Raw genomic sequence first — 72,089 nt, 5'->3', positions numbered from 1 at the left:
CCGAATATAAAATGAACTAAACCTTTCGAAGTCAGCCTTTGTCTTATAGTACCGAGGTCAAGGAACGGGTGTGGATCGAGGTTGTCTGTAGTAAATTTAAAGACTTGGCGACAGTGATCAGTTCTAAATTTATAAACAAATGATTTAGCGAGTAGATCTACCTGAATACGTGTGGTGATTCATCATATGAGAGGATGATTAATCCTTCTCAAAGGTCCAATATTCTACACAGTGTGGTATAGTGAAAAGGCTTGTTTTTCTAGAATGTCTGCTAGGTATGTCTCCTTTTATTTCAATGATTAAATCTTTTTTTCTGTATGTATCATCGTTTTTTCATGTACCGCAGCTGTTGATTTCCTTTAGGGCAGGAGTTATCCGTCCAGTCCTCTGTAGAAATTAACCTCCTTTGTTTTTCATGGTTATTGGTGACATTCCCATCGCTGTCGCCTTTTTGTTTGAGACGATCTCGGTTACCCACAGCCTTGATCACCTCTACAGTCCTTGTCATGCTTGGACGGCCACTATTAGAGGTCACCTATTCTCCGGTGTCACTCAATCCTTTAGCTGCACGGTACGCAAACCTGCTAATTCTTAATATCTGGAATGATTTGAAATTGTTGGGTGGAGATTATCCTAAAATTTAAATTACATAAAAAATACGTACTTTCTCAGAGGCTGATCGACTGAATAAGGGCAGAGAGAAAATACAAATGCGGATAAGACTTAAAAGCACTAGCAGGATTTATGCGTTAATTGAAACATTCTGTTATACTCCCGTACGACCACATAAGGTCAAAGGAGTTTCACAAGGTACAGGTACAAAAACATTACCGTATTTATTAGTCACGCGACCTTGAACCATGGTCGAAGTGAGTTCAAGGTGGTGTAGTTCTATACTCTTGCATTTGGCCACTAGGCTACGGCGACCGTTCATTAATAATTCAAGTACCACTTTCTCATTTACATATACCCAAAAATACGTCATTTTTACTATGTATTTTGCAAAACTCTTGATGCTTGCGACATGCTAATCGCAGCAAGCCGAAAAGGGCAAGAAACTAGTCTACTAAATCGGAATTACAAATGGCTGGGATAAAGCGTTTATGTAATATTTGAGTGTTAAATAGAAGTGAAGAAGTAGAAAGCAAACTTTAAATTATTATAGTGGTGCCGGAAAGTCAAGTTAGAACCATGAAATTGGGGGTGTCAAGAAAAATGTCTACCACGAAATTCTATGAAATTTCTTGTTTGACTTGACTATTTTTTTTTGAAAGGAAATATGCCTCGATTTTACATGAATACTCAATTCCTGACGAACAACGTCGCTAACACTGTTTTACAAAGCTACTGAAAATGGTTTGTTATCTCAACGCATGGTTTCTTAGAGGAGATCAGCACATGCTAAATCGTTAAAGTCAGAATTACTTGGCTATTCCATCAGAAGAATGCTTACACTGTGAATGAATTTGTCAACCATCTGAGTTATCTGTAACAGCATTATCGACCTTAAATAAATTAAAGGCTTGTACTATCCATAAATGCCTCTGATGGCTCAAGTATCAATCCATTGCATCCCGACATAGGGATTAGTGTGATCATTTAGATAGCTCTACGATAGCAGCCCTTATCTTCAGAAGATTGGGAGCGTGTTCCACGTTCTCTCCAGATGAGAATATAATCAGTTTCTAATCTGAATATACTAATTTGTAAAGAGATCATTAGCCGATTAGTTTGCCTCGGGAGACAGTAACTGCATCGTTGTGGGTGATAAAGCATGGGCTATCTCGCATTGCCCCTTTTCCTGACGTCTTCTATATACTTTTTTGCTTTAATTCTCGTTTCTGGAGCCGCTGAGAGAGAGATCTCTCTCTCTCTGGTCTTTCCTTTGTTAGGTCCCAAATGGTATCGTGGGACGTTGACCATTGCTCGATCTTAAATTTCCTTCGAGATACTTCTCCTGTGTTCTGATATCATAAACTTAGCATTCTTGACACGTTGAAAGCTCTTGCAATTCTTTTGACAATAGCTATCTGCTGCTCCTGCTCCGCATTTTATGAAACAGCTGTGGTGCGCTCTGCAAAAGTGTGAACCTAATTAGGCGGTTTCTGTATTGTATAAAATTAAATGGTATTGTAGTGGGCATTTTTAGCTCTCCTGGTTTTTCATGATCCAGAGAATAAAAACGCTTCTAATTCATTTCACAAGTATAGTGGCTTCTATCTACACTCTACCAGGCCACACGTACTCTTTCTGCCAGAATCTCAATTAGTTTTTTACCTCTACCTCTCGTTTGTCCTGATTATTATGCGCTCTGATTAATTTTGCTTTAAAGTGTTACTTTTACACATGCTCGCTCTAATATGCCTTGTCAGATTTACTTAATCTGACATAATATTCTACTTTTAATCTAATTTGGATCAATGTCTCACTTGATTCTATCAAATTGGTTTGTTGCCTCTATCGCTCTTCCAACTCAATCACTCGGACCATTTTGACTTTCCTCGAAACTTTCTCCATTCTAAATTTACTAATATTTAGGTAATTTAACTTGATTGTAATGTTCCTGACTCCAGCTGGCTTAAATTTTCTAGTTGGGCGAACCTAGCTGACAGACGCCGAGGAGTTTGCTTTTACTATGACCTTGTACAACTTGCTTATTAATCTGCTAGCAAACCAGACAATCCTAAACATACGCATAACTTTGATCTTTTCCTCACCAACAGTTATTCAACGCACACAAATAATTATTTGTCTTAAGTACTTCAGATCACAACATTTTGGTCTCTTTTCCAATGGGTCATCTTTCATTGCCATTCACATTCGTGTGTCGTCTGGAATTGCAACAGTGCCAAATAGAAAAATGCGCGATTTATTTTCTGAGTTGATTTTAAATATTCTGGCCCTAATACTAAAGTTGTCAGTGAAATTATTCTTCCAGGAATGGAATACTTTGTTCCCATTCCATCCTAAACTCGCCTTCATTATCTGAACCACTGTTTTCCAACTTTATTTTCTGTTTCCAATCAGTTCCCCTTTGCAAATTGGAAATCTACAAATGGGAGCTGAGGACGAGGAGGGCTACTATTAACTATAGACCGATTAGTTTGATCTCAGTGGCGAAGGTTAGGTAGGTCTTATGGTCAAAGTTAAGATACGTTATAGGATAACCTTGACTTCCATCCTATATGGATTACAAAACTGCTTTGTAAAGGACAAACCTTGCTCGATTCGTCTAAAGACAAACTTATACTTTGTTATTTCTATACTAATGTTGCTTACAGTCCTGATATTGCTGCGGTTTTACTTCTGTAATTGTTAATCCTTCAAGTATTTCTTTTACTTTTAAATTCATTAATTTGCTCCTTCTCAGCTTTAACTTTAAAAACTAAGTTTTAAAGCATAAAACTTAAAACACTTTGTTTTATTAAATGTACTATTAATTATTTGCACACTTTTCTTAGATGAAGTAAGTTAAGATTTCCTTATCTTTTCAGATCATTACTTGGTCCATTGTTCACTGTAACACCTTAACCACTTTAATGAGCAGCATCTTCCTGATTATTCTGGATAGATGGTCTCGTCTATTTCATTACATAACTGTTTCCTTAAATACATCACTTCTGTACCCATTGCCCTCATTAAATTTTCTTAAGCTTATCTTAAACTAAGCTAACTGTATTTTCAGGGCGCATTCTTTCTAACGCACTCATTCTTTAAATTTAATTTCATTTTCTTTGTTTCTGCCATTTTCTTTGTAAAATTGATTCTCTGTTAACTGCTATATGCCACGTTTGCTGCATCAATTTGTCCGTTTCTAAGATTTTCTAGGGTATTTAAGCATTTCGTTAACCTATATTTCATGTTTTCAAGGATTAATGTTGAGGTTTATGCCCAACATCGACCTCTATCTGATGTTCGGTTTGTGAATCACTTTACTCATCCATCTCAGTAGACAATGTGCCGCCACTGCTAAGATCTTCTGAATGTGTTTAGACCATTATAACGGCTCTATATATAGCAACTGAATAAAGACAACCTTCCCACTTATGAAATTCTTAACTGAAACTTTGCCAGATCAGTCGTTTCTTTTTGAGAGCTTACTAATCTTTGTTCAAATTTCTTTAATTCCTTTACATGCTTGTCGAAAGAAAATTTAGTCCTAAATAAAACCTGGATCCTTATGGTGAAAAACTTAACAAGATCTCCACTGAACTTTGTTTGAAAGACAGTTGGTTGGCTACTTAATTTGTAAATATTATTTACAAATTAAGTAACCAACTATAAGATCTCCTGTATGCCGATTTTTTTTTTTATTTAATAAGATGCATTTCATGTCTCTTTTTTAAGTTTTTCCAACAGACGCAAGAAGAATCTTGAAAAAGCTTGTAAAAATCCCCATTTCACCCATCTATTCGCTCTAAGAGTTTGTCCAGTTCTTCATTGAATTCATCTGTATTAACTTCCACAACGATGGAAGTCTTTTCCAGCAATCAACTACCCGCTGGCTAAAGGCAAGTTTCCGCACATCTATCCTACAACTGTCTTTCCTCAAGTTGAATTTATGGGGCCTCGGGTTCGTACTCTGGACAAGAGGAAGAATCTTAACAGCATTGAGCCTGCTCAAACCATTCAACGCCTTGTACACCTCAATCGAATCACCTCGCAGGTACCTATTCTCCAGATGCTGCAATTTGCGGAACTTAGAATTTCTTGGTAAGCGCACCCCTTTGTTCCCCTCACCAGTCTTTTTGCCCTTCTCTGTACTCATTCCAGCAACTCTACATCCTTCCTAAAGCGAGGTTTCCAGACCTGTACGCAGTATTCAAGGCGTGGCCTGACCATTTCCTTATACAAAGGGATAATTACCTTATCCCTACTAGCAAAATTTCTGTATATTATTGACAATACCCCATGAGCTGTTCTGGCAGCCTGTCTGTATTGCTCAGAAAACTTCATATCTTACTGCACAATTACCTCCAGGTCTTTTTCATTCTTTACCATCCTGTGTGTAATACCACAGTTGGTACGTTTCTTTGGGGTTACTGATAGCCATTTGTCAATGTTAAACTTCAATTGCTACTTCTCGGCCCAACTTTTCTAGATACTGTTGCAATAGTATACTGTCATTGCTGCTGCCATTAACAACCCTGCCAACCTTCGTATCACTGCAAATTTGGACATCAATATCCTTGGTAAATATACAAAATAATAGTGAGCCGAACACAGAACCCTGGGGGGACTCCACTAATAACATTAGTCTACGAATAGCCGTGTCCATTGATTTCCATTCAACCTTCCTTTTATCCATTGTAGCAACTTGCCCTAAATGCCATACTGCTCCAATTTTACAGTGGATGATAATGATGTTTCTCTATTTGCTCTTATCTTGGGTTCCTATTTTGTGTAGCCTTTTCACACTTATTCTACTAGTATTTTATTTTCTGCTTGGAAACCTTTCATATTCACCCAATTCCTAAAGTATGGCAAATTGTACCATATTAATTACCTCAACTATTTCCCAAGTAATGGAGAAATCCATAAGCCATCAACTTTCATCTTTACCTTCCATCTGATTAATGATCATCAGTATGAATTTAGTTAGGGTAATGCACTGATATTTTGGCTTGGTTTCTTCATCCGAAAATATTGTGTGGAAAATTTTAGAAAAACTGAAGCAGTAACTCTTGGCATTTCTAAGGTTTTTGACTGACTGGTTTGCTTAAGGCCTCTTCAGTAAGCTTTATCTGATGGTGCCTTTCGAGTTTTGCAATTGGGAAGCCAGTTAATTTTCTGACCCGCTCTTTGCGTGTGATGGTAGATCTCTAACTTGTCTATTAATTAAGTGACAAAAAGGTTCTGTTCTTTCATTCGCTCTTTTGCCCCTGTATATCAATGACCGCCCACTAGCAGGAAAACTTGAAGGGAATTGCTGTCCATAATTTTATTAATGATACTTCATCACTTTCCAGTTCTATACAAACAACCAAAACTTCTGGAATGTTCACCAGTTCCTTAGATTTTGATCTCCATGTAGTTTTTCCTTGTGGGAAAAGATTACTTCATTTTCATACTTCTAAAATCCAGTCCCTTTTTTTTATGTCGCAAAAAAGTCCCCATTCTCATCGTTAACACTCGGCTTTCTAGAAAAGTTTGAATATTTTTATTGGGAATAACCGATTAATAATTTTTTTGGCATAAAAGTATCACAAATATTACATTTCACTCTGTACAAACCAATACCATATCATGGAATATTCTACATCTGAAGTGGTTCCCGCAACTTAAATTTTAAGACTATCCAAAAGAGGCCAATCTCTTACTCACTTCACTGAATGAGATGGAGCATCCAATCTCATACTCGCTTCATCCATCAAACAATTTCTGCTGCTTGTTTTATGTACAGATATTTCCATTTTTCTCAGTAATCATCTCTAAACCCCTCTTAACGCAACTTAAATATCCATGGATAAACTCCACAATCATCAGACTAATTCTAGCTCCTATGTGTATCGTTTTTTTTCCCCTTTGGAACCACATCCTCGTGCGATTTCCCAAAAATTACAATCTACAGAAATTAAATTCCACCGACAACAATTTCGGACCGACATAGCTGAGTGATCAAGCGCGAGAGTGCAGTAGAACGGGTGTTTCAGTGGACCGTAGCTCAAGCCACCATGACTCCTAAATACGGTTAACGATTGTATTTGTTGTCAAAATCATTACTTGTAATGTTTTCTGACCTGGTGATTGTACCAGAGTATAAACAGAACCTTTTTAAGTATCTTGTCTTCTCACTTTACGGTTTTTTATGGTAACCTTAAAGAGAAGTTCGAATAGCTTTCGTGTTTAGGGTTACCACAAAAAAATCGTTTTCTGATTTCATATTCGTTGTTATCGTGTAAGATTATATCAAGTTTTTAAACTTAATATTAAATGCATGAAATTCCATTTTAAAAATGGAGTAAATGTGATTTTAACATATGCAGGCTAGTTGGATTATGATGGTATAGTAGTATGCTTCTTGGTGGTTAAAAAAAACTGCTGTCAACTGCGTTTTGCATTTTCTTCTGATGCTACCTTCCCCAGCAGTTGCCTCCTGAAAACCATCGTTCTTGCAAACCATCAACGTTAAGCTCTGAAGTTCATAGCTGAGCTGCTGCCTTATGCAAATGTCCTTTTAATAGGGCCATTTTGAAAATGGGCTTTGCTTCAAGGGAATGTCCGATACGTTTTCTTAACCTTATTTGTTGGCGTCTAGTGATGCTACAACGATTTACTTTGTCAAAACTCCGTAAAATATTTCCCTCCCCCTGGGGAACTGTAGGAAGTGAAAGTGCTAAGTAGCTTGTGAAATTGAAAATCGTCACTTAGACGTTACAGGTGCGTTATCGGATTCTCTAAGAAGAAGAATTCAAACTGTCAATAGAGAAAACGAAAGTTGTAACGTGCGTTAATGAAATCCGAATCTTGCCATAGGTGGTCCTTTGCACTTAATAATCAAGGGATCATTTTTGAAATAACGTTTAATAAAAAAATGTTTATTAAAACTGATTAAACTTCTTCGACGACCAGACAGCCCTTGGGCCATTAAATACTGCTGGCTTAGAGCATACACCATAGATTCATTGAGAAGGCTCCATGTGATCAAAGGGATGGTAGAGTGGACTAACATACTGATTATTCTGGGTTTTCAGTTCACACAATAAATTATTTGTTAACGATAGTTGAGACAATACCATTGATGTAAAATAACACGCCAACAAGTTAAGCGCTTAAGTTCTAATGGGTTAATATTGATTGGTAATTGAAAGATTTTGTAATCACTGTAAAGGGGCCGAAAAAGAAACTTGTGTGAAAAAGGCACATGGAATTTCTTTACGTATATTAAAAAAAAATTGGAAGCTATAAATCATTGAGCTGTAATAATGAGACAATTCTTGGATTCAGGTAGAAGCACCTGTACATTATGAATCGGAGAAAAGTTTTGCATTTGCAAAGTGAGCTGTGAGCGAAATAGGCAGCGGCTAAAAACTTAAGTTCGAGTTCTTGGCGAGTCAAAACAGTAATAGTCAGTGGTTAAAGCTATATTGCATGGTCTTCTGGACAATAACGGAATTGTAAGGAAATCGGCATATCTTTGGTGAGAAGACAAGTAATTTAAAATCTGATATACAAGGTTTTCGGAAGAAAATTAATGATTTATTTGGACTAAGGCTTTCCAATTAATGCTTTTGTATAAGTTAGGTGTGATGTGGTATTAGTTTCTATAGATAACAGGATAATTAAATGTCAGAAAACGGTGGTTATAAATAATCATTGCACTTTTTTTTTTTAACAAAGCTTTCCATGACGGAAGCCCTACAAGGTTCAATTGGGTTCCTTTCTATCCAGAAAAAACTATTTTTTAAGACATATCACTGTCCTGAAAAAATTACAAGATTTAACACTAGTAAATGAACGTTCTTGCTTTTGAGAGGCAGATTAACCTAACTGGAAATTAAACTTAAAGTACTTTAACACCAGAAATGTTTGCAAAGAATATTTGTATACTCCTAATACAACTTTCGTACTTCGATAAGGAACTGATCTGGCCGTATAAATCAATGATCCGGCTGCAGATTCGGGAATGGCATCATTGGTAACATGTGAATCTGCTGGAGAGGATAAAAAAAAACATTGATTAGGAGTGAAAGTTCATTCTGGAATTCATTAGCTACTTCATTCAATTATATGAAATGACTAGGTGATCTTATTGAAATTAAGGCTTAAAAGGGTCATATAAAGTAAACACTTCGGATCATTGCTTCGACCAACATGCAAATTATTTAAATTAAGAGAATAAGAGAATATGCAGACTAATATAAGAATTCACTTTACTAAATGACTCAATTTTATACCTAAATTTTCCCTTTAGGTTTAATAAATAAATTTCACCGAGGGAATTGCTTCAACCACTCATGTTTATGATTTCCGCGTGTTCTCTAGTCGATTTACCTGTTTTTCTGGACTGTAAACCCTAGTTTTCCGGGGAAGGGGGGAGGGACCTTGCTGTCTATGTCTGAGACGGTCTAACTCAACCACAGAGTGGAGAAGAAAAAAAAAAAGAGCAAGTTCCTCGCGTCATTGACGGGATTTGAACCCCAGCCTTTTTCCACCGGTTTGGGAAGGACTGTGACAATACCACTGTACTAATGCGCTGACTCTCTTTAAACTGGAAAACAAGTTATGTACGATTGCAATAGATGTTTATTGCATTACTAGAATACCCGTGGCGAATATTTCGCCCAAACTGTTTCATAGAAGAAATAAAACTTTAATACAGAAGTAATTATAACTTTTCCCTCGGTTTCCTTTGCTGCTAGCTAAGGTGTCAGTGGGAAGAACTCGGGAAAAATTGCAGTTTGAAATGCAATTATTGCGAAAAATTATCTGGACCTGGTAGCCGCTACGTGAAGTAGTCTGAGCAGAAAGGTTAATTGGGACGACAAAGGCAAAGAAATTGTCTTTATCTTCAAAGTAAACGGCAAGTTAGTTTCACTGGAAGCTAAATCAGTTTGTTGGTATTTGAAAATCGGCCGCGAAATTTTTTTTTCTCAATTTTACAGCTGAGTAAAACCTAATGCAAAAGCAATCTGGTCAAAAGCTTGTTTTGTCTTTTGAGTTGCTCAATTTCAAAGAGTGCTCCGGACGGAGGGACATAATCAAATTATTATATAGATAAATCAGTATAAGTGGAAAAATCTTTAATAAAACCAGATTCAGGATTGAAGGTGAGAGAAATATAAGAGTATTTTATTCGATCTTTATACAGAAGTTAGTGTCTTTGAGTTATGATTGGTTATTTTCCCAATCCCTTACCGGGATCTATTTGGAGTATTAAACATTGTGTTTTAAAGGATTGGGCAAATACTTTTAGGGGTTGATGCTAAATCAATTAGAAGTTGAGGCTGATGCCATGTCCCTTCAATCATTTTTGCCAATATTTATAATTTGGGTTTTAAAACAATTGAAATTCGAAGGGTAAAAACTATAAAAAGAGCACAAAGCGATTTTTCCTCAAGTAATGTACTCTTCGAAGGAAAAATTAATCCACAGCCTGTAAAGTAAATAAACTGCTAAGTGTGGCTTAATCGGTGTTCCAAGAAAACGGTGAATATCAGTTTTCCATCCCTTGGCGGTACTGTTGTGCGCAATTGTACATATACAACAGAAGTTGCTTGAATTTCAATTTAAAAAAAATTCTAAACGATCTGCTTCTTACAAAGCCTTTCTTTAAAGAGAATTTCATCGTTATTTATTGCTTGACATTACTCATTATTACAAGTAATAAAATAATGGGATACTCTACATTTCGAGGAATGATTTAATGGGTCCCCATAAAATTTAGATTTGCAGCGCTATACGATCGCAACTACACTTAACTATAATTTATGGAATAGTTGGTGGCAGTTGCTGTTCGAAATAGGGAGGTGTTAAAATAAAATAAACAAATTATAGAATAAGATTTCTTTAAACACTTAAGGAACTCGTGCGCTCTTGTTGAGTAAGCACTTAAACTGAGACCATTTTCACTTTATTGGGGTTTAGTTCAACTTGTATTTAATTCGGAATCGGCTCGATATTTTTCCATCAAAGAACTGGGGTTAAGAAGTGACATCAGCACTGCATAATCGCAAAGTCTACCTCGCGATAGCTCCATGCAACTGAAACATCCAACTGCGGAATTACTAATCGATTATCCTTGATTAGCTGACTTTAATTATTGAAATCGGTTTATTTTCCAATTAAAACCCCAGCTAGTAGGGTGGCAGTTTCGTACTAAAATATAAATCATTTTAACTTGCAAAACAACTTGCATTTTTATACGGTTAAACGCAACCACAAGTTTTAACCAAGATTTGTCCCCTGTCGTCACAGGCTACAGGGGACAAATTTTGTCCAGAAAATCTGAATCTATTTTAAGCTTTACAGACGCTTTGAATGTTGGCTGGAAAGACTGAAGTCAGTCTATATTCTTTAATATAATACAATTTCTCGAGTTACACCTGTTTTCAAATATTTTGTACAGTTGATTAATTTGCTATATCTAGCCAACTAGAATACATGCGGCAATTAGGAAATCCATCTATTCATTACAATAGTGTTATTAAATTGTCCAATTCATTCGAAGGAATAATATCAGAGAAAAAGATTTAATTTCACTAAAACTAGACCACATGTTAGTAACATTTTAACTAAGATTTTTCCCTCTTAGTCTTAAATTTTTTTTTTCAACTTCCAGCATGTTGTTAGAACCTTAGTAAATTGGTTCTCAAGTATTGTGTGTATGGTTATAGTCATATAACCACACACACAATATTTATAATGCTTATAAAAAAATCAGATGTGAATCCTCTGACTGCCTGCCTTCTACCTTGGGGTTCCCATCTCGCATTAGGAGCGTCAACATAATCAAGGACAAGGATGTTCTTTGCTAAAATGAGCTGATCTGTAGGATGGTATTCAAGTTAATAAAGAAATTGAATTGTGATTTAGTAAGTGACTATCCTGTTTAACCAGGGTAAGTCAAGATTCAGAAATTTGACTATGTTGCTGAGGGCCATATCGTCGAGGCATACATTACTATTGAGCGAAGGCATCGTTACATGTATTGAGTTCTAAGCAGAGAACTTGAGCCCTAAAAGCTCCCTGTCTAGTCACTCACATTACAGAGTAAATCTTGGTCTCCTGTATTTTAAAACTGAAGTTGGACCATCGTCTCACGTCAAGACAATGTGTATAAGTGTCCAGTTCCCTGAATTGTGCCCTCGTGAATAGCACAGTTGGTAGAATCGACATCCTCCCCACACCGGATGGGAAAGATTAGAGTTTGTCCAGTCGATGACATGAAGAACTGTTGATCTGATCCTTTTTCAAAATGTGGCTGAGTTAGCTTCAGGCTAAGTGAGTGGCATTGTTTATTCTCCCGGAAATGCTGTTTTTCGTCCAGCAAAACAGAAAATCGACCACACAACACCAAATTTACAGACATTATATACGCAGCAATATGGCACAAGTCGCTAATGCGCTTAATGGGCTCAGCTGCAGACACCACAATTAAACCATTAAAATCCGCTGAATACTGGCTCCTGAAGTGGGCAACCTGGAAGTGTCATCTCCCACCACAGCAGCACACAACACCGATGGCCAACGCGCTGAATTTAACCAGGTTTTCAGCATTAATGCACGAGAGAAGACTCATCTTCACTGTAAAAATGATTGCCGGCAGAGTCTCAGCACCCAACGTTTGAGACGCCGTGTGCTGGCGGATTCCCCAACCAGGTCTCCGCTCCACTCCCAAGCTTCTTGGTCTTCCTTCGAGACTACATTTGAAAGATCGGTTCCTCCCTTATCAGAAACTCCATCTGGTTCAATCCCTGGATGCTGACTTATTTAAAATCATAGATGATAAAAAGTATAGACAGATCATCCTAGATCTGCACGTGGTCTCCAGAACTACCAACTGATCTCAGATCGTTATGGCGGGGCAAGAGACTCTCAGAAAACTGGACTCGAGGAAAATCTTTTGTTATCACAATTTGTTATTTTTGTTATTTTGTATTAGTTTTCCTTTCAAGTCAATGTTATCTGCTATGAGTACTTTTTTTTATATAATTTGCCTATAATTAATCTTTACAATTCCTTTATCTCTGCCGCTTGTTAACCCCTGGCATGGTGCCGTGAAGGGTATTGTATGGTCGTGGTACCTGCGTGTACCGGTGAACTGTACAATAAAGATCTTATTTATTAACTTTACAATAACTTTATTTTATTATTGTTTAGAAAATGCTTTTGTGCTTATTTTGTTGGACCAGCTGTAGATCTATAACTTCTATTCTTCCAACTGGTGTCCGAGTTGTGCTCGGCGAGTACACTATTGAAAAATGGATAATATACAATCCTTGTCCAATTTATCCTCAATTTCTCAGAATCGTGGACTGGACTGTTAAAGCTTCAATGTTATTATCTGCAAACATGATCTGCAGATCCTAAGATTGTTTAGATTGAAGCGTTAGGAAATGGGTGCATCAACTGGACTTCTTCCTGCCTGTTGTCCCGTAACTACGGTTTTCGGAATAGGATGGTCCAGCCTTATCAGTTGTGTAAAGGTTATTTGCTACTGTTTTAAGGCTCTATTGGTTGATGGTGGGGTTTATACTGAGGGTGGATTTAGACGTTAAGGATTTACCAACCACTCGGTTAGCCCATATCCGAAGCCAATATTCCAGACCCAGATATGCTCATGATGGAGGAGCAGAGGACCCGATTACTTCAGCAGGCATTGGAATTAGCACAATGCACCCAACGATGTATTGGATGTGAGCTGAGAATTCCCGTGAGTTCCAGATTAACTGCCCTTTTTGGCTTTGGGTTGAGTTTCTGAAATTCGAATCCATCCCAGGTAAGACCAAAACCTGTTTTACGATTAACCTTTTTAATGCAGCTTTCTTGGACAAAACCCTTGATGACGTTCTTGATCCTCCTCCTTAGTGAACGTGGAACAGATTTGGCTTGAATTAAGTTCCAAACCAATGGTATGTAGATTGCACTCAAGATGGACCATCTGATCACATAGTTGCTTATTAATAGGGGCATATGATGCAAGAAAGCCAGCTTATACAGCATCAGTCTAAAAAAAAAAACTCATTTCGCCCATCCATTCGCTACAAAAGCTTGTTCAGTTCTTCCTTGAATTTATTTAAGCTATCAACTTCTACAACGACCGATGGAAGTTTGTTTCAGCAGTCAACCATCTGCTGGCTTATCGATTCCATGCTCAGAAAATTGTAATCAATTAGAAGAACTCTTTATTATATACAGAAGGCACATTTCTGTATACAACTATCAACAGCGAGTTTTCCCCAGAACTTTAATGACGTGCGCTGCGCACTATAGAAATATAGTTCTAAAGTGACTAGTCACTAGACATCCTAAAGTGACTAGTCACTTTAGGATGTCTAGTGACTGGCGACATGTAACGCTAACTCCAGTATAATATTCCCTCCTTTCAGATCTCTTGGTATAAATGCAGCAACATCTGTTGCATTGAAGGTTACTTGTATTCAGATTGGATATTGAGAGTTTGCCCAACTCTACAGTGTTTATGATGGTATTATGCTGCTTTAAAAAATCTGTCAATTATACATTAAGGATTACACAAAAACATCTTAACTTATCAGCTACATTTTTTTCGCAAATCGTATGCGAAACTGCAAACGTCTACTGCAAACGCAAGCTGATGTACACTATTTCAAAGAATAAAAACGCAAATGTGGACCTCAGTGGAGAATATTTGTCGTTTCCGTTCTATTTGCAAATTCCTGCACGCGGAGGAACTTTCCTTTTTGTAAGGAGGAGTAAAAAAAAAAAAACTACAGCTATAACATTAAGTTCTTGGAAACTTCAAAGGTTTTTTTAGTTTTAGTCTGCAGACATCGGAGGACTAGTAGAGAAAAGTTTGATGCCATGCAAACTCCTTGTATTACCATTATCGTGCTGTATCAAGTGGTAGGGTATGGAGGTGTTATTACATAAAATAAACTTCCTCTTTTTTTGAATAAGCCATAATAGTTTTCAGACTGTGGCGCGTGATTACAATAGATAATTGAACTATATTAACTGGATAAAATCCAGTCTAAAAACAATAGACTATAAACAAGAATGATAAATCTAATAAAACGCAGATTAAGCTTTGTTTTTGGAAATAAATAGGATTAAGCGTGCCTGTTTAATTATGTGCATAAATGAAAGGGAGGTCTGCCGATAAATAACTCGATTTAAATGTAACAAATGTCAGGATAATGGAAAGAATTTGAAACAAAAATAAAAGATATTGGACAATAGGAATGGCGCAGTAATAAAATTAGATTTATATACACTGGTGTTAAAAGAAAGCGCGTCACCCCTTAAAATTGTAATTGTCGCCCGAATAACGTGAGTATATTGCAATATTTCTTAATTTCATCAGAAAGATTGACTCGCGTAGATGACGTAATATTGCATCAGCTGTTACTTTCAGCTATATAAGCACGCTCTGCAAGAGTTGAAGTCATTCCTTGCTTGTCAGGATGGCGAGTTACGTGCAGTTGACGCCAAGAAGAGAGTACAATTGTTTTACGTGAGGATGTTCTTCCCGTCATGTTTCTTATAGTGTCTTGTAATCAGTCGACAGTGAGTAGATTTCTTTCCAAACTAAAAAAAGAATACTGATTCTGCTCATAGGAAAAGAAGGAACAGGACGCAAACGAGTCTCTACGCCAGGACTGCGTTTTGAAGCGCTTATGCCTTAAAAACCGTAAAGCTTCTTCGTCTGAGCTGAAAAGAGAATGGGAAGGACATACAGGAGTGGTAGCAAGTGCAGTAACAGTCAGACGCCCCTTCAAAAATGGACTTGTAACCCTTCGTCCTAAGAAGCCCCTGCCCACACAAATAATGAAAGGCCCGATTAATTTGGTGTAAGGAGTATGTCAAATGGACCCCCGAGCAATGGACATCAGTTATTTTCTCGGATGAGAAGAAATTCAACTTGCATGGCTCTGATGGGAGACAAGATTCTCCGTAGATGAGGTGAAGAATACCATCCATACTGTATGGTGTCTACAGTGAAATTCCCTATCAGCCAAATGATATGGGGGTGCATTTCCTATCACCTGTAATTTATAAAAGGTTCCGTAAATGCCAATGGATACCTGGCTATATTGGAAGGCAAATTGCTGCCAACCATTAGACTATTTCAACCTGACAAGTAACTACCTCTTTCAGGATGACTCTGCTCCTTGTCTTCGGGCGAAAGAAGTGTAAGTAGGCACTTCTGTAGTTATTTTAGCTTCATTTCTGCATTAGAGGTTCGACAGTAATGTTTACATTTGTTACAGGTGAAAAAATGGAAGTGGTCCATTACAACTGTTAGCTGGACAGGAAACAGCCCGGCCGGACCTGGGTCCTATAGAGAACTGGTGGCATCTGCAGTTGCCAGAAAGAAACCAAAGACCCTTTGTGAACTTCATAATTCGTGTTGGGAACCACGAACTATCAGTTGATTATCTTCAGAAATTGATCTTGTCAATGCCTCGACGGTGTGTTGCTGTCATCAGGGCCAGAGGCAGTTTAACTAAATATTAGTTTGCACCTGGTGAACTTTTCATTTTGTTTCCCATTTAAACTGAAGTAAATTGAGGGCTTCTGATAACATTTCAGCCATAATTGTCGTGTTTACCAAAACTGTTGTATAAAGGTTGCAAATGCTCATTTTGGAATATTTTGAGAGCACCTGTAAAATATTACTTAGCTTTGCCTTAATTATTAATAAATATCTTTCATTTGTATTTCTATTTGTGATGCTAGTCATTAATGTAACATACCATCGCGAAAAAGGGTTAGAAATATGAAATTCCTAGTGCATTACCTAGCGTTTAAGAACGCTAGGTAATGCACTTTCTTTGAACACCAGTGTAAATGAAGGTGGAATGATTTCAATATTACAGTTCTTGACAGGTCGAAACCAAAACAATTTTATATAATAAAAATGCAATCTCTACGATGATAGGTATTTGTTATTGGCCCAATTTATTGGTTCCTTCGAAGTGAGTACAGTGTAACAAGGGATGCTCTAAACAATCACATGATACAAGTAATACCTACACTAAAATGTAGGTACATTAAATAATCCAAACTTATACTATAAACAAATAATTATACTATTAATACATACGAATGATATCCCAATAAATACGCATTCATACAGTAATAAATGCAAATAGGACACTATAAATAAAAGCATACATTGACATATCGTGTCTTATCAATCATCGATGTATAATATAAAAGTAACAAAATCTAATAATAAACCACGTACTATTAAAACAAATGATATTCCTTTCAGCAAACTGATGGCATGCTAGGGATTTGTTGGAACTGCTACAGTTCGATTAGGTGGTACATGTTCTGAATTTGCCAGGTTTTTTGGCTTAAAACTTTTTTACATTACATTACTGTAGAGCAAAAATTCTAAAATGGGCTTTGAAGTCTTTATGACGTCTCCTTGAATGCTCTGGTCTCCCTACGGAGTGCAGAGTTGATCAGCGACGCCAGTGGGTGGTGCCTAGGTTAGAATAGTTTTTTCATTCATCATATTTCTTTTCAGTTTCGCAAGAGAACTTTTCTTTTTACTGACATCTTTTCTCTGTAGAGAAAGGTTTGGAGATTTTGTTGGCACCACTGAAGTCTCCAGCTAACGTGAATAATTATGGCGTGTACAGATTGAGCAAAAAGTTAATTCTTAAGCAATACTACGGATAGGGAGTTCAGTTCTTTTTGCTCAAAAAAGATACAGGTAACACTTCGGTGTGCATGTTGGACGAAAAACCGAATGGTGTTGAGGTTAGTGATCAGTTTTAGAGAAAGGAAAAGACCGCCTTTCCTTTCGTTTAAGAACGCTAGAGGGTTGATAGAGCTCGGGAAATTCTGCTGCGGAGCTCAAGGAAGAGTTTTTTTTTTTTTTTTTTTCTTCTTCTTATACATTCACAAGAGATGAGAATGTCTGACAGCAAAATAAGGAAGATTGATCGAAGTGACCTCTCTGCATATCCTTTCAGCCCAGCCAGCCACTGACAACAAATGCGAAAGAACACAGTCCAGTTTTCTACAGAATTCAGTGCACTCTTTTAGGACGACAACCTGACATTATAAACAATTTCAATTTTTCTAACGAAGCGTACTTTCATTCAGACTGATGTGAATGACCAAAATGCAAGATTTTCGGCTCTGGAGAATCCACGTTATTGATGCTAATCCATTACATGCACAAAGGGTCACTGTGTGGTATATACTCTGCATTTGGTATTTTTAGGCCAGTGTTTGTTGATGAAAACATTACAAGCGACGTCTACCTGAGTGCCATTACAAACAGTTTTCTTTTTTTATGGCATTGACGTGTATGACAACTGGTTTTAATAGGACGGGTATGGGTTGTCCTCCATAAGTTTTGACAACAGGGTGGCTTATAACCGCTACTATGAGGTTGTATCGCAAAGGACTGGCGTGGACTCCAATGCCATCTGATTTAATCCCCTTAGACAATGTTAGTAAGAGGAATCCACAATTCCTGTTGAAGAAGGCGATTGAAATTTTTTTTTTCTTCTGAATACAGTATAAGGAAACGTTGAAGCGTGTTATTTTAACTTCGCACTCCGAATGCAACATATTATTGATTAAACGTGGAGGACAGGTTTGAACATATGACATGAATTTTCCAACACTGCTAAATAACAGTTGGTGCTAATTTAGTTTAGTTTCTAAATTCTTTATTCTTCAGTTGAATAAAATGGTATAAGTAATCACTGTAACTTTAGAAATGGTTACCGGATGATTTACTTTAACCATCTTAACAACCAGTACTCTGGATGTCTAGGAATTCTGATGTTAGAATGGGAACAGGATCATATAAGAGATCATACATGGGATCGGACTAAAATTCTCCAGACATGTTCATTAAGTTCTCGGTTGCTTAATCTAAGTTCCTACCTTTTAGCCCAAAGAGCTAAAAGGATTTTTAAGTTTCTTGGCGAAGTGCTGCGCTGAAGGTCAGGCCTTCTTCCCAAGTAAACTTGAGATTGAAGCGTTGGAAAACCTTCTGGGCCGGTTGCCAGTGATACAACCTTCCTATCATCAATTTTTTTTGGAGAAAATCCCTTTAAGTAAAAGGTTGAACCCTTTTGAGATTCGCGTTAGTACTGTAAGTCAGATTTTATGCAGTGAACATGCTCAAGTTCCATACTGGTCCCTACAATCTGGACATCCAAAGACGGAGCGATCCCGAGCACAAAGGAGGTCTGGTTTCCTGATATCCTCCCCAATTGAAAACAGAGGTTCCTTTCTAACCTCCCAGCCTCTCTGGCGCAACAGATTTTCTACCAGATTTACTACAGCATCATGTCTTAACTCTAACACCGTGTGTTCTATGACATCTTTGTGGTATGTTGGCTAGCGACGTGTGGTCTGTCATCTAAAACAAGAATGGCAAACAGCACCAAAGGAAAAGTGACAAGGAAATTTCTTCCGGACATACACAAAGTGTACCCTAAATCACCGCCTTGGCTCCACCCAGGACTGCACTCCACTTACATCCTGACGGGTCACGGACCTTTCAATGAAAAACTTGCAGCCTTTCGGCTTGTGGAGGACCCACGTTGTCCATATGGGGAACGCGAGAGCTGGCAACATTTGATGCACCAATGTCCACTGTACGACGACCTACGTGGAATCCTAATCACCAGACTAACTTACTTACCTCAGGACCGGGAACACCATCTCCTGAACAGCTTCGATGAATATAGTGCGCTCGCCAAATTTGCACAAGACTTATTTGTAAGAAGGAGAACACAAATTGCAATCAATAATGCACGCCGTTAGACCAGGGCTCCCTGCACATGAGCATCCAAACTGAACCAGACTAGGTCCGTTTTGGTTGGACCTCTCTCTCTCCGAGGATTGAACATCCACCACAAATGATAGGCGATCCGACACCATATATGCGGACTCCTACTAGACAATGATCTCTCTCTGGACGGGACTCTTTCTCCAATGTGCGACGCAACGACTGGACCACATGACCACAGCAACTCTGCTGCAGCACGTCGCCTGGCGTTCTGAACTGGGCACCTTTTCCCAGTTCACTTTTAAAAACCCTATCCCTGGGAAGGGGAAGAGATGGGCCTCTGTCTCATCCCCTTCCCTGCTCCCCTTTTCTCCCTGGTGGGGTTTGCTCCACTGACACTCCTGGGATCGCCTTCTCTTTCGTTCCCATACTTCTACCTGTTCCCCCAATCAGTCTCCCCCCACTCTACCTTTACCGACCGTGAATGTCCCGCTGCAAGCTGCTAAACTTCAATGTGGAAAATTAAACCTAACCTTCATTTAAAACCTATCTCTGCCTTATCTAAACCTCTAGTGTCTACCCCATTTTTTTTTTTTTTTTTTTTTTTTTTTTTACATAGGCCCTAGCCACTGAAATCTCAGAAAATTAGGTGGCAGGGCCTGCCAGAGTAAATAATTGTAATACTGGTGTACCTGGTCTGCCTCCACGGGTCTAAGTGTGGGCAACGTTGGGCCTCAGTAGGGGTCCAGCGGCTAAATGACCAGATGAACAACGGTACACGACAGTACACTTTTTTAAATCTCTGGCCTCAACAGTGTTCTGTTTCACATGACAATGTATACAACGCGGAGATGGGGGGAAAACCCCCTGGTGCCGTTTGACACGAATACGCTTTACTTTACTAGCGACTCGACCGCATTGCATCTAGCTCTGCATTGCCTATCCATTACTACATCCTCTTGATGTTCTAGAGAGGCCAGGAAGGGCAATGATCCTCGTTTTCACTAGGTTCAACAAAAGCATGGCCGTATAGCAATTTGGTTTGGTCACTCACTCGCCCACCAGGTGTTGTGAACGAACCTGGTTAGAATTTTTGAAACAGTCATCAAGGAGCCGTGCAGGAGATCCCCCATCCCTTCTCTATGGATGCTTTAGAATCTATAAGTACATTTCTATCTTTTAACAAATTCTCAGCCGAGCTCAGTTCTTTCTTTATGGATGGCCTTTCAATCAAGTAGAGTACTAGGTCAGAAGCAGAGCCCAGTTGCTTCTCTAACCTTTTTCTTCAATAACGGAATAAACCATCGTAGCGATGGGATACCTAGCCCCCCCCATCCACAATGTCAACATAAAAGTATGCATTTGCTATGTCATTTGGCAACCTAAGCCACTTCTTAATAGCAAGTCTAACCTGGATGTCCCAGGCATTTAAGCCTGGAAGCAGTTACTCATCCCAGCACCAAACAATGACAAAACCTAGGCAACAAATACGCCCCGAGTATGAAGAGCCTCTGGTGGGGTTTTAACGGGGATTTTTGAAGTAGCCCCAGCAGATCACCCAGGGAGACAGTCTGATAAGTTTTATCAGTGACATCGAAGGATATTCCCAAATATTTCCATGTCCAATTAATATCGCCCGGAGGTAACCTGGCTTCACCTATTCCGAAGTTCTTGGGCTCCACTTTGACCACCTTCTGCCTATCCGTGGCCACCCAAGATAGTGTCCAACTCTTCTCAACATTGATTCTAAGATCCCTGGCACTGAAGAAATTATTCGCCTGATCTAAAAGGCACTGCAAGCCGGATTGTGTGGAAGCCGCCAAGATGAGGTCATCAGCGAATGCCGAAGCATTCACATTATATTGTCCAAATTTAAAACCAATATGAGGGAATTTTACAAAATATTTGGTCTAAAACCAAATTAAAAACGAAAGGTTGACAAAGGATCACCTTGTCGCACTCCATTAGTTGGATATAGGCAATCACTCTGAACCTAATCGAGGTAACACAGGAGCGATTCAATTTAAAAATATAATTAAAGTTACAGGCAAATGTCCGCAGCGTTTAACAATAGCGTGAAAAGAGACTTTATATAAATCAAATGGAGTCTTGAGCGTTGATCAAAGATTGTAAAATAATCGTATTTTCGGCAACTCCAGTTGGAAGGAAGGCTTTCTGTACGTTATCCAACTTCATAATGACAGTCTGCTTGCAAGGATCTTGTGATACGTTCTCAATATAACAGGAGACACCAATTATTGGTCTGAATTCAGATGGCAATTTTGAATCGACCTTCTTTGGAATAAATGTAGTATATGCATCGTACAAACACTGGGGAATAAAATCGACCCATAAAAATATGTGCATAAGGTCAGTCAAAAGTTTTTCCGTAATGGATCTTAATTGCGTAGGAGTCACTCCATCAGGACTAGGACTAGATGATAGAGTTGGAAAAGCAGATCTTCATTCAACATTAGTAATAGGTTTATAAAGATTTTCCCTTATCACTGGATCTTCATAGCCCGCTGGAATATACAATCATCTTCTAAATTATCCCTACAAAAAATCTTTACAAAATTTGAGAAACATTGAAGATTCAATCACTTCTTCAGACGTCTTCACTGGATCCAGAATATTATGGGCACATCTTTTTCGATTTTTGTGGTAAAGACTTTTTTTTGCATACTCCTTTCCTCAGACGACATCTACTTAAGTCGAGTTTGAGGAGGCGATATCCCAACAATACTAGATTTAATACAATTATTCAATTCGTCAACATCCAACCTGTACTCTTGAGCTTCAGCCAGAAAGCGTTTAACTTTTTAATGGTCATAAACAGGAATCTCAGCTATAGAAGCCAGCATTTTATCGTGTAATAGCTCCTTGGTTTTTGCGGATGAAATACTTTCCCGAGTTTCCTTAGAACCTAATCCTTGTAATAATGACCTATCAAACAGACCACGGTCTACTCCACCAGAGGGGAGCTTGGACTGGCTCTCACTCGAGGAGATTGCTCACCCGGTGGAACCGACCACCTCCTGAGAATCATCCCCGACGTGAATCAGGGCCCCATCCGAGGTACGCTCAGTAGGTTGGGTAGGATTTCCCATAGACAAGAGGTCTCCTTGGGATATCAGATTGTCTAAGATTTTCGAATAGGATACAAGCTTCTGCCTACTATTTTAATCGCATTCGGTGTCCTTGATGGAAACAGAAGTTGCACGCGTTTAGTCAAATTCTTCACACCCTCCGTTCGAAGTTGGAGTTCGGCATGGGCGAGCATCTGGACTGTTTCATCCGACCATCTGGCTTTTTTACCCTTCAGGTTTCGATTTGGATGGGCTCTCTTCAAGTGGAGACCCCGACTAAATTTGGTAATAAAACAACGATGCAGACGGAGCACTCTAAGGCAGCAGCAGTAATTGGAGATACTGTCTCTCAAAGCTTATTTCGCGGAGATTTTAGGGAGGAACCCCGGTACCCCTAGACAAACACTACACTATGATCTGAATATTGATATTGTTTAGCCTCTTTAAATTTAAAAAGAATTTGACCTTTGTGTTACAGGCCAATTTTACCGAGATAGCTCCTCTTTCTTATTAGGAAACTGGTATGGCCATTGACAATTTCAATTTGGCCATTGTTTGGATGAGATAAAGTATTAACATCTTCCTGAGTTCTGCAATTAATGTGCGAAGTCAGAAAGGGTTCTAAAACAGCGATAATGCCTCAGTCAAGGAATCTAAGACATTACTGAAAGCGTCTCTAACGCCTAAGATGAAAATCTGTTTTTAGGAATCAGCCGTCTGAAGCCCAATATCTTTAGGATTATCTTTAGGAGTACTTTAGGTCACCGTCGATATCTTTAGGATTACAGTGTGAATATGATGTGAAAGTCCGTCATGCAAAACAATGCATGAAAAAGATAATCATGGAGAGGGGTCTTATCAAACAACTTTAGTAAATTGCAGTTTATTGAGATAGGATTAAATCCCTCCCTGTCATTCAGATGTTTGACTTTTGACATGGGTTTTGATGCAATGTCTTCACACTCCGAATGCGATAGATTATTGATAAACGTGGACACGTTGAATTGCAATATCTTTATTGCAATCAGTGAAAATTAGTAAATTTTACATGCATGCCAGATGCAATGCCCATAACAGCAAAAATTCTAGGGGTTGAACATTTCTTCCTACGATAGGGAGAAATATAGTAAGAAGGCTTTCTGGTTTCTATAAATACACGAAGCAGCTCCTCAGTGATAAACAGGCTGCGTACTTTCATGTTGAAAAGGGGAACTTAGGTTTATTTAGGAGATCGTTATGTTGAGTTCTGTAAAGTCATATTTAAATTCGATCAATATAAGTTGTCTTATTTGGAAAGTTGACTGGCCAATTAGTGTTTGCTGTGCGTGGATTACATTTTGGTTTCAAAATAAGACAAGTCGATGCTGTCTGTGTAGAAATTGTGCTTTTTTGACGAAGTCCTTTTAGTAAAGCAGAAACTAGTAAACCTATACGAGAACATCCAATAGTGACCTTCTGAATATTTAGTTCGATAAGTACGGTCATCACAGGTCAATAAATTCAAATTTACCAATCTCAAGCAAATTTCAAAATCCTAGATAGTATCGTCTATTCTTCCAGTGAAAACCAACGAAAATTCCACATGATCACTTAATATTTCAATACTTAAAACGTTTTTAACTTTTTCTTTGTTCTTGTTTAGGAATAGTCCTTGTTAGGCATGCACTGTTATTGGATCCCACCCCCTTGTGCATTTATTTTAATAAAATTAAAATCCAAAACGCCAACTGCCTTCAACTGATTCATTATCAACGAATTAAACATTGGTAAATTATGGCATCCGATGCTAAGAAAACAAAATAGTTTTATTAATTAGATTTAATGACATGGCCAATTATCAGAGGAAGAGATTTGTTCTTAACTTAGTTCAATAAGTATAATTACTTTCTTCCACAATTCTGGGCTTTAAAGCTGTACGCGAACACTGCTAACAATTTTGATTCTTGGTGTTCCTTCCTACAAATGATCGGACACAACCTTAATATTTGTATTTCTAAAGGCATTCAAGAGTAAGTTTATTCATGGGACTCGGAAACACTTCATAATTTCTCCTGCAGTGAATAATGGCTCCATGTTTTGTCCCCTTTCATCTATTCGAAGCGCGTAGTGCTTTCAATTTCATTTATCTCATTAGCATTTGTTTTAATTATTCCAAATACGCCACTGTCATGTTTTAAAATGCGCGGAACATCCTTTTATCGATGCATCTCTCTCTCTCTCTCTCTCTCTCTCTCTCTCTCTCGTTGACAGACAAGCGCTCACAATCCCACGCACAATTAAAGGTTATCTACGCACCCAGCGCTCTCTACCCGATAATTAAATTTTTCAGCCTTCCTTCACGTGGCCAAACAAAGCCCTGCGAATCACTGGCTAACTTCCGATTTGACGAAAAATTAAACGAGGACGATTGTTTTGCTTGTCCTCTGACATTTACATTATAAGATTAGCGCTCCTCTTGGCGAATTAATAAAGGAGAATGTCAAGACGGGCTTTTCACTGTGGCAGTCGAGCGACTACACGGCTTTTGTTTTTGTCGACACAACAAGTGGGCGCAGGAAGGGAGCGTGCAAAAGGCTCTGCTTTGAAAAACGCTTGACGTCCTGTGGCTCGTGACAAGATTTCGTCTTCCACGAGAAATCCTTGCGGAAAACCTTAGTGTGCGAAGGAAGGAAGGAACACAAAGAGCAAGTTAAACCCCCTTTTCATTAAAGAGTTTTGCGTAGTTGAGGCTGGGATGATTTTTTACGCTTCCCTTGAGGGCTGTTGAGGGAGTATCAAAGGAGGAAGCACTTGACATGCTCAGACTTGTGGAAAAGTACATTAACCATGTTAATATTGCAGCTTGTGTTCAACAATTCTTGACTGGAGGCCTCTTGGGGGGAAGGAAGCGGACACAGGGGTTGAAAGGCAAAACAAATTTTCCCTGATTGAGATGCGTGAAAAGATCTGAAGGTAAAAAAATTCCACTTTGGTTTTCAGGCATTCTTCGTTCAATGGAATGGGCGTTATTGCTGTCGTGTCTTCAAGTTTTTATCCCGATGAGCTAAGAGATGGTAGTCACGAAGTTGAAAAAACTTAATCAGTTGCAACTGCAAAGTTAATGCCGCAATTTCCTAGATCAGAAACGCTACTAGAAGTCTGAATGCAATTAAACTAGTACCTGACTCATTAACACCTTGCTTTTCGATTTTTTTTTATTCTATTGTAGCTTACTGACGTGTTTTAATCAGGAAAACTTCCTGTTGGTTCTGTAGTTCAAAAAATATTGCATAATCGTACCATGACTGTTTTCGATGCATTTAAGAGGCGTGTTTTCGTTCCGGAATTTAATTGGATAGCGTGTGCTCCATGACTTACTCTTAGTGGGTATAAACTGTTGCAAACCACAGCCTTAATATGAAAGTTCAGTACAGTTCGCTCTTAGTTCCATCCAGGCTCTTAGACACTTTCTGATATGGAACATTGCTTGCTGCGCTAATGTCCAAGTACATCAAATGGGATATAACGTCAAGCGAATACTATAAAACTAAAGGACGGTATTTTGTGGTAGCGTGTGGATTGACACGCGGCGTCAATAACTGCATACTGTGATTCAACCACTCAGTTGTGGTTGAGTAATAAATTATAAATACTGGAAGTAATGCAATACTGAGGAAACTTATGAATGCTGTGCATGCTTTGTGAGAAATCAATAGATTTAAGTAATGAAACAAGATCTCATTGCGAGTTTGCCTACATATGAAATCTGTCATTGCAAAACACTAATACAAACCTTGGTTTGTAAACTAAAACATGAAAAAGTCATCGATAAATTATACTCCAGTGCATAAATGTTATTTTCATGTTTGTCTTTCTCTTATTCACTTGATTTAAGTAAGAAGCTGGTTGGAATGTCCTTTCTTTGCGTGATGACCAGGATGGAATTCAAGACTTTGGCACCTATCGGCATTAGACGCACCAAAGGTTTCCCTCCATATCTATAATAAATAGGTATTTCTGCTGTTTTTATATATATAAAAAAAGAGTTAGCATCTCATCTTACAACAGTCATAATGCAGCACTCTCCCACAGTGAAAATGGATAGCAGCTAATATTTAATGACCGGAAATTAACCAATGTATGCTACCAGTCCATATGCTCTTTGGTACATGGAACCAGCAGTGAAAATGGCTTTACTGAACTAGTTGAACGTTTTATTTACGTAGTTCTAAGAAGATAGACCCAGTTCACGGTAATATCAGCGTAGTGGCTAAAACACTTTGGAAGTAGGTGACGAGTCCACCAGTGTGCCCTCCCATTTTCAGCCCTTCACGAAACCTGTTTATTACCTTTAAGATTTGGAGCTATAAGTAGTTGTCCGTGTTATAGGGAACAATTTTTAGTTCCAAATTCTACTCGAAATAATGATTATTTTAATGTGAATTTGTTCCTGGATCGTTCTCATTATAATTTTGGGTTGGCTACACATATTCAGCATGTCTACTTCGTGAAAGGCAACAGGTTTTTTAATTCTATGACTGAAAATTCAATGTAAAACAATCTAAAAACATAATACTTTTTTTTTTTTTCCGAATAGGATCAAGCTATTGCTCTTTTCAAAAACTCTGAAGTATTTTGTATTAAACATCCTCCAGCAATATACTCCAGAAGTAGTTTGTTTCGCTTCTTATATTCAATTTCATGGTTAGCTAAGTTACGTATCAAAACGGGGGAGTGATAGTGTGGAGAAAAAAGTAAACCAACCCACTTATTTTTGTGGGGATCTTTTTTTACCACAAAATCTATTCTTATTAGGCTCAATACCTTCCCCCCACCAACTTTTGCAGTTAACCGCATTTCGTAAAAGGTTTCTTCGCATATGTTTGTGTGTATTCAAGTTTTTTGATTTTCAATTTGTTTATGGCATTTTGAAATAAATTAGATTATCAGCGTAGGACTAATTTTAGATTTGTTGCTAAGGATAATTACAAACTACAGGTTAACTGCAAAAGGGAGGACGACACCATCCCACACTGGCCCGCTCCTCGTTTTATGTCCTTTTTTTGGTGTGATCCATCAGATATAATTATCTACTACGTAGCAAAGATTTCAGGATGCAGATTAACTGATATTGCGTTCTGAAGTATTCCTTTTAAGATCTATGTCAAGAGTAGAAATTGAAATTATCAAAAGCTGATTTATCGAAAAATATCCATTTGCTATAATGTAGAAAAAGATATCCGTTTGAGCTCTGTCATTCAGGACTTTATGCTCTGAAGCGGGTGTCCAGAAGGCTTTTGTGGTCCAGGAAACGAAACGCATTTTGATTGCTGAATGAAGCTCTTAAAAAATTTTAAATAAGAAGAATCCTATGGAGATTAGAAGGAAGACTTTTTGGCAGTTTGGGATTTCAAATTTTAGGGACTTGTTTCGAGTAACAAGATTTTCAGAGTTCGAGTGAGGTACCTTTTTTTTTTTTAAATCTTCTGAAAGATGTCGAGCGGGAAATTCATTACATTCAGAAGCCACCAGACCCGACTGTAGCCATTTTGAGTCTTTATTTGTTCCATTCAGGACACTAATTACATCAATGAGGTGCTGCTTGGAGATTTATCTTTCATAATATTCGTCGTTTTCTAAACTCCATTAGCCAAGGTATTGGTTGCATCATAATGGTCAAAGATGCTTTATAGATTTCGTGGTAAGTATTGACTCTTGATCACATTCATTTCCTACATGCCTTCTGCTTACATAAAGGGCACTTTATCTAGATGAAACCATCGCTTGTTCGCTCAGTAATTCTAACTTGCTTCGATGCAGTGATTATAGTTATGTATGGCCGAACTGTTCAACAAGGGATTGAATCGCTTTTTCAAGTATTAAATTGTTCTAGTGAATAGCGAAAAGATAATCTGACTACTTTAGTTTTTAAAGAACTTGCTAGGAAATGGCAGTTCAGAGAAAGAATCTGATTTATAAGTTGCGTGCCTAATATCTTTAGTATAGAAAAGGCACAGGTGGAGGAGTAATCCCATGAAAATGCGAAATTAAGCAAGCATTGAGAAGTTTGTGGAAAATGTCTGAAGCTTGATTTGCAGTCGGATTAATATTTTAATCTCCACCCACAAATATCGGAAGAACAGGAGCAATGCTGATAGATAACTATCCAAGTCTGCAATTCTACTCTTATATTATCAGAGTGGTCAGGAGGGAGATAAACAGGGTAGAGATGTATCCGCTAGTTAAGCTTAGTTCAGTGTAGCATGTAAGTTCCAGACTTGTCAGATTGGCTTAGAATAACTGTTGTCGCCTCCATTGTTTTTTTCCCCCCGAAATCATGGTAGAATGCACAGCAACAAGAAAGGCATGGGGGATATTTTGTCAATAGGTAGAATGCACAGCAACAAGAAAGGCATGGGGGATATTTTGTCAATATTCTACCACAGAAAATTTAATAGCCTTTAAATATGCACGTGCAAAAGCCCGTCGTATCAGAGTCAAAAGGAATCTTGGGTCAGCTTCACATTCTCCATTAGTCTGGTAGCAACACCAAAAGTCCGAAAAAAGGCCAATGTACATCACACCTTCCTCAATCCTAGAGAATAATGGATGTGAAATTGTAGACTCAAATACAATTGCAAACATTCTTGGAGATGGTCGCTTCAAAACATATTACACCTCCAGAGCTTCTGGTCCTCAAGGAGAAATCTGAAAGAAGGAAATTGAAGCTGTTCTCAAATAGCTGAGAAGGACACAATCATCCTTTCACACACTGAGAACTGAAAGCAGCACTCGCTCTGTCCCAGGCGAGTGCCTTCAGGCCAAAAGACATGAATTATGAGGTGACTAAACATCTTTCATCAATTTATGGATTGTCTGCTCTATATCCAAGAGCAGTTTCCTGACTCCTTGCATAAGGCAATGATACTTGCCATTTCCAAAACAAGAAAATCTAAAAATACCAAATAATTACTGTCCTACAGCTGTGACCAGTTGCTTGTACAAGATCCCAGAAAGAATGGCAACCCTCGACTCATATGGTATCTAGAAGCTAACAACGTCCTTTCCAGGATAGTGTGACAGCCGAAGAAACAGGTCAACGTTTAATCCGACCTGAAACATTTATTCGTGATGCTTTCCTGAAACGCGAACACTAGGTATAGGTTTTTTATACGAAAAAAGCGTATGACACCTCTTGGAGATTCGGTATTTTAAAAGATAACTCTTAAAGATACCAATGTGTCATTGGTATTTTATTAACTTCCTCTCAGACCGGTTATTCCACGTTCGTGTAGGATCCACCCTCTTTGGGTCCTTTTGCCAAGAAGCGGGAGTCCCACAAGGATCAGTTCTAAGTGTTACGCTTGTTTCCATTTTTAAGTTAACTGTATTACTGAACTGCGTTCAACCGTAAATAGTGCGCTCTTTGTAAACGACATTAGCATCATTTCACAGTCGCGCAATATTGAGGGTCATTCAACGGTAATTGCAGCACGCCATTGACCATGTCAACTCTTGGGCAATGGCTAATAGTTTCAGGTTCTTGCCTCAGAAGACAGTCTGTGTACACTTTTGTCGCAAACAGAACACCTTGAATCAGAAGTAGAGCTCGGACAAAACATCATTCAATTAGTACCCGAGATAAAATTCTTGGGCTTATATTTGATAAGTTGTCATTCCTAACACAGATCCGTCAACTTCGGTAAGCGGTTGTCAAGTACGTTATTGTACTCTACGCCATGTTCATGGGACATCTGTATTTTATATGTATGCCTAACGCAATGCCCATAACATCTCATTCTTCCAAAACTTCATCTACCAACGTCTGGATCTTTTCCGCTCCTTTTCTCCAAAGCAATTACGATTTCTTGATTTGACAGCCAGAAAAAACCGTCTTTTCAATAAAGTTCCTATGTTGAAAGAACAAAAGCAATAAAAAGTATAAATTATGAAAAATCTGTCATTTAGAATAATTTCAAAATTTATAATTTATTTTGGAATCTCTAAAAAGCGAAATTGAGTACCTAACATGTTTCTTGCTTGTAAAGAAGTTTGGTGATTTTCTGCTTTAATTTTGTAGTATTTTACGCATAAACTGATACTTCGATTTGTGCTATGTATTCTCTAGCGTATTTCGGTTGGTCATTATTAAAAACAGGTTCCTTAGTCTTTTTTTTTTTCATTTGAATGTATAAATAAATTTGTATCATTTTTGAATCTTGAACTGAATAAGCTCATGAGAAATTTAATTCCTGAATTTTTCTGGTACCGAACTCGAATCAGCTGAAACCTACTTATTTCTCTTGTTTTACGAATCGCTCATTCATAATCGAAATCTCTATATTTGAAATTTAAAATCCACAATTTCTAAAAAAAAATTTAAATAGCATTCCACTGATTTATTGGACATCACACCGATTGTTATGGTCATGTATCAGTGCATTGAAAACAAAATGTAATAACGTAAACGGGATAATAAAATTTCCCTTTCTTTATCACTGACTAAATTTTCTCCTTTAATTGTTGAATTCTGTTTTTGTAAATATTCAAATGTTTTTTTTTTTCTTTAAAACAAATAGCGAACCCAAAAGCGGTATATGATAACAATATACAAGTCCTATATCTTTGAGGAAGGGAGAGTTTTGGTGTATTTCTTAAGACCAGTGCATCCTCGATGTTGGTAAAGAAGTCAATCTCCTAATCGTTGATTGCAAGAGCCTGCTAAGAGAAGAGCAAGTACTTCTTTGGGTCAATGTTTGATTTCCAAAATATTCGCGATATGGGAGGATGTCAGATTCTTGATGGCTTCAAGCGGAGTATGATTGTTTTTCCTTTGTAGGATAGCAGGTTCGTGATATAACATAGGATAGGAGTTTGAGGTCTGCACTAGAAAGTGCAGATTGATATAAACAGATTTATAGTAGTTGAGGGGATTTCGAAGATTAAATAGAATTTAAAAATCTTTCTGGACGTCTAGTCTAGTTCGAAATTAAACTATTGTTGGGAGATAGTAACGACCAGGCTTAATTATAGTTTGAAATTAAACGTAATCCACAAATTCGCGTCAGCATTGACAGTAATTAACACTGTCAGAGTAATTAGTCCTGCAGGGAGGTTTGTCTGGCATATTCGCAGCAGATTTTTTGCCGTTTTTAGCCTGCAGAGAATTTCTTACGCCGATTCGGATAAATTCGCAAGATGCAAACAGACCACTTGCTAAGTTCATTATCTCAAGAACCTAAATCTGCTAATCTCGTTAAATCAGCTCACGTGATATTCTCTCACCAAAAGCACCTTAAGAAAATTAATTTTCTTAGGGTACTTTTTGATGAAAGAATCTCCTCAAACTGCCACCAATCATCAATGTTAAAACAAACCACTGAAACGTACAGCTATAACCAAATGTGAACATTCGAAAGCCACCAATCAAGGTCAGAAGATAATGGATCAAACAGAATTTGGGCTGCCCTCCTCCTATACTTTAATCTTGCTCTAATATATCATCTTACTAGTCTCTGAACATATTGCAGATTTCTTTGAAATTTGTCCTTTGCATTGTCTCTAATGGACTTGCCCGTATATCTATGGCGATAAATGAGTTTTTACTTAATTCGGAGGAAAACTAGTTGCAAATAGGTGTTTCCAGGCAATCAGTAATGAATAACGATGTGAATATCCAGATACAGAACAAGTATGTTTCTTTTCCGATATGGCTGCTTTGAGTTGCATATCAAAGAAGAAATAGGCAGATTATATCTTTATATCAAGAATAAATGGTTTTCGGGAACCACTCTTCTCCAACACGCGCTGGATTTGCATGTCTTGCATGAGTCCTAATTCTTTATATCTTCGAAGTTTCTGGAGATACTTTCCTTCTTTGAAATTATGAGATCAGTTAAATGTTTTATTTTCACCTATGATGTAAATGCAAATATTTTTGCACTACTGAATTAATCTTGTGGACATGCATATGCGGCAACATCTGATTTGTTAAAGAACGCATCTTTTGATGGCTAGGTGCGTTCCTTCATTCTACTTTGAATTCCCACTTGCCCAATACAAACACCATCGCAATTTCTTTCAGTTGTGATTATAACCATCTTAAAAATGACTACCTTACATCTGAAAGATTCCAATTGTAGGACTTAATGCTGAGCCACTCTAAAATAGGAATGTCAAATTACTTTTTAAATTTCTTTTCTACTTTAAAAGATAAGTTTCTATAGCAGTGAAACAACTTCGGTTAAAGGGACTTAAAAATCGCTGTAAGACGATGGACAGCTTTTTTTTAAAACTTTGATATTCCTCGTAAAAAGTCTCGACCTGCGAATCGATTACTACAGAGAACCCACTTATTTCTGGAATAAAATAAAAAGATTAGTCCCAGTATATAGGTGCCATTCGCAATTCTTGTGTTCATCCAAGTATATGCGTCAAATTTTTCCTGCTGCACGACTTTGCCTCTCTGGGAAGTCGATAAATACTTGTCCATTTGTCTCCTCGTTGCTCCAGGATACCTCTTGTTCCGAGGAAACATAACTGTTGGATAATCTGCTTAAAACCAGGGGGGAAAACTTAATTACATGTCTGAACTTCAGTGACTCCAGTAATGAGCGGAGAAAAGACATCCTCGTCAACATCACCGGGTTAGCAGCGGCATCTTTTTCCCCAACCTTCTTCCCCCTCCCCTTGACTTCCTTTCCTTCATTATGGCGGGTCGCCGAACGTGCTCCTAACAATACGAACTAGTGGGAAGACGAGCTGCCGCGAGATGTTGAATCCAGGCAAAACACGACAAGCATTATGCGCCTTATTTTCCGGAGGCTGATCAGGGGAGGGGACATGGAAAGATCTAATGCACTCGGCAAAACCGCCTTAAGCCTTGGAAAAAAGCCGATAAATCGGAACTCAACAAAAGAGAAGCAAAATCTTTTTCCATCACTTCCTTACCTACTTTTCTGTGTTTCTCAACTCTATTTTTGAGAGAGAGAGAGAGAGAGAGAGACGTAGGCTGTTAAAAATCGTTCCTTTTTTTTCCTTATCCGTCAGGCCGAAAGGGTTTTATGGAAATAGAATTCCGACTCAATTTTCATATGCTGATGAAAAACGCAAACATGGCATACGCATTATGTAGAAAATACGATTCTTCTATTTCCAGTTACTAAACAGACTGCTTTCTTGCAAGTCATCACTGCATGAAAATACCATTCTGGGAGCGGGTTTTTCAACATCAAGAGGAAGTGGAACCATTTGGACAAGACATGTGCAGTCTCATGAGACGGGAAAGCTAAATTTTTTTTTTTTTTTTCTCCCCCTGCTGTTTCCTCAGGAGTATAACTTTACAAAGCGAACTACTGCTTCGAACGAGGCGAGAAACGGGTTTCAGTTTAATTTATTTGAATAGCACTCGGGAAAAAATAATAATAAAAAATAACATCTACAGATGTCGAAGAGAAATGTGTGCCTTTGACGGCTCGGTCATTTTCATAGAGATGGATACAGATACTCGTCTCTTCACTCGCTTTAGTGAGATGGAGGAAGAAAAAAATATTCTCGCATCCTCCTCTCCTCAGGTGTTTCACAACTCATAAATACAAATTCAGAAAAATGTTTCAAGTTTTCTTGACTGACAGTGAATGAGTTCTTGGAAGGAAGACCTGATATAAAAGTTAGCGCTGAATTTTTTTTTATATAAAAAAAGTAATGAATGTAATTCTTCTATTTTATTTTTTGTGGAAAAAATTTGACCTTCAGTCTAAATTGTTTAGATGTCCGTAAATGAATAACACGCCCCAGTTTCCGTCACTGCCCTGGGAAGGCGGGCCAGGACACATTACAAGAGAAGAAAGCTCTGGTGGGGGTGAACCTGGTGTAGCCTAAGCATCTAAGAAGAGCCCCAAAAATTATTGGAAAGGAGAATGGAGAGATAGGAAGAGGGTGGGATAAAGGGGTGGAGAACGGGGGGCATTAGTTGAGATTTAAAAAGGAGACAGTAAGGGAACCCCTAGTACAGGACGTGCATCTTGGTCCAGAGTGGGAGTTGAAAGTGGATGGTAGGGTGAGCAACCAGGCAAAAGGGGTAGGGACACAAAGGGTGGGAGAAGGAATTGGGTGAAGGAGACTACCTACCCCAGGTGGTAGGAATAAAAGAACATAGGGAAAGATTCGTATGGTGGAGCAAGCTTTTTGTAGCTATGTCCCACGCTGGCCTGGGGGTTACCCTAATGGGCAGTTTCAGTGTTCCACACCATGCCAGCTAGTAAAAGCTTCAGCATGGTTGTCAGCTTGGATAATCATGAGGCACCACCTGAGGACCTGTATAGCTATTAGTGTGTCCGGTGAAGAGGCCAAGATAGAATCTTCAATTAATAACTTTCATTCACCCAATTTTACTTTTTATAGTTTTTTCTTACACTTCCTATTTTCTTTTATATATTAAACTAGATGTCGATCAGTGCATTTCGACAGGCGTCCTTTACGTAGAAAAGATTTGGCTTACTCCGTCATACCTCTACATTTTACGTAGAAAAGCGAGCAGGGGGCGGAGCTCCCTATTATAAATATTAAGAAAAACCACATTCCAAGCAATGGAAATGAAGGTTAGCACCTTCATTGCCAGGACTATGCTATCTAAAACTAGAAGAGATAAAATAAATACTGATATAAGAATGAATTTGGGAATACAGTCTGAGGGAGAAGATGATTACATCGCTTTTGCAATAGTTTGGACACGAAGAGAATGAATTTGACAGATTACCAAGAAGAATGCTTGAGATGAAAATGAGCAAGAGGAACACCCAGGAAGAGGCGGAGAGATTAGATTGGAGATGTGGAAACAAAAGGAATTGAGTGGGAGAATATGATAAAGAATATCTGAGAAGACAAAAGATGGACGGCTTTGACTCAACCTTAGGTTGGAATAGCGATGAAGATGAAGACACCATCTTTAACGCGTCAACAACGTTAAGTAAGATGCTACACACAGCACGAGGGTGCAGAATCTCACTTAACGTCCGTCCGGAGAGCATTACTGCGTTTGGTACACGATCACTGGAAACTCTGCTCTCTCAAAAGATTGACGGCAAGAAATCGGTGCTAGAGCTTACTCTTATGCCCAACTTAAAGACAAATGCTGTTATCAACTGTTCTACCTAAGTTGTTAATCTTTAAATTGTATGGTATCACCTAAACAGGCTTAAATCTGAAGCAGAGCTGTTTTGAAGGTTACTTGCTTTTCATCAGCTGGCTGTTACCACTAAGGGAACAAAGTTCTTCGTGATCGCGTATTATTGTAGTAATGTGCCTCTAATCAATCTGATTTTATTTATCTGCTTAAATATCTCTAGAAGTAAAGAAAAACATCCCCAATGTATTATCACACGAACTTAATCAAATCAATATATCGTGCGCCCCTGCTAGCTTCGCTCCCGATGCTGGTTCCTCAGATTTTGGAGAATCTATAAACATTACAACGCCTTTTCTATATTATTGTGGTTTCTATTGCATTGTGCGCAAGATTGCATTCCGATAAATAAAAATTGTCTTGGTAAATAAATAGTCTAGTAATTGGCTATATGCGCTGTACTTTTAACATGGTTATATTTAACTACAAATCTGCAGGTTGCTATTTATTTTAAGGGTGCTGAGCAAAGATTTTAATCTTACGGATAACTTAAGATGCGCTTAGAATTCTTATTTTTCATCTTCAACCGCTACTTTGGGACTGAATTTCACTTGAAAGCAAATTAAAATGTCATGGGTTGTTGATTGCTTCTAAGATACGATACCACACTGTTACGATCGCTTACAAAATGAAGATAGAATGGTTTTATTTCGGACAGCTTTATCTCATTAGTTACAGAATTTCCAGCGAGTACCCCCTTCCCTCATTCGACCCGACCTGTAAAAAATGCTGTAATTGGCAATGTCTAGTGCTTCCCGTAGGAGAAAAATTTATTAAACACAAATTCATTTCAACATGCTAAAGAGGAGGGAGGGGATGGAACGAAACAACAACGATATTACTTTTTAATGAAAGAAAAATATATAGTTAAGAAACGTGCAAATCTTAATGTGTTCTTTGTATACGTGGCGCCATCTCTGCTTGTCGCGAGGAAAGTGTCAGCTGTCAGGGACAGTTTGAGATTTAATTATGTCTTTAAGCAGCTTATTCCCCTTAAGAGGATTTCCGGCTTTTGAGGCATTCGGAATTCGGGCTGTTAGAAATCTCGCGAGACCACGTAACGCGTCGTATTCTCTCGCGCTTTTCCTACCAACAAAAGCTGTTGGTTGAGTAGGGGAACGATGGAGGGGGGGGGGGACTAACTTGGTTCGGAAAAGCGGAGTGAAACAGACTCTCATTAAGAATTCCGTCTGTCAGAGGTATAGGACGAGGGGAACGCTGTTATGACTATTTCTGAAACCTTTTGTCGACAAGTGGTGGTGCTGAAAGCTCCGCGCGCGTGCTCTATCGATCTGCCTCTCCCCTGGCATTCTTGGCATATGAGAGAATCACTGTCTTGTCTGATTATTAGAAACGAGGGTTTGTACTTCGGGATATTACTTTTTTTTTATTTAAAAAAAAATCCACGATGGAACGCGAGCAAGACCCTTCAAGAAAGGCAATTATGGAAGTTGCCACGTTAAATTAGAACTTCTAGAATACCTCTAGTTCGATGTGAAAAGTTTTGCATTTTTTTATGTAAATTTGGTTTTAAAAAATGTTCTGGTTGCAGTTCGCTGGGACGTTTTGTTGCACAGACAGGACTAGAGATTTACAACACCTCTCCACTGAAATTACTTGTGGAGACCTACTGCTAAAGATGTAGGTCCTAATATATTGTAGAGATCTTTGATGCTCAAGGATTGTTCAAATTTCAGGCTTTGCAATTTTCGTATTCATGTTATAGGCTAGGGATGAATGAATAATTTGTGACAATGGGTTGGACTTTACAGTTCGTAAAGTTGTTTGGGGCATTTCTCACTAAACTCCTCCTTATTGATTCGAATAAATAGCCAAAGGGCTATTTGGTCATGGTTTCGGTCGGTGGAATCCCGGGGCTGTTAAAGATGGTAATCTAATTTTATATATAGAGCAGCATTGTTAATTTTATTTATCATGGACTTATTTGGAGAGGTCTGGGTCCGAATCCCATAAAGCAACAGGAATTTTTAAACTTTGGTCCATCTTAGATCGACCAATTGAGCCATTTTAAAATGGCGCCTCGGTGGGCAGGAGCAGCAGTGCGTAGCACACGCTTCTTGAATAGACCGGGGTTAGAGTCCGTGCCCTCAAAATAAGAGGATGCGGAAAGGTCAGAGAATGACCACCGCATATTCCCGGAGCAATATGGCCTTAGTTGCTAATGCTCCTAAAAACCAAATAACAAACTAACAAGCCATTTAAATGGGGCTCATTGTGTGCTTTCAGGTGGCGAGTATTATTCGGAATGGTTACATGGGGTCAAGAGTTCACAAGGTAGAAAATATAAGAATATCGTCGTAAATTAGAATCGTACAATTGACCTTGTAATCGGTCACAAAAACAGTTTACATAGATATACATAAACAGAAGTCATTAGAATATTATCAACAGGACAATTAAGCAAATGTTATTCATGCAGGGCTGCAAGGATTTCCACAGCGTCGGAATAGATTATTATTATTAAATCCGTTTTATTGTAGCAAGTGTTTGCTTTCTCCCCTTTTACACAGCCGACTGCTAGAAGGGTGTATAAAAGTGTAGTAATAGCAATTGTTTACAAAAGTGTAGCTATTTACAGTACTGTACTTACAAAAGTGCAACTCATTTACAATATTATTTAAAGAATGCCATTATTGGCAAAATTTAAAGAAGTTATTCACAGTATCGTATAAAAGTAGATGTTCACCGGTTTTTATGTTGGTCATTCCATCTCCTTTATATAGTTCAAACTTATTTATACTCCTGTAGTTCAAGCAAGCTGTGCGCTTCAGTCTGTACTGCTTACTTTTGGAGTATTTCACGAGGTCTATTGCCAATGAATTCAAAAGAGTGATTCGTTCTAAGGGAAGTTCTTCAGACAGGAGAGGTTGGACAGTAGAGAATGTAACAGTAGGTATGGCTTGCCATTACTGCATCCAGCCCTTGAAATAGATGAGTCCATGAAGACTGGTGTCAATCACACCCGTTAGCATCTGAGACAGAAGAATAGTCCTAGATGTGTGAACTCTCCAACGAGTGATATTTAGGTTGGTATATAAAACGGCCCTGGAGATCGTGAATGCGTTGCCTGTAATCCTATTCATCCATCGCATTACCCAATACTCGACTGCCAGGAATCTGTTTATATACGACTCCGGAGCAGAAGACCAGATTGGCGATGCATACAGTGCAATTGGTTGTAGACGCCGCTAAACCTATCTTCTGACTACATTGACGTTCAGTAACCCTGATAGTTCTTGTCGAATTGCCCACATTGCTGAGTAAGTCTTCGTTTTCATGATCGAGAAAGATGATGGTTGCTTGTCTATGCCTCACTTCACGTTCCAAAATATCCCGTAGGCGTTCAATTGGGCTGAGGTCAGGCGAATTTAGAGGTCAATCAAGATTAATTATTTCTTCACTGTGTTCTTCGAACCACTCGTGTACAGTATTGGAGCGATGACAAGATCTTTTCGTTTCTGTTTGGGGAAAAATGCGACATAGCATGGTGTAATTGGTCTCCTAAGAGCTGCCGGTAGATTTCGCCAGTGAAAATGTTTGTCCATACTCACCAAGGGACCTAGTTCTTTCCAGCAAAGCGTGCCCCATGCAACCACCGCTACCTGCCTGGATAGTGGGCACCATGCACGGTAGGTCTATGGACTCATGCTGCTTGCGCTAATGCTACACGCCGACAGACGCCTCCGTCGGCGTGTTGCATCAGGTATTTGGGCTCGTCCAACCAGCACAATGATTTCTAGTCATTGAGTGTCCAACTAGCATGTTGTTGACACAACATTCGCCGCCGACGATGATCAGCAGTGAGATGAGGATGAATCTTGGGATGTCGTCTGTCGAATCCCAGACGTCAGTGTGCGGCGCATAGTCATTTGGGATATTGTTCTTGCCTTCCCCATATTGTATTGCGATGTCAGCTGTTGCACCGTGACCTGCAGTTGAGCCCGTAGAATGCGCTGCACCCTTGGCTTACCACTAACATCCAGTTGACCTTTGAATTTCTTAAGTTTCTCAGCCTGAACTACCAATCGGCCACTTGTTCCAGTAAACAAATCGCTGGCTAAAAGCACTTTCTACAATCTAGTCAAAATCTCTTCCCCTGTAATTTGAATTTATGGACCCTAGTTCTAAAATTATTTATTAACAGTGAAAATTCCGCCTTCATTCGTTTATATATAATAGAAATTATTGCAACACCTTAGTATTAAGGTATAATGGATAAATGATGCCTGGAAGTGGGCTTTTTCTGCATCTGCCAAGAAAAAAATTTCCGATCAGTTATACCTTCTGCACTTAAAGTGGCTATCCAATAAATGGAATACTGTGTCCATTAAGTTGTTCGTACGCACTTTTGATGCCCCGGCATGACAGCATTGTATACAACAGGAAAGGCAAACCACAATTCCCAATCTTCTGTTTAATTTTCTGAAACACCCTAGAAATCGACCAAAATAGAACTTTTTTTTTTTTTTTTTTAAACAATTACAGAACACAAATCTTGGTTAATATTTTCCATAATTAAATTAACACAACAACAGGCACCAGAATGTGGTCTAACTCCCACAACCCAGGATCAATATGTAATTATGTCAAATATCTGTATTCGTGAAATACTAACAGAAAGCCTACGTAGGCGAGTGGTCAGGAGTGTAGTAACACACGCTCTTTGAGTTGACCGAATTCAAGTCCATGACTACTAAATACGGTCTATCTGCCAAATCGCACTGGACCAGCGTGCAGATTATTTATTGCTTATGATTATTATATTGCTTGCTGTTGTGATTACTTGTTAATAGTTAACCGGTAAATGTTTAATAATTGTGAATCAGAAGAAATTAAATTGCACTGATAGTGCAAATAAGTGAATGAAATAGAGGAAGACCAATGTGGATAGATAATCTATTTTAAACCCGACAAGCAATACTCTTAATATGCCGTGTTATCAGACGCCACACAAGCATGAGTTGCTGCAGCCTCACTTTGTTGTATGGTATTCTCAGTTGCATAGCTGTTTTCATCAGGGATGACATCGATAAACTAATTCGTGGAACACATTCATTGAACTGTGACTAAGTAAAAATTAATATTAATTGAGTAAACTCAAATATTCACTGCAATTCAAAGAGTGAATTTTGAATCTTTAATTCAATAAAAGTTAACATTATGAGTAGCTGTATGTTGATATATTTTTTATTTTTCTGTAGGTTAAACTGGTTTCAATGGGCGAAAGAAAGGTAGATTCCGAACATTCCTCTCTCCGTGGTGACTTTGCCTGTGCAGATGTAGACAGCACCTTAACAAGCAAAATTTTCTCTAGGCTAACGGATGAAACCGCTAACAGAATCTTGGAAGAATTAATTATCAGGCAAAAAAGTTTTTCCCGATTCTTAAATAGCTTCTCTCTTCCAGAGGACGACGTGCATACAGTCATAGTTCTCCTTGCTATAGCCTGCGAATCGGACAAAAAAAGAGAGCTTGGTAGCATCCTTGATACTTTGAGTGCATCATATACATTTCTTAACCAGACTGTCCCTTGCTACATGCGACGTTGCCAGAAATACTGCTGCAAGGCACTTGAATTCATAAAATGCCTCGTTATAATTCACGAACACTCTACATTTCCTATTTTATCACTAGATGTTATGAATATAATAAAGAAAACTCTGAAACCTATGTGTCATCTGGCGGAGGCAAGATCACTGAACAAAACTATCCGTGAAATGACGACTGACATGAGCAGCAAATATAATAGTGTGCTAACACCAGCGATCCAAATAAGACCACGAATACAAGTATCAGAGTATCCGACAGGAGAAGATATGATTACATTGCCAGGCTCGTTTGTGAATCCGCGAATACTGTATTACAAAAGCAGCTCCCATTACTTCGATGTGCAGTGCAATCTTCTGAAGGAAGAGATGGTGCGACCCATCAGAGAAACTATACTGCAATTTAGAAAACTTAAATCGGAAAACCTTCAAGTCTGCAAGCTGCAATCCTCTCGCTTCTATTACGATGTTCTCCTGATTTCCCAGGAATACACAATTAACGAGGATATATATCGCCTGAGAGTGACACTGGACCATGATGTGACTTGGGAAGTCAGCAAACATCTGAGGAAAAGCCACCTTATTTTCTTAACTATAAATGACTTTCGCACTTTCACAGTATGCGTTAATGTAGATCGAACTGCGGACAGGACAACTGGTAGATGTTGCGACATTCTAGTGAAAATAGTAATGGATTGTAAAGATCAGTGGGCTCTTTTAGCTGGTAGATACACAGCGATGGAAACGGAACTGAGTTTCCCAGCTTCTCCCCTTTCACTAAACGTGCTGAAATCAATAGATGGACGTTGTTATACTCTAGCTGATATAATTGTTTTTTGCAACAGGTTAGACGCTCATCCTCCATATCTGACAAGAAATTCAACTTATGGCTTCGAGGACAAATCTCTTGCATTGGTGAATCTTTTAGAAGCTGTAATTTGCTCATTGCCTAGTGCTTCTGTAGAAGGTGTACCTGATATTTCGAGATGTCGTTCAAGGTCCAGATCGACATCTGTTGAAGACTCAAAGTTAAAGAAATGTGTTGTACTTGATGAAACAACATGGCCATCAGCTAGCTCTCTTAATATTGACGAATTTCAACTTAACGCTTTGAAAATTGCGCTGACTAAAAGTGTTGCGTTAATCACTGGCCTTCCAGGTACAGGGAAAACCTTCTTAGGGCAATTGATCGTCAAAACGTTAGTTGCAAACGAACATCGCATTAACTCAGCTGGAAGAAAAGTGTTTGGCGCTGTGAGCTCTTTCCCCATTCTCGTAATTTGCAAAAGCAATCATGTATTGGATCACTTCTTGGAAGGACTGTTAAAATATACACAGAGCATTCTTAGAATTGGAGGAAGGTGTAGTAATGACTTAATTAAACCTTATGAGTTAACAAATATGTTGAATGCCATACGACAAGTTCATTCAGAGTTCAGAAGCGCCCAAGATTACTGGTACACGCAATATGCTTTGCAAATAGTCTCCAGGATAATGGGGGTTAGTACCGACAAAATTCCAATCATTAGTAAATCTTTTGAAGAAAAACTGAACAGATTAAATTCTTGTATGAATCGCATAGCGTCCGGACCTCTCGACTTTGCCAAAACGATGGCTGAAGACGACGGCGACTTGGAAGAAATTCTCCTCCGGCTGTCTTTACATGAAGAATTTCTTCATATCAATAAACTGGAAGCCTGGTTATGTCTAACTCCGCATTTATTGTATCGCTATGAAGATATCGCTGAAGTGCGGCATCTTGTTGAGAAAGCTGAAATGAATAAATTCTCAGTTCCAGAGACAGTTTATGATATTTTTCAGTGTAATGAAAAAGTCAAGAAGGGAGATCAAAAAATCAATTTACGCGTACAGGATATTCCAAAAGCTTGTGAAGAAAAATGTGAAACTGCGGAAGGAAGTATTTCTTCAATAACTGTTTCAGTTGAAGACAACACATCTAAAAGAGTCGTCAGCCATGATGAAACTCTGAAGTTGGAATTAATGCGTTTCTTTTGGAATGAATATAAGCATACTAAAAACGAACAATGTATTCGTATTTCGAACAGTGCTCTTTGGCAAATGGATCTTGTTTCCCGTTGGCGTTATTTGCTTCAATGGAGAAAAAAACTGGAAGAGGAAATTATAACTGATATTTACAAACTGAAAACTGAATTTATCGCTCAAAAGGAAATGCTTGATAAATGGACAATTGAGTTTACAGTGAATTTAGCGAAATCGTGCAAAATCATAGGGCTAACTATGGCCAGTGCAGCTGCCAATCGGGCGCTTATGGAAAAGTTAAAACCTCTAATAGCAGTGGTTGAAGAAGCAACAGACGTTCCTGAGGCTTATCTCGTTGCATCCTTTCCTCCCTCAATCTGCCACCTGATCTTAATAGGAGATGATAAACAATTCACAATGAAACTTGCAATAGAAGATACTTTAAGGAATCTTAACCTAGATAATAATTTGTTCATTAAATTTTTGAGAAATGGAGCTGCCTTTTGCACCTTGCAAACCCAACATCGAATGCGACCAACCATAGCAGATCTTTTTACAGTCTGTACCCTACCTCCTTTTGCCAGCAATCACTTCTCAGTTCTAAATTATCCAAGTGTTAAAGGAATGAAGACAAATATCTTCTTTGTTCATTACGAGAGATCCGACAACTCGGATTACCACGAAGAAAATTTCCTTGTATCTCTTTGTTGTCATCTTTTACGTCAAGGGTACAAGCCATGTCAGATGGTTATTTTGACCATCCATTCTGACGAAAAGTTCGTTATACGAGATCTGCTCAAAAGGAAATGCATAAAAGAAGTAAGGGTAGGTCATGTAGCTAATTTCCAAGGTAGAGAGGCTGATATCGTCCTTGTGTCATTTGTTCGAAGGGACGGTCAACACTTAGATTTAAGGAAGGAATACAGACTGCTTTACGCTTCTCTATCCAGAGCTAAGCATGGTCTTTATTGCATTGGCAACTTTTGTAAACTCTCCGATGAAGACTGGCTTTGGCCATTGACCATAACTAGATTGCAAGAAAAGGGAATGATAGGATCTGCATTAACACTTCGATGTTTCAGGCACCCCGAAAGACAAATTTTGGTGTCTAGTAGTACTGATTTTGAACAATCTCCTAATGGTGGTTGCAACAGTCGCTGTGATAGCAAACTTCCATGTGGCCACTTGTGCCCCGAATACTGTCACCTCAACGACCAAGACCACAAGACTATTGTATGTCGTTCGATATGCGGTAAGCAGCTGTGTGACAGACATGTCTGCTCTAACATGTGCACAGAAACGTGTATAGATCCATGCTGTGAAGAGAATATCGAAGTATCAGAAGTAGTTATTGTAGAATGTTCCGATTTTGAACCAATTTCAGAACTGGACAATGAAGATACCCAGAATAACACTGAGGATTCCACTCCACAGGACAACGGAGTTTTAGAAAGGCTCTGAACCTATTTGAGGGACACTGGACAATGAAGAAAGCATCCCCGAGTTGGGCTGAGATGTTACAGGTTAAGCGTATTGGTTAAGACATCAGATACATGGTTCATTATTTTATTCTTAACATTTTGTGAGAGTGGTATATTCGTTATAGTTTTAAAGGGAAGTGTTTTTTTTTTTTACCGTGGGAAGACTTTAGTTTTAAAGAAACTGATTTTTAATGTGTTAAAGATTTTTAATGTGCATTTTTAGGCAATTTACAATGTTCAATGACAATCCTGGACTCTGCTTTTATTATAGAAATACGTTTTATAGGCATCAGTTAATTTTTAATCATTGCACTTTTATATATAAATTTACTTCTATAGCAAATGTTATATTTTTGTAAAAAAATCTTGTTACTTTTTAGAATGAAATGATCATGCATTGTTTAAATATTCATTTTCATTTGTAGTTTCTTTCCATTAAATAAACATTCCGTTGTTATTAAAAATTGTTTTTTTTTTCTTTCAAAAAACTCGTGCACAAAACCCAGACAAAGGAATGTGGCAAACATGCCTGCTTTAAGATGTGCGCAGAAGCATGTCTATGTTGATATCATTAAAAACACCTCATGGTTTCAGGTGTGTTATTGGTTTTTTTTTATATATCAAGCTTTCCTGTAAGTTAGAGCTAATAAATTTCAGAATATAAAATGCACGTGTGAAACGAAAACAGGTTTTGTTGTAATCAAATAATAAATATCTACTCTTATACTGGAAGTTTCGATTTGCATGCACATATGCGTTTTTCCAAAAAAGAAAAAAAAATGGGTAGTAAACAAGCTTAGTTCTTGCCATCCAGAAAAATCTTAATACTCAATCTTCCAATGCAAAGTTATCAAGAGTTATTGCCGCAGGATTTCACTAAGAATAAGCAACTTCTTCGAACGGACGTACAAGTATATTTTTTACTTATGAATGGAGTGATGAAAGCTTCCAGTATTCATATCTAGTGATATAAATGACTTTTAGAATTTAGAAAACTTCCTGGACAATTATTTTGGGAGATTAAACTGTCGAAACGTCAGTTTTGGACTGTCATTACAGATCAGTAGCCCCCCCCCCCTTCTATATCTTTCACAGATGGTATTCCGCGCGCTTTCCGCAATTGTCCATTGCTTAACTAGTACGTTCGTTTAGACCTGTGCCTTCCCGGCTCCGACAATGCGGTTCTTCCCCCCAATATATCACTCCCTTTTAACATGTGGCACGTTTGCTTAGCCCATACTCTCATACGCGACATTTCACAGATTGAGGGGAGGGAAAAACTCTACTCTGTAATTCCGAGGTTCTACAACACTTATATTATTAATACTGCTGATTATTTATACTTGTATCTCAGATATTTTCAAACTGATTGTGACACTCGTTTACAAACTTGCTCTCTCGACTCGGTGATCAAGAATAAAGCGTATCGTGTCCCTTAATTCCATCACAAAATTTGTGATTACACTGTCTTCGGATTTTTACCTACCCATTATGTCTGAAAAGGAAGTAAACTCGGAGAAGGTACTGGAGCCGATAGTTTTTGGAAGGTTCAACAGGGCACCAGGCTACTTTGTAGTTGATCAAGTTGATGAGAAAACCCAAAAAGTCTCACCCGGGCCAATTTGAGTGAGAAGTCGCTTAAATCGCGCTTCACATCCAGATCTCTTGCGAGTTCAGACAATGAAGGTGATGGGGACTTAGGAGGTTGCCCGCCCTCACAGATGCAGGAAGACGTTCAAACAAGTACCTAAGAGTGCTTGATAGAGTTGCAATCCTCCAAAAGAGGTTACAAAGCTTCGCAAGTAATAATCTCCATCTCCAAGGAAGCTACCTTAAAAATAGCCAGATCGTGGGGTAAAATGAAAAAAAAAAAAAAAAATACTACAGCTTTTGGTCGAAAATTAAACGCTGAACTCCCACCAGCTAAAACCAGTTATACTCATGTATGTAACATCCATGGAGCCTCGAAACCTTCATATGAAGTCGTTACAAGAAAGCCCAACGTTCTGTCATGTTCCCCATACATTTCTTGAAAGCGCAAGAGGATCCTAAGTTAACCACCAGTGAAGAGGCGAAGACTGATGTGCTCAAACCCATTAAACCTCAGATTGGTAACATAAAGGTGAAATTGGTGAGAAATAAAGGGATTGGGCGCCTGCACTCACAAGCTTAGTTTCTCCAAACATTGCACATTAATTCTAGAAAAGTAAGCTTCATGTACACAGACCTTCAGCGATTCACTACCAAGACAAGTTTCTCTAAAACCGCCACTGTCTCAAACATTTTGGCATTATCTTGATAAACTAACCTTAATGCCATAAGGCCAGAGAAAATGTGAAGCATTACTTTTCTCGCCAGAATTACAAGAGATTGTGGTTCGAAGGGCAGAGCTCTTCTCTTGATGTGTGATGCTTGTGGGGGGGGGAAATAAATGTTTATTTTATATTTTATTCCCCTTTTAACAACTCCCCTTTATAATAACTCCCCACTTGCGCATCTGACTATTATTTTACAGAAAATTCCAAGTTCAAGGGGAAAGCTCCTTAATGTGTTTAATTCCCTTTGGATAGACTTTTACTCAGAACAACAAAGAAACCACACAAATGTTGTATATACAAATCAGTTTATTAAACATATTTACATGAGCATAATGAAAACCAAATATTAATTGAATTTATACACATGACAACATGATTAGGTCTCACCTACATGTGTATATATATATCATGTTCATACATTAGTAAAAATCATTTACAAGCTAATATCAATCCCATTCCATTCTAGAAATACTTAATGCTGCCTCAATTAAACAAGAAATATCATAATCCTTTCCATTCCTTCCTACATATACTTAATACTGCATTCTTTAAACACTATTAACAAGGGTTATCAATTCCATTTGCCTTTCATCCTACATATATTTAATACTGCATCAATTAAACAAGAAATATCAATTCTATTCCATTCCTTCTTACCTATATTTGATACTGCATCAATTAAACAAGAAATATCAATTCCATTCCATTCACTCCTTTCATATACTAATAACTCTTTTAGGAAATTTTGTTAATGTTACACCTTCAATACCAATCATTCTTACTCTGAAGATCAATTTGAGTGTCTATACTCGTATCCTCTGATTTATATAATACTTTCTTCTTGCCTAGAGATATAATTGACAGACTTTCTCTAATCAAAGTTAACTTATACAATTGAAATTATCTTTCAAACTAGCGTTTGTCCATTTGGTCATGACAACAACAACGTTAGGTCATTAAACTCTTACTGGACCCTTACATTACAACAGGGCCTACATACAGTAATATAATTATTCCTAATGTCTCTCCTATTCTTCCCTTCCAAAATTTCCTTAATTATACATCATCTAAAACAATACGATTATCATACAAAATTTGTATATCTATCTATTCCCTTTTGTTTAACGTCTTCCAACACTAATTCTTCACTAACCTATCCTTACATTATGTACTTTGTATATTTCTCACATTATCTTTCTTAAATTTCTTTTAATTCATTATCAGTGTCCTTACAGTCCTTTATATATGTATGAGGGTACTAATATAATCTAGCCACTTACTTATTGAACTCGGCGTGACGTTGCCCTATGTCTTTCCGTCTTTCCCGTCAGGTTCTGCTTATCTTTTTCTATCAGGGGCGACGTCTTACTTTTCTCGAAGAATTAGGCACTGGTAATTGTGCTGCGAGGTGGTTCCAGCTCCATTTTATTCGGCCCGCTTGATGCTCCTCTCCTGTTTCGGAATGGCTTTATCTCCTTACTCTTCCTAACACTCAGAAACTCAGGTGCTGCTACACATAATTTCCCAGACGACGTAACCCTCAATTTTTAACTGTTGCTCACTTCTTTTATTTACCCTGACCAAAATCTTAACTGCTGTGTCCGCTGACTATTTCCATTTCTAAAAAAACATCACAAAAACAACCCACACAACCACATAGCTCCACACAGGTCTCTCCTCGTCCTTCTCCTTTTTCCCAACACTAATCTTTACTACAACTCCTCAACTTACTCACACTGACTCACTATCTCATCTTCAACTGGTCAGCACTTGCTCAACTCTGACCGACTAAAACATTTCTCCCCTTCTTCCTCACACCGACAAAATTTTTACTTTTTCTTAGACCATTTTAGTTCACACCGCCAAAACTCAACTTAGTGTCTTAAACCATGTTTTCTCACCCCACAAAAAAATCTCAACTTTTTTTTTGCCACACTTTCACTGCCTTTTTCCTACATCTTAGTGCCGATTTCGTCACGCCCATTTCCTAGTGACTTCACCAATCTAACATTTACTTTCGCTTTCATCTCATTTCATTTGTTGAAAAAACCCCTTATTCCGCCGGCCCAGTAGCACGTGATTCACAATACCCCTCTCCTTTTTTATTTCTTTGTTGACATCCGTTGAGCTCTTTCATGTAGGCCGAATGTATCAAAACAACTCCTCCTGTGTCATCACAGCTTGTCTCTATAGCACTTCAGAAAAACCACAAAATGTGACACTGCGTCTATTTTTAGAAACTACTGTGTGCGTTTTGCCGAATGCGTTTCCGGTGCGTGACCTCTCATAAACCTAAGTTGATTGTCGCACCGTACCCCCTGCTGGGTATTGCCATAGTATTTTCTGACAGTTCTCAGTTTTAACGGATGTAAAGCAAATTTTCTGTTTACATTCCTACTACCTTTTAATTTTACAATTCTTAATGAATAATTCTTGTTATTGAAACTGATGCTATTACCATATTATTCTACCAACGGCAAGAATCCAAAAAGGAAAACTGACTTCCAAGGTCTAAAAAAATATTTTATTTTTGTAAGATTTTCAGATCTTACATGCTGTTTTCATCCCTATTATCACGTACGGAGCGGCAGCTTGGTTTCACACACAACCCCCTGTAGCTAAAAAACTTCTTTACATGTAGAGAACCACCCTTCAGTTTTCCATGGGGCGTCGGACAACTTCCACCGTTACACTTAGTCCTTACAGGGAAACTTCCCCCTTGACTTCCATGTTACCTACTGCGGGCTTTCTCATGCAGTTGGCGCACTATAGCCATAGCAGCTAATGCGCCAATAAACAACCATCTCACACACACACTCTCATGCAGTTAAACACAAGGCAATCCTAGTAATGATCTGAGAGAAACAATCACGAACTTTTGAAGTGTCCCCCAGTATTAATTGGTACGAGCCAACAAGGCAAAACGAGTTAATGGTTAAGTTAATTATTGAGAGGGGTCCGTGGAAGCCACTTCCGATACATGGTGTTATAGTAAGCACACTACTGTGTGTTCACTATAACCACTTCAGCTTTAACATATACCGCAATAGGCGGACAGGGACTTACTCTCTCTGTGCTAAAAATTGCTATAAAAGCATTAAGAACATCGGAATTAGCCTATAAGTTTAAATGCTATATAAGTACTTAAACACCTGTCAGTTTAAATATTTACTAATTACTTTGTGTAAAATCACAGTACTACCATTGAACTTAGCTCGTCAATCTGGAATTCTCATAATAAATTTTACTTAACAAAATAGCAGTCCAAAATTTTTCCACTAATTTTGTTCCGTAACTCTCGCCCTATTATGAAGCGTTATTACTTTTGTCTAACACTTCGAAATATTAAAAGAATTATCGACGTATGCTTCTTGCCAAGGTAGTCAGTGGAACCTAAGAAGCAACTGCCAGCCTAAGCGGATTAAACTTCGATACCGCTCCTAGAGAAGCCAGGAATCTCGCACTGTTCCTTTTTGTCTCTACGAACACTGATATTATTTAGTTCATTGGACTAAACAAAATAACCAGTCAGGAAACATGACTCATGAGCCAAGCTAAGTCTTTCAGCTTCATCCACAAGTACGTCTAACCGTTCCTGGACTACAAAGTGAATAGAATTAATGGGCGAGTTTTCTTCTTTCCCTTCTATCATTAAGTAAATGAATGAATAGTTCTTGTCGGAAATAATTTTACTATTGGGGCATCTCTCTTAAATGGTTAATCATACTGTTAGATTTAGCCGTTAAAATGGGTTGAGATCCGTTTCGCCTCACATAATGCTGTTAATGGTTACCCGTAGTGTCTTGTAATTAAATAATAAATATAAGACATTGCGTCGAGTGGCTTGTTGTGACTTAGCTGCGAAGCACAATGTGACTTCATAGCCAAAGAACATGCTCGGACCTTCGAGTACTGATTTGTTGTATTTCTCAATTGTAATGATGCACAGTTGCCTCAACAACAACAAAAAAAAAAAAAAAAACCCGCATTTGGAATATTGTATTCAGGTCTGCAGACAGCACCTAAAAAAAACAAACCCAGAAATACAGCTTCTGGAAAAGTTTCTAAGAATGGCACGAGATTAGTTAGTGGGTGCAAATCGTATGTGGGACGGCTAAAGAGGTGTGGACGGCCAAGTTTCACAACTAGACCAAGGGGAGATCTAACTGAAGTGTATAAAGAGCTTGAGCAAAATGAATGAGAAGCCTGTTCCCACTCGTAGGGGAGACATCAACCAGGCGATAACAATAAAATCTAAGGGAATAACAGAAGCTTGCATCTCGAAGCTTATCGAACACTGGATTAAGTTGCCTCTAGCCGTGGAAGAGAATCGATCTGGCTAAGTTTAAAGCAGAATTGAATGATTATCTTGTCAGCATGAGAACATCATGAATATTATTTTATTTATTTTTGGCTGATGCAGAAAGTCTGCTTCCTTGTCATTTGTCTTTACTAATACAAATTTCGCGAATTTGGCTGGTGAATGTGGTCCAAGTATAATGAGAATTCGATCATTTTAAAACAATAGTGTTCATAACAGAGGCGCAACAATCTAAAATGGCTCTCACAGTTGTTTCAAATTCCATATTTTTTTCCCCGCTCAAGTAATTGCGGTACTGCACTGTTTGAGCACATCGAACAACATCAAGCATTTATTTATTTTTTTTTACTGAAGGCTATTCCACTGAACTTCAATATCAGAAAACAAATTCTTAATTTTTTGTGACATAAAGCATTCAAGACCATCTGGAGGTATGGAATCCTCCAAGACTTGTACATTAAAAATTTTCTTCATCTCAGAAGTATCTCAAGGATTGATTTTAAGTGCAACTTTTTTTTTTCATTATGTACCAGTAATATAACTCAAGACATCCCAGCTACTGTCGATATTTATGTATGTGGACGATCTTACTATTTCTTGTCAATCAGCGAGCATAGCTACCAACAACTCCAACTGGGAATAATTAAAAAAGTGCAACAGTTCTCGATTAACGAGAGGACAACTACAGCAATATAATTCTGTAAATGGCGTTCTTTTCATCCGGAACTTGTATCAAAACGGAAGGGCAGAGAAATACCCATTAAATTCCATAAGACTTACGTTTAATTTTAGACACCAAACTAAATATTAATAAACATTGCCTACCTGCGAAACACATGCTTCCAGAAATTTAATTGTTCTTTGTGCAGTACCCTCAACATCTTTGAGGCTGACAAGCAGTCGTTGCTGAATTTATATTGTACTCTAATCCCGTCACAATTAGACTATGGATCCATAGTAGGTACTTCAGCTAAAAACAGTATCTTACGGCCTCTCAGCACCACCCAATACAGTGCTTCCGATCTACACTACAGAACCTCGTGGGTAGTATAGCTGGTAGAATCGCCGTCCTCCCCACAAAGGTGGAAAAGACCCGAGTTCGAATCCCGTAAATGACGGGAGGAATTTTTACGGGTCCGTTTCACAACGTTGAAACGCTGTGAAACCATACTACCCTCAGGCGAGAGTAGCATGGTTTTCACCCCGGAAACTCGAATTTTTCTTCCAGCAAACAGAATCTACCTCACAACAAACGTAATTTACAAACAATATACACGGATCAACATGGCCTTAATTTCCGATGCTCCAATAACAAATAACAGAACCTCGTCAGCTCACAGCTTGTACATAAAAGCACACGAGCCTTCGCTTTATCGTAGAAGACAAAGCCTACTCTGCCAAATAAGAAGCCTTCCATCCCACCCTTGTTTGGTATATCTCAATCATCCTCTTTGCCCAGCACTGTGAATCTGAACCTAGGCCCGGTCAGAATACTCCTTCGGGAAATAGTACAGAAGTAGAAAATTGATCTCAACAAAATTGTAGAAAATTCAAGTATACTTTTACGGGACAGACATGAACAGGACATTGATCTGTACTTCGCTAAGTGGTCCAAATATACCATTCCGTCAAGTAATGTCCAATAGCTTCATGCCAGCTATGGTTCAGAACACACTGCAAAACTCATAAGGATAGTTCTAATTCCTACTCATATGTAGGTGCAGCTGCTATATTCCCATCACAGGTAATCTCAAAATCCCTTCCGGTTGACTACAGCATTCTTTCTACAGAATTATGCTGTAAAGAATTGTATACAGAAATTGTATTCTGTCAAAAAAAAAAAAAAAAAAAACTAATTCTGAAATCCCTTGTTGGATACAAGGGCACTCCGGAAAAGAAGATAATGACAAATAGATAACGTAGCAGCCAAATCAGCATCACAACTACCAAACAAACAATGGTCCTTTATTAGTAGAGCACGTGAAGATAAATGGGCCTAGGTAGGGAGAAATAAAACTAACAATAAATTACATGAAATAAAACAACCTGCAACTAGCGTCAAAGTCTCGGAGAAGAAAATGTTTGCTAAACAGCGAATTGGCACATACATCTTATGCATTATCATGTATTCGCTAATTAAAATTCCGCTCCCTGTGATCAAGGCAAGTTCAACTTTCAAAACATGATTTATATTAAGAAAACTACAAAGGCACATCTTGGGCTTTGATACCCTTGTGTCGTAAAACTCGTAAACACTTTTCGTATGTTATCCAACAACTTTTGGGGGGGGGGGGTAAGATATTCCCATATGCACATGTTACATATTTCCAAAGGACATTATTAAATTGCGAACCATTTGGTTAGCACAACTGTGGGTCCTCAATCAGATATACCATTAATGATGAAGCCATCTAGGAGTTACTAAGAAATGTCTTAAAAAATGGTATAATTCAGAAAGAAGAAGATAAACCAGCTCAACCCAATTTATCACAAAAATGAGGAAAGGGCTACATGAAGTATAACAGAGCTAGATTTTTTTTTTTTTTGCGGCTTCCAATCTAACAGGCGCCTCCGTAGCCAGGTGCGAAGGAGCAGCAGTGCGTAGCACACGCTTCTTGATTAGACCGGGGTTCGAGCCCGTCACCACCAAATACGGAGGATGAGGAAAGGTCAGGGAATGACCACCGCATATCCAGGAGCAATATGGCCTTAGTTGCTAATGCTCCTAAAAACCAAATAACAACAACAACCAATCTAACAATCGAGAATAAGTAATGTCTCTTTTGGGAAATTATAATAAACTAATATACACATTTGCTAGAGATATACAAAGTGTTTATAAATTACGCCGAAGAAAGTATAGGGGTATGTGCCCTTAGAAAAACAAGTCAAATTTCGTATAAACATGTGTAAATTCCTTTATTTCTGAATGGCTGCGGCTATTGCTGTTTGAAATTTTTAAAATTCAAACAGCCATATTGTTGGAATTTTAAAAATGATATGGAGGTTTTAATGGTAAAAAAATAAGAGAATAAATAACAATGAGCGCACACGTGATTAGCATGAATAAACATTTTGCAAGGTTCATGTCTTCTAATTTTTTTTACCCTTAACTTCTAGAGCCGTTAAAATTCACAGAGGTAGCTCTGTAACCGTTTATAATCGAATGCATGTTTATGAGAAAGTTCAGAAAACGTTTTAGTACGTATCATAAGTTTGTCGGTGTAGCTTAGAAACATGACGTATATCTACAAAAATAAATTTAATAATATCAAATCTGAATCGTGCTAAATTCTAGAAACGTGTGAGACTTACCTAATATTATGAAACAGAACTGGACCAGCAACTCTCTTAAGGTGAAAAACTGGTTGCTTCTATATTTCGTACTTATTTTTTTATATTTTGCACTCGTGTGTTTAAATAATAAAATGGGAGAAAAGGCTATCACTACATCTTGGATCCCAAACTACAAGCCAGGGTTGAGAATATGCAATGCATATTAGTTATTGACTAAAGGGGTTTATGGAGAATCCTGGGTGCAAAGCTATCGGCCAAACAGTAAGCATTTCTCTTGAGGGAGGAAGAAAAAAGATTATGAAAAAAATTAAAGATAATTTAAAGTTGCAAATGAGAATAATGGAATTAAAATATTAAACTGAAAAGGACAAATTTACTAAAGATAACTTACTTTAAAGATGGGATTCAGGTGAAACTATAATATTATGTAATAATGTAGAAACCAAGACGAAAATATTAATCACGGTAACCAAAACCATTGGTACAAAATGCTATGCCATGCGCCAACCTAGTCATCCTTTATGCCATAATTATATGGTCATCGGGGCTATTTACCTATTTAGAGAATTCCTAATAGGTATAACGCACTTGGAGTGAATTTTTTTTTTCCCCCATCGGGTTCTCCACTCCCGCCTCCAAGCCCTCTTTCTTTCAGATCTAGTTTTCGTGATTCTTAAAGATATTTCTTTATGAATTACTAATTCGAAGATCTACATTCTGTTTGTCGAATTTTAATGAAATATGAAATTCTGAATGTGAAATGTCAATTCAAAACTGGGAGTTGCTACGTGCAGTTAGACAGCCAGTAAGCCAATACAATAGACGCTACTGCATTGTTGCAATACCTTAAAAAAAACAAAACAAAAAAAAACACACAGATCCCTGAAACGTCAACACTGTTTAGGTGTTCATTGAAAATTTGTTTCTCTGATGATGCGGTTATTTTAAATCTAGGGGTTGCTGAATTTAAAAGGAAAATTAAAAAGTAAAACTTTGCATACTTTGATATATCAAAGAAGAAACAAAACGTGATACGTATGTATTTATTTTAATAAAAAAATCACATGGGATCATAGTTATGGAAATGAACTTTGCAAAATGTAAAGCAAAATTCTGAGTCCATCTGAAGTTGGTATTGTAAGAATTAAGAATATTGAATTGCATTTAAACTTTTTGTAGGAAGCAAGATTTAAAGGACAAAATAGTAGTGCAAGAATTTTAAGAAAAATGTTACTCTTTTTTAAAAGGGTTCTTAAAGACATGCGATCGTCGATATTCCTGACTGATTTCTCAATATTTTCTGAATATATATATATTTTTTTTTTTTTTTTTACCGAAAATATTCGGCAGAGAAGTGAAAATAGGCAATCCTTGTACATTAAGTACAAAGGGACGTGTGCATATGTATTTTCTTGTAACAGCGGCACTGAAGCTATCTTCGCTGCAGATTGTGAAGAAATAATAATATCCAGTGCTGCTGAAACAAGATAATACATATGCACATCCCGTTGTACTTAATTTTTTAAAAATTTAATTTGTTCTGTGAATATATACATTCACACCTACATGTGTAGGCATGTACACAATGTGTGTGGATGTATTTCGCCGAACCCATTAATTAAAAAATTAACACCTCGCCACTGATTTTCTCAGGAAAACTACTCACGATCGTTTTCATTACCACTTCCCCTATCACAGAATAGTAAGATACCTTACTACTGTGTTCCCCTATCTTCGGGTTAGAACTTTTGAAAAAAAATTAACTGCAGGAAGCGCACGAATTCATTTATCATTTTAGGGGTTCGCGGTATTGTTATTACAGTATTAGCTATATGGTGCAAGGAAGCCTGCTGCACCAGCAAAAAAAAAAATTTTCCTAGTTACCCTATGTGTGTGGAGAGAGAGAGAGCGCGCGCGCGTCAAAAGTAGAAGGGAATCATCAAGAAAGAGAAGAATGATGATATCCAGCTCAGTACATCACTAAGTTTGAGAAACACCGAATAAATGTTTGGCCTTACAGAATCAGTTATGAGAAGCTCACTAATTTCTGGCATCCTGCTGTCTATTCTAATACCGTACTTATTTGCTGTAAATTAACCGTTGGTTTCCATTGCGTAGAAACTTCGCTTATAATTTCTGAGAATAAAAGTGTAATTTATTTTTTTTTTTTTTTTTTGCGCACCGGAAGGCGGCACAAGTTGAAAAACGTGTTGACCGTACGCATGCTCATTCTTGGTAGTTTTTTTTTTCGCTTTCCGTTTCTGTTTGGTAAACATGTTACCTTGCATGGAAGTGTGTGTATATATATATATATATAATGGTGTACATCAGTGTGTTAGGAAAGATTTTTTTTGTTCTTATGAATATCATAGCTGGACTATGGATTTATCCCCACTACTATGTGAGATGCTACTATGGCCGGCCTCAATATTTGCGTGACAGTTTGTTATTTCCTTACCTCTGGAAGTTAAAAACAATTCAGATATTATTAAAAGTGAGTATAACATAATTACATTTTTAAATAACATATGTTATATGTCAAACGGAACATACACATTGAGAACTATAATTCTACTTCAAGAATTTAAGTCTACTTTCGCAAACGCTCTTGAAGTGACGATAATGTGGTCTACCACATTCTTGTGGCCGGCCATGGATATCTATATTCTTTTTGAGAGGTTTGTTTCATTATGGAAAACCGTCATCTTACTTTTGAAAGTCAAAAACCTGTAATATTTCCGAATCCTTTCATTGAACCCTATATCAATAAACAACTGTTGTGCGATCCAGTTCTCCCTTGTGCATCGGTAGTGCGTGTAACCTGTGCAAGCACGAGGTAACACCGTGCTCCGGATGAAATCTATTTTCAGCCCCCGGTACCATCAGGCTTGTCAGATTTGGAAAGTGATAAAACCAACATTTCAATAGGGTTGTCGGTTTTTAAGAAGAAAAAAAAGTTTTAGCTGCAGTGAAAACAAATACATATAATAAACGTTTTTGTGACATAATCTGTATTAGTTGATTATTATTATTTTTAACAGTTCAGACAGTGATGCTACCAGCTTAAATTACTCCACTAACTTAATCCAAAAAATGTCACAAAGTAGCAGTGAGAAAACAAGTCTCTTATTTTTCATATAGAGTAATTTTTACAGCATTAATTTCTTCATTTACCAGTTTGTGGTATTTTGAATCTTAAAAGCAACCCTTATGCTGTCAAAGTGTTTTTACTTTTTGCTCTGTGTGGTGTTATACTGCTTTTGTCATACATTAGTACTATTGTATTTCGGAGTATAAACTGACAAGTTGATTTTACAACTTGAACAATTTTGGTTGTGGTCTATAATTAATATTTAATGTTTTTTTATATTTTGACATGTTCAGCTTTGTCAGAAATACTTTGTGCAAACACAAAGTTAAAACTTATTTTTTTAAAAGCATTAACATCTGTGCACTGAAGTGAACAGATGTTAATTCTTTTTAATTTTAAAACTAAACTTGACAGTGTTGTTGATTTTTAGGTGCATTTACAATTTCAGCCATAGAGTATTGCACCAAAACATGTCTTGTCATCTCTGTATGTACCACAGTAAGCAAAGCAGGGCAGTGGAAAAACTAATTTGTGCTCCACCCAACCAGATTGCTAAACAGCTTCATGTGCTCTTTAAAAACCTTACCAAATTGGCCTTCTGGTCCCCCTTCCCTCTGTGTTGGTGAACCAAGAAGCATAGTATATTCACCAATGTGAGAAGGGATGATATGAAACTAGGGTAGCTGTGTGGTTAAAGTGCCAGACCATGCCTTGTTAGTCGGGTTTAATGATTAATGTGTGTGGTATGGTTGTTTATTGGCGCATTAGCTGCTATGGCTATAGTACACCTGATGATTAAGGTATTCAAGTGGTTGAGATTATATTGATGAATCATTACCACACGAAAAACTGCATTTTGCTGGCACGTACAGGTCAAGGCAATGACATTTCATTACATTTGTCAAGTCAGTTTACTCACTGTGTGAGCTGCAGTGACATAACTGTCCCCTGTCCACTCAGAACATGGCACCTCCGTGGGCAGCAGCAGTGCGTAGCACATGCTTCTTGATTAGACTGGGGTTCGAGCCCGTGACCACATAATACAGAAGATGTGGAAAGGTCAGAGAATGATCACCGCATATCCCCCGAGCAATATGGCCTTAGTTGCTAACCAAATAACAAACAAACAAAAACTCACTCAGAACATCATGACCATCTACCTAGTGGGTATTCCCTCCTCTTGCCTCTGTACTGCTGCTACAAGGCAAGGCAAGGACTCTGAACCTTGCAGGAGGTAATGTACTTTGTTACCAGGATTGCATTACATAGATCTGTAATAATCCGTGATGGATCCAAACTCTGAATCTGTCAATCCACATAATCCCAGAGGTGTTCTATGAGATTTATGTGCAGCATATTTGGTGGCCAGTTTGTGGTATTTTGAATCTTAAAAGCAACCCTTATGCTGTCAAAGTGTTTTTACTTTTTGCTCTGTGTGGTGTTATACTGCTTTTGTCATACATTAGTATACATTAGAGTAGCACCTGGAAGGCACTCATGTTTGATGAAACCTTTTCAAACAGTACTGGCATAATCCTGCTGGAATACATCTTCCATCTGGGAAGACAGTCACCACAAAGGGATGTACCTGATCAATTTTAATGGATATGCAGTTTTTAGCATTCAAGTGTAGCATGAGATTCATCAGAATTGGCAACTTTTTCCAGTCGTCAGTGGCATGGTGATACAGACTTTAGGTGTTGTTGGCAGTGGGAGGGTGAGAGCATGGGTATCTTGACTGACACCTCTATACAGAGGAGGGTTCATTGACTCATGATCTTGGAAACATTTGATTTTTCCCCTGGTTAAAGTCCATGGTTTGCTATAACCCCTTCTTCCTAGGGCTTGCACAAGGTGACACAGCCTACATTCATTATGACTATTGATGAGGCGTGGATGCTGACACTGGTTCGTTGACTGCAGCTCTCTACACTATCCATCCACTCTTGAACACCTTAACTACTATACTTCACAAACAGACCACAAGAGTTGCAGCTTCTGTAATACTGCCACCCTTCGGTTGGCACTTAATAATCATCCTCTTTTCCAAGTGTCTGATCATGTCCCTTGCCCATATCAATCAGATACTCCTTGTGGACTGCATACCACAAACCTGCAGTATCACATTTACAAATTCTCAACACATGTATGCTACCATATTGGGAAGAACAGCTGATTGCTAAAACATAGGTACTCAATATTTTGATTAAATAGTATTTGTTTTTCCATATATTAGTTATTGTTATTTTATGTTTTTACCAAATATTTTAATGCATAGCATAAATGATAGCGTTGTATTGTTTATGTTAAATAATTTTGTTTGTATCCTAAGCAGTTTTTAATAATGATTTAAAAAAAAACAAAAAAACTGTGGCCGGTTCAATAATAAATCTGGCTTCCATCCTAGAAAAGCCAGTCTGGTGGTCAAGGATGGGTCATTTGGTGACCCTATGTGTTATTGACATAGTAGTGGAACAGGATAAATACAACATATGAATAATTTTACTGTTTATTATTAGAATACACCCAGGTAAATCAACTGTTACCAGGGGCAGGCACAGTTAGGAGCTAAATTGTATAATACAAATCATGATCAAAATGTATCTTTTTTTTTTTTTTACTGCTACATGATTAAAGCTTAATGATTCTCAGCAACACTGTTTAAGTCTCCTCTGCTTATCTCCCCTAGAAAATCCTTGGACTGCACCTGATCATTACCTTAAGCCAGCACTGCAGTAACTACTACAATGTAAATGTTTGACTCTACATTGGTAGCTTTTATGAGCATTGGCACATATCTAAAATTATATAAAATAAATCAGTTTCTGGAACACTAACCCCACTCCTCCCAAGAATATTTCTTAACTCTATTGTCATAACTTTTATAATTGTATTGTCAATTTTTTTATTGTTGTACTATCACATCATAAAATATCATAAAAAATATAGTATATAATTGCACTGTTGTTTTTAATTTTTCTTCTACTATGCCATTATAGTAAGAGCAAAGCAAGAATCCTTGGTGTCTTGCCCAGTTAAGAGCTACTATAGTATGGTTGAAGAAATGTACACAGAAATTGAGTCTTCTAGATGAACAGATAACTCACTACACTATCATTATGGGGACTTCAATGCTAAGGTTGGAAAGAGACAAAACAGTGCAGAAAGGGAAACTATAGGAAATTTTGGAATTGGTGAAAGACTCGTGGAATTTGCAGAATCTAGAGGAATGTCAATAATGAACCCTTTTTTTCAACAAAAGGGTGAACAGAAAGTGGACATGGAAGAGCCCAAATGGATTAACAACTAATGAAATCGACTTCATCCTTACTAACAGAAGATATATTGTGAATGATGTTACTGTCCTGAACAAGGTAAATGTTGGAAGTGATCACAGAATGGTAAGATGCACACTTGATACAGATGTGAGAAAAAGGAAAAAACTGACTCGAGTAAATAATACAAAGGTCTTTGAGATAACAGAAGAGGAGAAAAAGCAGTAGTTACTGGAACTTAAGAACAAGTTTGAGCTGCTGCAGACTGTTCAGGACCACGATATCAATGAGGAATATTACAACTTTCTGAAAGTGATAAAGCCCAAGAAACCTATAGCTAAAAGGAAATCCAAAAGAAAAAAATCAGTCAAACACTTGTCATAATGAACCAAAGACCACAAATGAAGAGCAAAAAAAACACTGACAGAGAGAAAATTGAGTATACTGAATTATGCAAAGCCATTAGAAAGACTCAGAGAGGATATAAGAAAATTTAATACAAGAAAAGTAGAACAAACATTAAGGGAAAACAAAGGATTTAAATCAGCAGTCATCAGCAGTACAGAAAGACAAATGATACTGAAACTGAAGAATAGCAATGGTGTACTTATGAATAGCAGCGAAGGCATAATTCAAATAGCAGCAGACTACTATAAAGAGTTATACAAGGAGCGAGAGAATGATGCCAGCAGTGGGGAAGATGGATCTCAAATTAGTAACACATACAACATACCTGATATCCTTCCTGACGAGGTAGAACATGCATTGAAGAAAATGAAGAATCAGAAAGCTCTGGGGGAAGATGAAGTTACTGTAGAGTTGTTAAAATTGTGAAGAAGAGACATGACACAAAAACTGGCACGACACTTCAGAAAAGGTGTGGCGCCTAAGGAGTGGAATAATGCAATCATAGATTTGCTGCATAAGACAGGAGATAAATTGGAAATTATAGACCAATTAGCATGTTATCCCACATCTACAAGTTGTTCACAAGGGTCATTACTAACAGATTAGAAAGAATACTTGATGAGAATCAACCGAAAGAGCAAGCTAGCTTTAGGACAGGATTCTCAACTATGGATCACCTTCACGTAATGTCACAACTAATGGAGAAAGCAAATGAATATAAAACACCATTATGCCTGGCATTTGTGGATTATGAAAAGGCATTTGATTCCATATAGCATAAGGCAATGTTTTGGGCACTGGAAAGACAAGGCATAGACACCCCATATATTATGATTTTGAAGAAAATATATGAGAATGCTACCTCCTTTATCAGACTAGACAAAGACAGTAATAAATTTAAAATTGAAAGCAGTTCGATAAGGAGACACAATGTCTCCGAAGTTGTTTACTGCTTCCCTTGAGGAAGCTTTCAGAAGATTAGACTGGTCGCAGAAAGGAATCAATGTTAATGGAGAGTACCTAAACCACTTACAATTTGCAGATGACATTGTGGTCATATGCCATGATCCCAAAGAATTGGAGGAAAATCTTAATCAGTTATGCAGAGTTAGTAAGGATTTTGGACTAAAGATGAATATGGCTAAAACAAAAGTAATAATGAACAAGTATGCCACTGAAAGGGATATAATGATTGAAGGAGCAGTAATTGAAAAGGTGGAGTCATATACTTATCTGGGACAAGTCATTAGCTGTAATAATGATAAATGGATGAAAGTAAAGAGAAGAATAAATTTTGGATTGATAGCATTCAGGAAATATAGTCAGATACTGAGGAGCAATATCCCAATTTGTCTGAAACGTAAAATAACGAACCAATGTATACTCCCCACTGACTTATGGAAGTGAAACTGGGCACTCACCGAAAGAATGGAAGAGAAGCTGAGAACTACACAGCAAAGAATGGAACTAATTATATTGGGAATCAGACTGTTAGATAAGAAGAGAAACACATGGATTAGGCAGCAAACTGAAATAAAGGGCATTCTTATCAAAACTAAAGAACTAAAATGGTCTTTGGGTAGGGCACATAGCTTGAAGACATGACAGATGGACTAAGAAAATAACAATAGTACCCAAGAGGAGCTAAGAGAAAACCTGGAAGACAACAATAGAGATGGGCAGATGAAATTCATGAGTTTGTGGGTAGTAAATGGATGGCCATTGCACAAAACAGTAGGAATTGGAAAGTTGCTGGAGAGGCCTTCATCCTGCAGTGGATTTAAAAATGGCTGATGATGATAGTATGGTAGTAATAGGGCACTGTGATGACCCTAGAGTAAGTAAGGCCAAAGCAGCATAGCCACTTTGGGATGGGATACCCTTAAATAGAAGGGGTGCAAGAATATTTGCTGATGCTATCGAGGCAATGTTAGGTGGGTCGGAAAACTTCTAGCTTGGAGGGTGGGAATTCACAGACAGAAAGATTAACAGTTGCTGCAGTTAGAGGTGGAAATGATCCTTGCACTGCTTCTATAGGAATGAGAAGCAGCCCAGAAAGCCAGTTTCTGGGGATTTTGGGAACTGCTGGGAGTCATGAAACAAGTAAATACATGGGCTGTGTTAGAGTAACCAAGGGTAAGAACAGGTGCATGTACACCAATGCTAGGAGTATAGTAAATAAATTTGAAGTGCTGGTTAAGACATCCAAGGCGGATGTCTTAATGAATTGATGGAATATCAGAGATGTGGTGCCACTCAAATATAAGGGATGCAGAATTGGAATTTGGGGTGTAAAATGTGTACAGAAAGGGAGGAGGGGTTATGCTGTTAGCTAAGAAACACAAAATCTAAGGAAGTGAATCCAGTTGACATAGATGGATGGTATAATGTTGTGACATAAACACTAGGAAAGATGTTTCCCATATGTAGGTAGGAGGTATTGTACTAATGATTATGTACATTGAACAGTTATACAGAGAAATAGTGGGCCAGTAAATTGTTTTATAATGGGGTATTTTAGCTTCCCAGATAGACTGGAACTTGTGGGTTGGTCACTTGCACACTATCAATGATTTCAGATTTATTGGATTGTTTTCTACAGCAACATGTTAGAGAGGCAACAAGAGGGAGTAACACTCTTGATCTGATTATCAGCAGTGATTATTCATGCATTAAGAATTTACAGATAAAGGAACTCCTAGGTGGCAGTGATCACAGTGTATACTGATGTGGGATTTACTTAAAGATGTAACTAGATACGTCTTTAAGGGGTAAAGGGAAGGGTTTTTGCTTTGGTAAAGGTGACTACAGTGGCCTCAGATTTTTTAGGTTCTGTACAGTGGGACTACCTAATGTTACCAACAGCAAATTCTAAATGGAAAGCATTCAAGTAAGTAATTTGGAAAGCTACTAGGCTTTTTGTTACAACTAAGAAATACTGCTCTAGGTTCAGTCCCAAATAGATGTCAGATGAACTAATGAGACTTGTGGCAGAGAAGAAAAATGCATGAGATGCACATAAATTGTCAGGTGACACAGAGGCCTGTGGTAAGATACAAGCTAGTTTGTAATCAAGTCACAAAGGAGGTTAGGAAAGTGAAGGCAGATTATGAAAAATCTTTGGCAAAGGATGCAAAGAAGACTTTACTTATATAAACTCTAAAAGGAAGGGGATGAGTCAGATTGGTCCACTTAATATCAGTGGTTTGACTGTTGATGATCATCCATCTACAGTCAGTGCGCTTCTGCAACAGGATCTAGAAAATTTGGGCAGATGGGTTGAGAAGTGGCAACTGAAGTTTAACCTTGACAAACCCAAAGTACTGTGTATGGGTAGAAGTAACCTCAGAGGAACTTACCAACTGTGTAGTACTACACTTAAGGTGGTAGAAAATGAAAAAGATCTGGGAGTAATTGTGCAGTCAGATATGAAGTTTTCTGAGCAATGCAGACAAGCTGCCAGAGTAGGTCATGGGGTCTTGTCAATGATATACAGGAATTTTGCAGCAGGGATAAGGTGATTATCCCCTTGTATAAGGAAATGGTCAGGCCACACCTAGAGTACTGCATACAGGTCTGGAAGCTTCATTTTAGGAAGGATGTAGAGATGCTAGAAAGAGTATAGAGAAGGACAACAAGACTGGCGAAGGGAACAAAGGAGTGCTCTTATGAAGAAAGGCTTAAGTTTTGCAAATTGCAGCTTCTGGAGACTAGGCACCTGTGAGGCGATTTGATTGAGGTGTATAAGGCCTTGAATGACTTGAGCAGGCTGAATACTGATCACATTCTTGCTCAGATTACAAACCTGAGAGGGCATAGATTCAAACTGAGGAAAGACAGTTGTAGAATAGATGTGCGGAAGTTTGTCTTTAGCCAGCGGGTAGTTGATTGCTGGAACAAACTTCCATCTGTTGTTGTGGAAGTAGATAGCTTAAATTCAAGGCAGAACTAGACACAATTAGAATGAATGATCAGTGAAATGGGAATGGTGTTTTTTTTTTTTTTGGCTGATGCTGCATAAGCTTGCTTTCTTGCATCATGTGCATATACCAATGCTAATGTTATTACTGCTGTCTTGTCTAGATGATCCTGCAATGCTTCTTTAACCAGTGACTCCATTATTTTCCCTGGAACAGAACAGAAGTCAAACTAACAGGTCATGATTGATGGTACAATGGGCTCTTTTTCAAGAGGACCATACTTACTAAGCTGGAAGATTTCATGTGTGTGTGCAGGTGTTACTTGTGGTTAAAAGATTCATCAAATATATTGGTATTTCAGTTAATTATATTTAAACCATTTCATTGTTGCTCTGACCAGAACTGTAAATGCAAACATTGGAACAGATCTAGAGTAACTGTATTCAGGTTTCCAAAAGATCCAGCTCTTTCAATGCAATGGCTTTGTGTCACGAAATTGAGACTTCAAAATTACAAATTATAGCAAGGTATGCGAAAACACTTTTTTATAAGATAGAACAAAATATCATTAATTATTATTATATAGACTATTAATTAACTATTGATACAATAACACTGAAAAGACAAAAGTTGAACATAAAATCAAAAAAAAATTACATTATTACTGTGACAGTGTTTTAATATCAAGTTAAAAGTTTGCAGTTGTTTTTAATTCTTATAGGAATAACAAGATATAATACACACAACTTGTAATTGCACACTGGATGTTTGAAGTTCTTATAATTACACTACCTGACAATTTTTTTTTTTTGTCATACCTCTGGAACGAAAGTTGGTTATTCTGAACAAAATTAATGTCCTGATTATAAAAATATCAATCTTTTACTTCTGTCACATCTACATTAAAAGATATATGCATTTTTTAAATTCCTTGTTTTTATATAATATCAGCATACGTGGTTGTAATTATTATACACAATACAGTAAACCCCCCGCTATTCGCGGTATCTGTATTCGCGGTCGCTGATTTAACATAAAATGAAACCTAAAAAAATGTGAATTTTAAAGTGCCATAAAAAAGCATGGGCGTGGCTAAAATTATCTTTCCCGGTCAAAACAGCGCTCAGTGGGTGGGGGGAGAGGGGTGACAAAATCGCGAGCGGGGATGTTTCTCGCTAATCCTTGTTCAATATGTGTTATGTGCTTGTCATGGAAGGTTTTGTCGTTTGCTTTTAATTTATACGCTTATAAATTTATCAATTTATAAATTTATATGCTTACAAAAGTGATAAATTTACCGTTTTGCAATGTAAAACAGACTTTTTCGAGTGTGTTAACGGAGGAAAGTGACTTTATTGTGGACAAGTTCTTTCTAACCCGTACAAAAATATGGCTACGAATAACAAGGAAATGTGAAAAGATCAAAGAAGGTGATGACATTAGCGAATAAAATTGAGTTATTAGACAAAATTTCTAATGGTGAAAGTGTCTCCTCTGTGGCAAAACATTATAAAATCAATATGTCAACGGTACGATCAATCAAGAAATCAGAAGAAAAAAATCCACCGTAGTGTCTGTGAAAACGCGCTAATTGCTTCAAACATTTGCTCTGTAACTCGTGATGTTAAATTAAAAAAAATGGAAAAAGTTTTAAATCTGTGGATAGAAGACCGAACTCAAAATAAAATTACGTTAAGTTCACTCATCATTCGTGAAAAGGCAAAACTCCTTTATCAACACTTTAACGAAACTTGATAGCACTGGCGGGATAAGTTTTTTAGCTAGCAAAGGCGCTGGTTTGAAATTTCTAATAAATATTACATTTAATATTAAATGAAAATAAGAAACAACAGGTTTCTTAGTTTCATTTCAATGCCATATGCTTGCATTTCACTATGCGCTGTCTATGTACATAGTCATATTATGAAGGTACATATAATACATACATAGACAAAATTTTAGACTAGTTTTATATATTTCATACTTTGGAACGTAACCCCTTTATTACTATGGGAGCCATAACTCAGTATTCGCGACACTTCTCAGGAACGTAACCCCCGCGAATAGCGGGGGTTTACTGTATATGTTACTTAGACATGTTTCACACTCAATGATTTCCTTTTATATTCCAGATTGCTTTCCTGTTTAAGGAACCAACAGGTTCCTTAAACAGGTTCCTCTCCCATCATGGCAGAGTTCCAGCAATCTTGGTATAGTTTTTCCATTGCAGATACATCCTGGTGGAAGCGCTCTCCTTGTTCATCACTGACATCTGCTAAGTTTTCAGGAAAGGAATCCAGATGGGAATGAAGGAAATGCATTTTCAATGACATTTGGCACCCCATGTTCTCATAACATTTCAGCAAGTTTGTCACCAGTTACTCATAGTTCTCTTCTTTTCTCTCTCTGAGGAATCCGTGTACCACAGCCTTGAAAGATCCCCTTCCAGCCAGTTCAACGTCATTCAGGTTTCTTTTAAATTCTTCATCTTTTAAGAGCTTTCTTATTTGAGGACCTATGAAAATTCCTTCCTTCCTTCAACTTTGCATGAGATAAATTTGGAAACAATTTCAGTAAATATGCAAATCGTCTGCTTTCTTTATCCAGTGCCTTACAGTGAAATTCTTAATCAGTCCAAGTTTGATGTGTAAAGGGGGAAGAAAAACCTTTTGCAGATCAACCAATGGACACACTTTACATTGATTTTACTGGGAATATATTTATCTCTTGTTCCAATGTTGTACAACGTAGTGTTTGGCTGTTGCACAACTGTCCCACAAACACAGGAAACAACAGTATTTAGTGAAACCACTTTGCAACCCAACAACCAGGCCAATCACTTTGAGATCACCACAAATATTCCAACCAGAGTCATTGTAATGTATAGCAGCAAGAATCTGGGACTTACTATCGTAAGTTTCTTTCAGGCCAACAGTATGAACAAGAGGAATTGATGGTAAAGTATTTCTATTATGAGGCAATACTGCTTTCAAATTTAACTTTGACAGATCAATGAACAAATGCCATTCTGAGGTATTGTGATCAATGTTCAGTTCATGCATAAGACCAACGATGTCTTTGCAGACATGTTGTTTTCCATTGCAAAATATCTTAAACTCTTCATTTCACTTACAGTATATTGTAATGTTTGTACCTTTGGCAAGTAAGTTCCACTGTTGTGGTCTGGATCAGAGTAATTCAGCTTTCTCTTTGGGTAAGCCCAGGCCTCTGATCAAGTCGCCTAATTCTTCTTGTTCATTGTAGTGTGGGGCCTTTTCATTTTCTGGCTCGTAGTTCAAATCATGCGAAGTACATGGTTCCGTGACATCTGGTAAAAAGATTTTTTTTTTTTTTTTTACCTTCACTATTTCCAATACCCCAAGATTTTGGTGGCACAGGTACTGGCAGTTCTTTACCGTGTAGCTGATGGGATATTATTATTAGCTGTATGGTGCATGGAAGCCGAGGCTTATGCTGCACCAGCCAAAAAAAATTTTCTGAATCAGCTCAGGATCCTGGGTGTGCCAAACCCATACTCAGCAGATGTGAGCCCCTTTGAATATTTGTTGCAGTGCTTGCTCTTTTTGGAAATGCCTTTTATTTTTGTCATGCAGAAATAGTAGTTGTTGAAATGATTCTTGGGCTTGTGCCACATCATAGGGATGGCAAAAGGTAATGCTCTCAGCTTGCCATATAACCACAGCCTTAAGTTTGTTGTACAAGTAATATAACATACGTGAAGCCCAATATTTTTCTTGGTCACCAATCTTGCAGCCGAAGTACAATGAATATGCAACTTTTGTGACATTGTATATTTTCTTCCTCTGAGCTTTTGGGGGTTGTGCCCACAAACATAGCAGAAGTTGTCTGGGTGATTGATGCAAGTTCTGTGTGCTTTGTTTTCTCCATTTTAACAATGCATTAACCTAAAAACAGTAAAAGCAATTGGAAAATTTGAACAGAAAGTGAATTCTTGTAGTGTAGTATATCATACACTATATATTGAACAGTTGAATGGTTTAATAAAAATACTGGCTTGTCTGGAAAAGTGCATCAAAATATACTATATTGCATGAACAGTAATGATTTAGTTGCTTAACTTTTAGCCCAATAAACAAAACCAACCAAAAGTTAAGTTTAAAAATAGTATTTCAAACAGTAATGATACCTTTGTACAGAATCCAGTTATCTCTCTATATCTTAAAACTGAGACATGATAGGAAAATTTTTATGATTGATTTTAAATTTTGACCAGAAACAACCATTGATTTGTTGGAGGTAAAAATCATGTTGGGTAATGTTATTAAGAATGCATTCAATTAAATATAAACTTAAACAACAGTAATAATACAAGAAAATGTAGGTAATGAAATGCTAAGATTTAAACTTAGGTTATTATACTGGACTATGTAATAATAATTAATATTATATTTAGCAGTTTTTTTCATGTCTGATATTTAAGAACAGTAGTTTTCACGGGCTTGAATCCTGGTCTCGAGCCCGTGACTCAGATTTCCTTAAGTTTAATGAAACAAAAAAAAAAAAAAAGTATAAAAATTATAAAATCCAATAGTAAAATAAAAACAAAAGAAAATAAGATAAAAGCATGAAATAAGAGGCCATGATCATCTATCAATAGTCTTCTGTGCAATAACTTCATTCTCTATGCAACTAATATGTATTCAGAAACATTTCTGAATTTCCTATTCAGAGTTTAATTGTCCATATAAAAACGTTTGGTATTATAGCCACATATTTTTCAAGGATAAACTTCTATAATTGGCTATCTGTTGGGAGTTCAGTGATGCATGTACGCTCAGAATTATATGTAAAATTACACTCCCCCAACCACTTCTCATTATTTCATATGGGAAAATGCTCTTTATTTATGTTTTTACTTAGGCAGATTTTGAGGGAGCAAAAAAAAAAATTCCCCATAAATGAGTACCCAACACAGTAATGCACTCCAAATATGTCGCATATGTAAATGTTTAATTCTAATGATATACAGAATTAAACATTTACATATGCGACATATTTGGAGTGCATTACTGTGTTGGGTACTCATTTATGGGGAATTTTTTTTTTTGCTCCCTCAGAAGAGCAATGCGAAGAACTCTGCACCAAAGCTTGGTCTTTGTCCAACTTAAAGACAATTACTGTTATCTATGGTTCTGCCTAAATTGTTAATATCTTTGTAAATTTTATATCATAATCTAAACAGGCGAGTCCATAATGCATTTAAAAATATATATGCCACCACCAGAATATCTGATTCAAAGCTTACTGGCTTCTCATAAGCTGGTGGATGGTCTCTGTTAGCAAACAGATGGCAAACTGAATGAATAATATATTATGTCTTAAGTGAACATTCAAGCAGTGTTTGAAAGAAATTCCATTTAAACATGTAATAACCATTATTTATGGATTTTCCTTAATTTCCTGTGATTGAGTACCTAATGCAATTTGTGCCTTAAATACATAATATTTAAGGCACAATACCTTAAATATGTAAGGCACAGTTTAAGGCTTTCTACAATAAAATATCCTTGAAATTCAGTATCATTAAAATGAAACAGTTGTTTGACATGACTAATTGCAGTTTGCAGCAATTTTTATGCTGAAGGGCTAAATGCTACCTGCATGCAAGAAAGATTTTTTAAAAAAATCTAACTTCCTAATAATTTATCACTTATAAATTTTTGCCTGTATACAGGTAGTGGTCAGCAATTCTTCAGCAAAACTAGTTTCAGTTTGCTGCAATTATTATACAATGTTTCATTTAGCAAGTTTTGTACAATGTTTCTTTCTGAAATTTTTATACATGGTACAATAGTGTTTCATTTTGTATGTCATTAACAGTAGTCCTATTATTAGTACCAAAAAATGATGCAAGGAAGCAAAGCTTATACAGCATTGACCAAAATATAACTAAATGAAATAAAATTTTACTCACTTCATTTGTTCATCACTTTTAATAACTTGTACATTCTCTTTAAAAATCTTCTAACTAACCACTTCCACAATGACAGAAGAATTTTGTTCGATCAGCCAATTACTTTCTGGCTAAATGCAAATTACCAAAAAATCCTTTCTGTAGCCATCTGTTTTCAACCAAATTTATGGCCCTGTGTGTGTGTGTGAGGAGTAAAGATGTTACTGGCATTTAATTTACTGAACCCTTTTAAAGCCTTAGAAACACTTTAATTAAATTTTGTTAAATTCTTTATGCCAATAAAATTTTTAGCTTGTTGGATTGGAAATGTTATTTTATTAATTATGGTTTACAAAATATTAAACCAAAATAAATTAGAGAAACCACACACCAATGTATGATGCATGTTTTTGTGTTTCTTGGATGCTAAAGTTGTTGGTGTCTCATCTATCATGCTGAACCATCTTTTTAAATATTTGTCTAATCATATTTTTTTTTTTATTTCAACTGAACACATATTCATTTACAAGCTTTATAAAATTCCGACAAAAATAAGCACAGAAGAACAGAGAATATTTTTAGCCTTAGAATTTCAACGAAGAAGAAAATTTGAATGAACTGTCAAATTGAATGGCATTACATTGCATTTAGTGATGTGATCAGTGTTAGAGATTTGAATAATCATAATATTTATTTATTAAATATCATCATTTAAGTTCATTTAAAATTCAAGCAAAAGTGAAACTTTAGCTGGTTTAGTTTAATAAAAAAACACAACATAAAAAAAAACCTCTTAAAGGGATAGATAGC

At 37.5% G+C, this 72,089-nt stretch overlaps 1 protein-coding gene across 1 annotated transcript; it reads left to right on the top strand.

Annotated features, from left to right (window-relative positions):
* Positions 1–21,806: 21,806 nt before the first annotated feature.
* On the top strand, positions 21,807–44,694 carry LOC150078242 (NFX1-type zinc finger-containing protein 1-like). The gene is made up of 2 exons (XM_090384507.1): positions 21,807–21,890; positions 40,888–44,694. The coding sequence occupies exons 1-2, from the start codon at positions 21,807–21,809 to the stop codon at positions 44,692–44,694; spliced, it is 3,891 nt and encodes a 1,296-aa protein (XP_090240633.1).
* Positions 44,695–72,089: the final 27,395 nt, after the last annotated feature.

Source organism: Mastigoproctus giganteus, chromosome 11 (assembly GCF_048544385.1).
Source record: "Mastigoproctus giganteus isolate SK-2022 chromosome 11, ASM4854438v1, whole genome shotgun sequence".
In the NCBI taxonomy this organism is placed as follows: Eukaryota; Metazoa; Arthropoda; class Arachnida; order Uropygi; family Thelyphonidae; genus Mastigoproctus; species Mastigoproctus giganteus.
Note: the sequence above shows the minus strand (reverse complement) of the source record. Positions and strands in the feature narration are given on the sequence as shown.

Bases quoted from the DNA above. Each gene is read 5' to 3' on its own strand.
- LOC150078242 (XM_090384507.1), top strand. From the start codon at position 21,807: ATGGATCTTAATTGCGTAGGAGTCACTCCATCAGGACTAGGACTAGAT. The intron at 21,891-40,887 runs GTAATAGGTTTA...ATTTTTCTGTAG, and splicing joins CAGATCTTCATTCAACATTA to GTTAAACTGGTTTCAATGGG.